Source organism: Schistosoma mansoni, chromosome 4 (assembly GCF_000237925.1).
Source record: "Schistosoma mansoni strain Puerto Rico chromosome 4, complete genome".
Lineage (NCBI taxonomy): Eukaryota > Metazoa > Platyhelminthes > Trematoda > Strigeidida > Schistosomatidae > Schistosoma > Schistosoma mansoni.
The window spans coordinates 17,025,810-17,097,898 of NC_031498.1; the positions used below are offsets into that span (position 1 = coordinate 17,025,810).

A 72,089-nucleotide genomic window follows, 5' to 3' on the forward strand; every position below is an offset into this window, starting at 1 on the left:
CTATAAACTAATTTCAGACATGCTCATACATGCATAAGAAAGATCTTAGGAGCAAATCAGATGGTCAACTCTTACTTTCTTCATATTACTTGTTCAGTTTGTAGACTCATTGGTTTCGTAATCAAACAAACACACACTGTAAATAATACAAAAAAACGCAATTCATTTACCTTCTCGATTATTCTAACACCGCCTGATTTACGCACAAAGTCTTCGGGTGAAGAAAATCGAACCTTGAAATTTGATGAAGGCCTATAATAGGAATGTGTTAGACCACAAAAATAATAAAGACAAATAGCTTTCATTGACTCATGAAACAGTTCTCAATAAATTCACAATGTATGCAATAATATATATTGAATTCAATGATAATTCTCATCACACTAAGCAATCAACCAAAAAATCACTTATAATAAGGCAACACAGGACAATTATTTCATCCTGATTTGAAACTTTACAACAATCAACACTTACAATAGTGCAGAAAATAAAAACCCAGAAAACTGAGGCCATTTGATGGAAACTAAAACATTTAGTCAATCATTCGGATTTCAATTGTACACATTTTTTTAGATTCAGTAATTTCAAAATCTAGTGCAGCTACCATTATATATCACCAGTAAGTATTCTTTTCCTTTCATAGATTACGATTACTCACTAAAGCTTCAAGAAATTCAACTAGGAGCTGTAAGTTTGAAAATGTGTATCATTAGATTTTCAATCAGTTGCTGAATGAAACAGAATATGAAGATTCAAAGTTTCATGCCGCGCAGGATTGTGAGTGTGAACTTTTACAACAGCTAAAACTACAGTGAACTATGTAAAACTACCTCATAATCGAAAATAAATATATCTAAATATAATTTAAGAACAAATCGACTAAAGTCTTTAATCTGTTGTTATAGATATCTTATAAATGAGTTGAAGCAAGTAAACATATATTCTTTAAGTTAGTAACAATCATAGGAAGAAGAAATAGAGAAGTTGTCAGTCAGTCAGTCACAACGTAGAACTTCATACGTACGTAAATCAGTTTGAGTTGCTATACCACATTAGCACAGATATGCAGTTGTCACTTCAAATCCCATAGTGATAGAAGTAGTAAAAGTATAAGCAGTAATCAGAAAGACTAGCGTTTGAAGATGTTATTCAAGGAGTATAATCCATGTTATTAATTTATAGATTCACTTTATCTGTCACATCTTGTTTATTAGTAGTAGATGGACCAAATACTCTTTATTTTCCCCGAAGCCAAAGTATACATGTATCAGCAAACTGGAAAAAAAACTTATTTCCAATAAATTAGTGAGTTATGAGCCAGAATAGTTATTCCTACGGTAGTTCATAGTCTACAACGTCAATAATCAAAATTGTTAATCAGCCTTGAAAATTTGGTGTCATCAGTCATTCATTATCAACATAAAACATATCACACGTATGCATCAATTCAAGGTGTTATATTTCATGTCATCATAGCGAAAAGAAATCAGGAAAGCGAAAGGAATGGTATAGAAAATAACATCAAAAGAAATCAAAATTCAAAGGTTAGAAATACAACTCAGAAGGACGAAATGCAGTTGAAGAATGGAAAATAAGTAATGATGATCAATAAAACATTTCGAGTAAGATAAAGAATACATGCAACTGAAACAATATGACTGAGTCTACACTACACGTCTTCAACTAAATTATTTGAATTCCACTATTGTTCTGAATGTAGTGACAAATAAATAATATTACACTTTTGCGCACTGTTATAAAATTGAACTGTTCTGAAATAAGAATACCTAATTAAATCCGAGATTAACCACAGTTACTCTGTAAAGATATTTGGCGAATATCAGTAAAGTATACCATATTCGTTACTCTAATAAGTATTATAAAGATGATCAGTTAGAATCATGTGTATTTTTTGCAAAGTTCCATTATGGTTTATAGATTGATGAGTTTCTGTAGTTCTTAGAACATATTTCAGTGACAAAAAGACCTTATCACCCAACAAACTTCTCTATAAAATATTCCACTTGATATGATATTTTTTGGTTCACAAAATTTAAAATTTATACGGTCATGGAAATGAATGTAAGGCACACACGTAACTATTTCAATTGTCAGAATAAGCTTACGCGAAAGTAGAAAAAATTATCTGCAAATAAATATACGTCAGTTAGGCAGAATCAGCTTACATCCTGACATAAATGTGTCTTGGCCAAAGTTATAAAACTACAATAACACTGAGATAAAATTAACAAAGGAATGAAATCGGAGTAACAGAAATAATGGTGAGGAATGCTGAACATTAGTGACAGATCTGAGCCAAAGCGTTGATTCCGAGTCATGTATTCTGACGTCTCCAACTATCAATCTTAATGGTAATCATGTGAGCTTCAATGAAGTGTTCTGAATACATCGACAGGGCTCAGTTGAATGGTGAATATCTTCATAGATTGATATTTAATACTCTGTGTCCAACCTGAAATATGTTAACTTCGTAATACCAGAAAATGCGAATAATGCTTTGAAGGCATTTATAATCAAACGGAAGTGACCTATATATGCCCTATATTTTGGAAGGTTATGTTTGACAGCCATAAATTGACAGATTGAACCGCTTTGCACTTCTTCAGCGCGCTCATTAACAGACAGATATCTCCCCAACGACACAAGCAATGCTAGTTAACAAACGACGGCCGAGGTTCATAAATTTGTATCGAGACTTAATCATCCACCAACTCATCAGAGCTGATAAGACTTTCAAGATAAGTTGAGTGGTCGACAAACTCAATAACTGAATTCATTACGATCGAAGTAGATGGTTACGCAAGCTGGTCCTGAAGCGACATCTTATGATTAGAGGGAAAGAAACGCTTCTCAAACAAGGTTGCATTGTTACTAAAGGCACTCGGAAGACTTGCGCTGTCAGCGTTTTCATCAAAAAGGAATATTTAATCTCAGTGCCACATGTAGATCAGTGAGAAGAGAATAATTCCTGGACAGTTATATAGATAAAGCATCGTTTCTAGGAGGATATCTACGACGAAATTCAATAGAAAAAGGGACATGGTCAAATCAACATAAACTGCGTGTAATCTTGATAGCGTTTTCAATTTAACATTGAACAAAAACTACTTTAACATTATCAAGGTTTTGATCAACGGAAATTCTTATCCAAAACTATCGTTTGGACAAGACACCATAAAAGTATCACTAGGCCTCGAATAAAAAGAGCGTTTAATGGAACAGTTATTCAACTACTAAGTTATAAATAAAAAACACGTTAATACTAATGAAGCCTCAACCTTAAATAAGAATTACTCCAGTGAAAAATATAAAAGTCACATATGTATAACACCCCTAAGAAAATTATTAAGATGTCACAGATTTAACTGAATATGAGAGAATAGGATATAGAAGGCTTATCAGTTAGCACGTAAAAGATAGTACTAAGCTGAATGGAAAAAAATAAGTTAAACGCCAAAATAAGCATTTTAGAAGGCAAGCTCTAGATAAAACTAACAGGACCAAAGCAATATTAAACTGTCATTCTAGACGAAGTGACAAACTGCACTGACAGTGTATAAAGTAGATAAACTGGTGATATACTACTGGAACACCAGTGGAACCTAGGAGATCCGAATTTTACAATCAGTAATGCTACTATCAGTTCTATTTTCTTTTTTCGTCCTATTATTCTTTTTCTGTACTGGTAATGTGTGGTAATTTCAACTAATGCGTTGATTAAGACTGGCCAATATAGTAAAATTAAATTTGAATTTTCTGTTTTAGATAGAAATTTTGGTTACAGAAGATAGCTTAATCTCCAAATGTCCGGACAGAATCAAGTATACACCTAAAATTATATAACGAGTCTGCGTGAAACACATAACCAATGACATTAGCTAAAGAATTAGTCTACTGAGTCCAGTAACCACAATAATAAAAATCATACAAAGCGTAATCAAATTAAATTCCAAGCATTTACTTGGCCAATGTATGCGAACTAAACTCTGAGTTGTCGTCCGAACGACCCAATTGCCAGTTAACATTGTGAACATCCTGTGTGACTGCCATGCCTCAAATTTCTAAAATGAAGAAATGTTTTTTAAACTCAGAATATGTACGTAAATTGATTTACTTTACGACATAACTTTATTACTTGAATAGTGTAAAAAAAAGCTGTACGGAGGAACAAACTTATGCTGTGTGCTTTTATTTACTAGAACCTAATAGAAATATAAGACAGTTCAGTATATCACACTTCTTTATATTGATAACAATGATCAAAATTATTGACCAAGAACAGTATATAGTTGTGAACGTAAAAGTGACTCAAATTACTCATTGATACATATATAGCAGTGCTCGTCTCTCAACCCAACAATAATGACTGAATTATACCGAAACCAACAGAATGCGCTTTTTATTTTTATTCAGGACTGGTAGTCCAGATGTTAATACTAAATAGTTAAAAAACATTTAATAGACTTAATAAGATACCATTTATTAACCGTTTGTGAGAGTAAAACGTCTTACAAGAAGGAATGTCGAAACAGTCGTCAGCCGAAGCCTTTAAAAACTAAGCATCAAAAGAAATAATAGATACAATGATTATTATAGACTAACTTATGAAGCCTATACAAGTGAACCAACTAGATCATCTTGGTTTGAAACTACCAAATCACGGAAAAACTAGTAGGTTAGTCAAAGAACTATAGAAGAATAACGCCAATGCAAAAATTATGAAATTCATGTCATCTGAAATGATTTACGGAGCAGATGCCAGAATACTTGTTGATGTACATTTTCAACGACCACGCAGTAATGCGAACTATGAGAAACGCATAATTTCCAATAATTTCTATAAGAAAACTAAATCAATCCCTTATCGCATGCTCTGCGAGATAATGTATCAAATGGATTAAAATAAAAAACTATTATGAGAACGAAAGAATTAAACTCTCAAGGTCAAGTAGTGTTCACATTTGTTTTCCTGCTTATTCACAACGCATGATCTTTAGAAAATTAAAACAGAAATATGAAGTCAGTTACTGGGACTTAACTTTTGGCCACTGCATTTACGTAAATGACCAGTAACTCGTAACGAGGGCAACTGATTTGGATTGTCAGAAAGAGCTCCGCTGAACTAGAATATACAGTATCTGCTTCACACCATTCCAACATCTGGAGATTAAAGACTGCTCTATCTCGACAGACTGTTCGAACAAAGCAGATGTGTAGATCGAAGACGGATAGAGTAACTTTATCACTCATCCTGTAGTGAACTCCTTAGCTATCACATTCCCATCTATGGGCCGATAGGGAAACCTGAAAGCTTCTAAGGCTTGTTCTTAATAAAAGATCATTATTTATTTTGCTGAGGAAGCCGAAGGTTCCAGAATATATTTAAAAATGGCATAACTAAATGCTTCACTACTTGAGAAAGAAGTTAGCATATGACAGCCGTACTTGCCCAAAACTATTGTTTTCGTGTATGTAACGAAGAATAGAAATGTGATAGGAACCCTCTATTGTTGTCGCACAATAATTCAAACATACTAGCTGAATTAGATCTGACCAAAGCTTGGACTTTATCAAACTATTTCAGAGAGGCCTACTCTACAAATATTGATAACGACACATCTCATAACTATACTAATGAGATTCCAGCTATAGGACCAGTACATATGATTGAGGAAGCTGTTCTTAAGTTTTTTCATTAACCACAGACGTTCCAAGTCATCGGGTCCTGACGAGTTGTATTTACGATTGTTGTCATCCCTTGTTGATACTATACCAGGACCACTCAAGATGACATCCGACATGTCCCCATCCAAAACGTTTGCACCAGATCCTCCATGTTCGTCAATAATGCTTCCCAGGTACTTGAATGATTCCACCTCTTCCAGAGTTCCACCATTAAGTGTGATAGGGTTGGAGTTCTCTGTGTTGCATTTGAGGATTTCTCATTTTCTTTTGTGTATGTTGAGACCTGTTGATGCAGAGGCTGCTGCTAGATTTGTTTTGTGTATTTGTTCGTGTGTATGAGATAGGAGGGCTAGGTCATCTACCAAGTCCAAATCGTCTAATTGATTCTTAGATGTCCATTGTATTCCGTGCTCCCCCTCAGATGTGAAGGTCTTCATAATCTATTCAATCATCAGAAGAAAGGTAAGGATGAGAGAGAGAGTAGATAGCCTTGACTGACTCCGTTACTTACTGGAAATGCATCTGTCATCTGGCCTCCATGCACGACTTTGCACTGTAGTCCGTCGTAATAATTATGGATATTGTTGACAATCTTCTCAAGAACTCCATAGTGTCGAAGAATTTTCCATAATATTCTCCTGTCCACACTGTCAAATGCCTTCTCATAGTCAAGAACGTTGGTGTATAGTGACGAGTTCCATTCAATTTACCATTCAACGATGATCCGTGATGTCACGATTTGGTCTGTGAACGACTAATTCTTACTGAATACAACCTGTTGATGTCGAAATTGAGCGTCTACTGAATGTTTTGTTCGGTTCAGCAACACTCTGTTGAAAACCTTTCCCGGTACTGACGGCAAACTGATGCCTCTGTGATTCCCACATTTGCTCAGATCTCCTTTCTCTGGTTTCTTGTTGGGATGTCCTTCTTTCCAGTCTGTCAGTGACGCTTGTTCTTCCTCAATATCTTCTTGAATATAACGTGAAGTAAACCTGCAGTTACTTCTATGTCTGACTTTAGTGCTTCATCTGGCATATTGTCAGGTCCTGCTGCTTTCTGTTGTTGATTTGTCTTACGACTATACTGATTTCTTCGACCGTTGGTGGAGTGACATTTGTAAGAAAGTCCGTGGGTGCAGCTTCGATATCCGATGGACTCAATGGAGCTGGTCTATTTAGCAGTTCCTCGAAGTATTCTGCCCATCTTTTCCTGTGTTCCCGAATCTCCATAATTGTCTTTCCTTCTTTCCCCTTGACTGGTCTCTGTGGTTTACTATATCTCCCTGCTAGTTTCTTCATCGTATCATATAGTTGCTTCATATTTTCTTCTCTTGCAGCTTTTTCCACCGTCGTTGCTAGTTCTCCCATGTATATCTGCTTGTCGGCTTTATTGCTTTTCTTCACTTCCTTGTTTGTTTCTGTGTACTCTGCTTGTGCCTTGACTTTCTCTGCTCGTGTTCGACTGTTGTTAGTGGCTGTCTTATTGTTCTTCCTTTCTCCAATCTTGTCTAGGGTTCTCCTTATGATGATACTTATTACGACCCAGTACCTCCTGACACGTTGAAGTTAATGCTTCTTTCGTCTCTTTCCAGTTTTCCTTCATAGTAGCTTCTTCTTCCAGTAGATCCTGTAATGCTTGTTTGTTAGTGTCTCTACAAAATGCTGTTTCTCCAGTTGTACAGTGTTTCTTTAGCTTTAGTCTCATCTTGGCCACAACCAGTTGGTGGTGATCTAAAGCTATGCCAGCTCCTCTCCTGGTTCTCACATCTTCCATTGTCCTTCGGAATTTTTGTTGATACAAATATGATCTATCTCATTCTTTGTGATGTGGTCCAGTGACATCCCTGTAGCTTTGTGTATGAGTTTGTGTGGAAATATTGTGTTACCTATAAGCGAGTCGTTGAATGCATGCAGATTTGAAAATAATAATAATAATTTATTCTCAAATAACAGTTTGTTACATGAGGCATGCCGGTTTACAGGCAAGATCACATTGTTACAGAAGTTACAATTTTCACCGTAGAAAATTAATCAGCTGGGTTGATATTTCATAAGATATGAATGTAAATGGATTTCGCAACAAACATGTCAATATCACACTTGGTGCACTTTATGAGAGTGGCGTTGCAACATAAAGCTGATGGTCGAGAATAGATACATGCGAAGTCGGGGGCTTTTAGAAACTTCGACCTTATATCCCTCCGGAATATCTGAGGCTTTAATAACAGTGTAGGACGAAGTCACCCGTGCCATATCTGTTTTCGATGGGGCATCTCCAGAGAGCTGAAAAAAGGTGTAAGAAAAAGGAAGGACGAAAAGGAGAGCACACAATATTCATGTAGGAATAGTTAAGGTATAGTCATTTGGTCTTTTTGTCTGTTACTGAAGTACTTATAAGGCAAGAGCATAGTAATATGTTAAGGAAAAATAAGTGAGAACACGGTATGAATGGATAAGGAATTGTATAAATGAGGGTAGTTCAGAAAGAAGTATGGAATTCTGTGTAATTATAAAATAAAGTGCTGAAAACAGAATTTCGATACAAATGGCTGTCTCCCTTTTCTTCGAAGCTATTTGAACTCTCTTTTTTGTTGTTAGATTTTATAGGGTATGAAGTGGGCTTCGTTTCTGGCCGATTGTCTAGCTTGCTACCCACTTTCGTTTCTCTCTCGCAGTTCATGTCGTCCAATTATATCCTCACATCCTGAGTTGTGCACCCCGATTTTGGCGTTTAGATCTCCCATTAGGATAGTCATATCCTTTTTTGGCACTTCGCCATGATTTATTGCAGCTTCTTATGGAACTGATCTTTTATGTCGTCACTGCAGTTATTGGTGGGTACATAACATTGGATAACATTCATTGTTATTCCCTCTGTGTTTCCCTTTGTTTTGAATTATGCTTTGATGATTCACGAGCCGTGAGATTCCCAGCCTACAAGTGCATTTTGTGCGTTTCTGGAAAGCATTAGAGCAACTTCCTGAGTGTGTGTAGTATTTTCCTCTTCGTGATCAGAGTGACGAATTGTCGACCCCGTGCTCAACACTCCTTTATCACCCGGGCTTGGGACAGGCAGTAACTCTAAAAGGACTACAGATGAAGATACTAATGCACGTGAGACAAGGGAATATTAAAGAGTATACTATGGAAATTACATGACTGATACGCGTGCAGAAACAAAGATACTGAAGGAACAATACGTAATGAATTGGAAGCATCACGACATTGCAAAGGTTTTCTAGTGCTATGGTCACCTCACCGAGCATTCAAATAGTTAGCTTGGGATATGGTTCGTGCTCATTACTTCACCTATGTGAGACCACATCTAGAGTATTACATTCAAACAGCTGAACCATGTCTTATTAAGGATGCTGACACACTCGAGTGCTGGGCGTTTATAGAAATAGTGATGAGTCTTACCTTATCCCTGAACGATCAGCCCTTAAGGCGCCTGAACCTTTCCTTCAAGATTAAGATTTAGGCGCCAACAAAATAAGTACTGACACCGATATACCAAGGTGTGCAGCTAATATTCAGGATATAGTGGATAGTTATCACTCCGATGGTAAAAAAGCCACTAAAAGAGAGGGGAAAATGAAAAAGAGTTCGGAAAACCTGCAGGTTTCGTTTGCTCAGAATCATACTGCGGATTGAAACTCTTCTTCTCTAAACAATCTATTAAAATACATATGTATCAGACTCATAAAAAGGACCAACATATTGTTTAAGAAATGACAATAAAAGATACGAACTTGGTCACATAACACTTCTCGATAGCAAACTTTGATTGCATAAAAACACTACGTCTTCCTACCTACGGAATCCAAAAGAGAGACACTCAAGACCGACGCGAATTAGGGATGACCAAGGGTCTTGAGAAGGAACCAGTTCCACCTACAAAATACCTTTACGGTCTCAGCACAACTTATATCATCCTGTCGATAGTTATGTCTCTATTCCGCTAGGCTACACTCTGAGGCATAGCTAAAATCCTTTTTAGGAGGTATCGTAAGTGATCCTCAAACTCCTAAGGAGAGGATAGCACCATCTATTACTACCACAGAGCTGTAGACAATTCAGCTTCCAAAATCAAATAAATCAGACAAAAACACATCACCGAACGTGTTAAAAAGTTCAGTGGGATACAACTGTATATGTGATGTTGAGGAGGCTTACCACAACCTAGTTTCCTCACCGTCAAAGGAAACAGGCAAATTCTCCTCCAGCTGTTTGAGCAGCCTAGATGAACTACCACCTGTTATATTCCAGCCATTAAGGAGAAAGTGCTCCACATACACAAAGAGTCGCATTGATACTGTCCATACAAGCACAAAATCCACTTATAGGATAGGAATCTCATGGACGAAGGATCATCAAAGCCTCCTTCAAAACAAAGAAAGAGGGCATTACAATGAACGTCATCCAATGCTATGCGCCTACCAACGACTACGATGAAGATGTTAGAGATCGATTCTACGACAGGCTGCAGTCGATCCTCGAGAAGTGCCCGGCAAAGGACCTGACCATTCCGATGGGAGATTTGAATGCTAGGGTTGGAATGGACAACACTGGATACGAAGACGTCATGGGACGATATGGACTGAGACAAAGGAACGAAAATGGTGAGAGATTTGCAAATCTATGTGCCTTCAATAAAGTGGTCATAGGTGACACAATTTCGCCAAGCAAAGGCATTCACAAAACCACATGGACTTCACCGGATCACACTACACAGAACCAAATCGACCATATCTGTATCAACAAAAAGTTCAGGAGGACGATGGAGGATGTGAGAACCAGGAGAGGAGCTGATATAGCGTCAGATCATCATTCGCTGGTCGCCAAGATGAAACTAAAACTCAAGAAGCACTGGACAACGGGGCAGACAACATCTACAAAGTTTATTACGGCCTTTCTTTGAGATGGTGACAAACTCAACAAATTCAACATAGCCCCCAGCAACAGGTTCCAGGCCTTTCACCATCTACTCAATGGATAGGGAGCTACTATGGAGGGCAACCGTGAAGGGATAAAAGAAGCAATCACTTTAACATGTCGGGAGGTTCTGGGTCACAAGAAGCACCATCACAAGGAATGGATCACTGTGGATACACTGGATCAGATTGAAGAAAGGAAGAACAAGAAGGAAGCAATCAATACCAGCCGAACAAGAGCAGAAAAAGCCAAGGCACAAGCCGGATACCCAGAAGTAAACAAGCAAGTGAAGAGGAGCACCAGTACCGACAAACGTAATTATATGGAACATTTAGCAATGACAGCGGAAAAGGCTGCTAGAGAAGGAAACATGAGACAAGTGCATAATACAACAAAGAAACTAGCTGGAAATCACCAACATTGAAGAACAACGGAACAGGTGGGTAGAACACTTCAAAAAACTCTTGAATCGACCAGCTCCACTGAACCCACCCAACATCAAAGCAGCACCCACGGACCTCCCAATCGATTTTAGCCCACCAACAATCGAAGAGATCAGCATGGTCGTCAGACAAATCAAGAGCGGCAAAGCAGCGGGACCAGACAACATCCCGGCAGCGGCACTGAAAGCAGACGTAGCAGCAACTGCGAAGATACTCCATATTCTCTTCAGTAAGATTCGGGATAAAGAACAAGTACCAATAGACTGGAAAAAGGACTTCTGATCAAGATACCAAAGAAAGGCGATCTCAGCAAATGTGAGAATTACAGAGAAATCACTCTTCTCTCAATACCAGGAAAAGTCTTCAACAGGGTATTGGTAAACAGAATGAGGGACTCTGTAGACACCCAACAGGCCGACTTCCGTAAGGATAGATCGTGTATATACCAAATCGCAACTCTACGGCTCATTGTTGAAAAATGAAAATTCCTCACTGTACATCAATTTCATTGACTACGAGAAATCATTTGATAGCATGGACAGGACAACACTATGGAGGCTTCTTCGACACTACGACGTGCCTGAGAAGATAGTCAATATCATACGGAACTCCTATGATGGACTAAACTGCCAAATCGTCCACGGAGGACAACTCACTGACTCATTCGAGGTAAAGACCGGTGTTAAGCAAGGTTGCTTACTCTCACCCTTTCTCTTTCTCCTGGTGATCGACTGGATCATGAAGACGTCAACATATGGAGGGAAGCACGGGATACAGTGGACAGGCAGGATGCAGCTGGACGATTCGGACTTTGCAGACGATCTGGCTCTTCTATCACAAACGCAACGACAAGTGCAGGAGAGGACGATCAGTGTAGCAGCAGCCGAAGCAGCGGTAGGTCCCAATACATACAAAATGAAAAGCAGGACTCTCCGATACAATACAGCATACACCAATCGAAATACACTTGATGGAGAAGCTTTGGAGGATGTGAAAACCTTTACATATCTGGGCGGCATCATCGATGAACACGGTGGATCTGTTGCAGATGTGAAGACACGGATCGGCAAAGCAAGAGCGACATATTTACAACTGAAAACATCTGGAACTCGAAACACTTGTCAACCAACATCAAGATCAGAATTTTCAATACAAATGTCAAGACAATTCTACTTTTGTGGCGGAAACCTGTAAAACTACGGAAGCCATCATCCAGAAGATACAAGCGTTTATTAACAGTTGTCTACTCAAGATAATTCGGATCCGTTGGCCAGACACTATCAGCAACAAGTTACTGTGGGAGAGAACAAGCCAGATTCCAGTGGAGGAAGAAATCAGGAAGAAGTGCTGGAAGTCGATAGGACACACATTGAGGAAAGCACTCAACTGTGTCACAACGCAAGCCCTCACATAGAATTCTGAAGGTCAAAGGAGAAGAGGAAAACCGAAGAACACATCACTTCGAGAAATGGAAACAGATATGAGAATTTTGAACGAAAATTGTTTAGAATTAGAAAGGAATGCTCAGGAAAGAGTGGATTGAAGAATGCTGTTCGGCTGTATATACTGCATTGGAAGTAACAGGCGTAAGGAAGGAAGGAAGTTCCCAGTTACGTGAATGGTTCCACATCTTCCAGGGTTTTTCCATACGGTAAGATTGGGCTGGTGTTCTCTGTGTTGTATTTGGAAATGTTGTTTGTCCCTTGTGTATGATGTGGCCTGTTGTTGTCGAGGCTGTCGCTATTACCATTTGAATAGTGGGTTAAATAGATATATGACAAATAGTATATTATGCTCTACGGTACATATTCAAATCTCCCTGACTTTGTGTACCGTTTCTGTCGTTTTTCTTGTTTTATGATATGAATGTTTTAATAAGCAGGATTCAAGTTGCAACACTCTATTCGCCTTACCACCCGATGATGTTCATACTCCAGTATGTCTCAGACTCAAATGTTTTTGTAAGCACAAGCTTAATTTCAACGTCATAGGTCTTCCAAGGCTGAATGAATTTTCGGAAGATTCCTAATATCAAGATATGGGATATTAATTTGTTTGTAAATCGTTAAGAGTCCTATATCTAAGCTGTCACTCGATGTTCCTCCAGTATTTATAGTGATTAGTATCGAATTCGGTCAATACAACCCCGCAGCACATGACAACAGTTGTTTTTTTAATTATATGCGAATAATCAATATGAAAGAAACAATACAGCGGGCATTAAATCAGTAACGGTTGAACGGATTCTCGCAATACAGTATCCAACCTACAAATCCAGAACATTATTACAAGTTATGCTCTACCTCAAACTTCCACCTTCTACAATAAATCCCATTACAGCATATATCGAGATACCATCAAGAAACAAACACCAAAATGTATACATAATTTCGTCTGTTTTACAAAGTGTATGTCTCATGCAGTATTGACAATCAAATGTTCAGCCTTTTAACGCAGCGTCCTTATGACGCATTACATTTTTCGCTGTTAAATCTAGAGGTAATTCAACGATCGACCATTTATGCACCAACATTCTGTGATTCTGCTTTAACAAGAAAACATTCATCATACTACGCCAATGCAAAGTGTTTTAGGAGTCAAGTGTATTAAATTACATAACATTTGAAACAACTTGATTCTGCATGTAAATTGATATTTCTCATTTGACCTATGTTTATTGGAAACGAATTATTATTAGTGTTAGCACGTCTTATCTTTTTGGTTCACCCAGAAAACGACCATGCGGTCACCCTATTCAAGCCTTTTGCCACTGTAGTTTATCAAGAAGATATGCTTGTTTATGTGCACACGTATGGTAGCATCGATATCAATCTTGACATAGCGGAGACAAAAAACCACAGATTAATGACGACTAAATATATCACCGTGAACGTCTCTGCTCACTGGAAATAAGAAAACCAACTGGTAAAATCTATAATCAATCAAAAGTGATGATTTTCTTGGGTCAATTACAGAACAGGAACGGATTGATGGGTTCTCAAGTCAGTTAGGGATAAGGGTGTGTCCCAAGCAATATGAAGAGACAACAACAAAGTAAAATCGGTAACTATTTGGTGTCCGAGTTAACATCAACTCTGAGATACAGATGCATCCAGCTGACGTGTCCCAGAGACGACGAAATTCACATTCTGGATTCCGGTGCTAGCCACCTTCCATCTCGGCCAAAAATCGAGAAAAGTGTTGTACATCAATGCTGTACTTCAAACCGATGAATCAAAAGACCTTAGAATGAGGAAAAGGTGATGCAAAAGGTGATGGTAAATCATTCATCGTGGTGGTGATAGGTGAATTAAAAGCACTTTAACCGTATGCGTAGATTAGAGCTAAGATGACAAATGCCTGCTGCTTCCGGGAAGAGTGTAAGTCTGCTGTTATTGTCTTTTTATCGCGAAGGAACAGTTATTAGGATTGATTGAACGGTCCGTAGAGAGAATTTGTTTTCCCATAGTGCCTCTAAGTAATTTAGGGCCACTCCTCCTCATATTCCCTGTTATGCATTCCGATATTATTTTGGTGGACATCCTGTCCGGTTTTCAAAGCACGTATTACTTTGTGTACTGGAAAGCAGGTGAATGTGTAACAGCTCAGGTTGGTTGGTTAAGAGTTGACCCCAAACAACCAGGCATATGCTAAAACAGTATTGTTCAAGTATTCATTCACTTCCTTACTTTTTGTAAGCGTTACATTCCCTATTATCTTGTATTGAATGTTGAGAGCCTTTGTTTGTCTGAACAGACAATCCCACGCTCCACTGTGACTGCGCGAAGATCGAAATAAAGACCTATTCACTACTTCTCTGGTTTCTTCCATCAATAGCACGAGGGTTACCTTAAGGCACGAAAATGGTGAACCCTTTTTGAACACAAATTTAACCTCATTTCTGTTATTAACTTTTTTTTTACTTAATCGTAAAAGTAGACCTGATTATCCGTAAACTAAGTTGAGTATATAACTGGTTTATTCCGTATTATCTTAAGTTATTCGTGTTATAGTAACCATTTTTCGTGCTAACTTTATTGCTATATTTGTCACATACCTCATGTTAGACTCAATAGAAACCCATAATCTGGAGGATTTGTCACCAGTGGAGATAGACACTGTTATGACTACGAAATCCCGACTTCCAGAATTTGATCGTAGTGATCCTGAGTTGTGGTTTGCTCAACTAGAGCACTATTTCACGAGACACAATATCAAATCTGAAGGGATTCGCTATAGAGACTTGTGTTCTATCCTTCCTCCTTCGGTCGCCAAAGAAGTCCGTGACTTGATTTTAGATCCACCATCACCACAACCATACACCATCTTAAGACGAGAGATAATAAACCGTTTATCATTATCAGATGGTCAAAGAATCCAAAGACTTTTTCAAGGTGAAACACTAGGTGATCGGTCGCCGTCACAGTTTTTGCGTCACCTCCAAGTGTTAATGGGTGATAACACAGTGGGTGAAGCAGTCCTAAAACAAGGATGGATACAAGCTCTCCCATGCTACGTCCAACACTGTTTGGATGCACAAGATCCTGAAACCTCATTATCTCATTTAGCGCGTATAGCCGATAGAATAATGGAGAGAGGTCCTCCAACTGGACCAGGCGCAATAAATCACACACAAAAAGTAGAATCAGCAAAAGACCCCGTCATAGAAGGACTCATTGCAAGTGTTAAGGGTCTCACTGAGGCTGTCACCAGAATGCAAATGGGTCATAGAAACAGGAGCAGGTCACCACAACGACCACGATCCAAGTCACAAAACAGGTCACAAATGTCCAGACAACCTGCGCAGTTTTGTTGGTACCACTGGAAGTTTGGTGTCAACTCAGCCAAGTGCATGCAACCATGCGCCTGGCCTAAGCATAATTCTAAAGATAGCGGGAAACGAGTAACCCCTCCCCAGGTCTCGACGACTGAGGAGGGGCGCCTAAACAGTCTCTTGTTTTATGTTAGAGACAGAAACTCTGGCTTGAATTTCTTGGTGGATACTGGCGCTGCTCTTAGCATCATCCCTCAAAATAAAACTGAGATTAGTCGAGAAACATCATCAATTACACTTCAAGCTGCAAATAAAACTAAAATTGCGACATTTGGACAGAAAAACTTAACCCTAGATTTGGGGTTCAGGAGGCAATTCCCTTGGGTTTTCACGGTAGCCGACTTAGATCTGGCAATACTGGGGATGGACTTTCTAGAGAGATGCGAATTTCTAGTTGACACCAAGAAACGGCGATTAACACTAAAAGAAACTTCGTATTACACAAAAGACAAACTAAAAGTAAGTCACACTATCAAAACCGAAGGTGCACCGGTTTTTGCAAAACCCAGGAGACTAGCACCAGATAAGCTCAAAATCGCTAGGGCCGGGTTTGATTATATGCTACAACTGTGTATTATCCGTCCCTCTAATAGTCAATGGGCATCTACTTTGCATATGGTCCCAAAGAAGAATGAAGGTGACTGGCGACCGTGCGGGAATTACAGAGCCCTCAACCGTCAAACCGTACCAGATAGGTACCCAATACCGCATATCCAAGATTTCACAAACGGTTTACAGGGTATGAACATATTCACTAAAATTGACTTAGTCAGGGCATATCACAATATCCCAGTGGCGGATGAAGATATCCCCAAGACAGCTATTACAACACCCTTTGGCTTATTCGAGTTTGTACGCATGCCATTCGGCCTGAGAAATGCGGCACAGACATTTCAAAGATTCATAGACAATCTACTTCGAGATATGCCATTTGCGCAGGGGTATATAGATGACTTGTCAATTGCCAGCCCCGATTTGCAATCACACGAACAGCATGTAAAAACAGTGTTAAAAAGACTGGATGAACATACAATAAACATACATCAAAGTAAGTGTGTTTTCGGTGTTCAAACTTTAGAATTTCTCGGTCACACAATAAGCCCAGAAGGGATTAAACCGATCAAAAAAGAAGTAGACACCATCAAACAATACCCCATACCTAGTTCTCTAACACAACTGAGAAGTTTTCTAGGTCTAATTAACTTTTATCGCAGATTCATACCAGGTTGTGCACAATTAATGCAACTTTTGACAGATTCACTAAAAGGAAAACCAAAAGAATTCAAACTGTCTTCTGACGCTGTCGAAGCTATTAAACAGCTTAAAGATAAATTAGCTCAAGCAACTACGTTGATGTATCCGAATTCTCTTTCCCCACTTGCTTTGATGGTGGATGCTTCAGATAAAGCAGTAGGCGGTACCCTTAACCAACTGGTTAAAAACGCCTGGAAACCAATTGCTTTCTTCTCAAAAAGACTCGCTCCAGCAGAGACAAGGTATTCTACCTTCGGGCGAGAACTTCTTGCAATCTACCTAACCATTAAACACTTCCGACACATGTTAGAAGGCAGGGAATTTATAGTCTTTACGGATCACAAACCACTAACGAATGCACTAATAGCGAGAGCTGATAAAAACTCACCTCGAGAAGTCCGACACCTTGACTATATATCACAGTTCACAAGCGATATCCGACATGTCAAAGGTCAGGACAATCAGGCGGCAGATGCTTTATCTAGGCTAGAAATAAACGTGCTACAGCAGTCTACAGTAAACTTCGAGACGTTGAGAAACGAACAAAAGCAGGATCTAGAATTACGAAACCTGCTTAAAACAAACAATTCAAGTCTTAATTTAAAACAGTTCTCATCACCTGTCGATGGTATTCTAATCTACTGTGACACGACCAAGGCAATGCCGCGACCTTTCGTTCCCAAAAGTATGCGAAAGTTGATATATAATAACTTTCATTCTTTGTCTCATCCTGGCTCAAAAGCTTCAACAAAACTAATCAATGCCAGATATATATGGCCGAATTTACAGAAGGATGTACACAAATGGGTTAGAGAGTGTTCAGCATGTCAACAATCAAAGATAAATCGTCACACAAATTCACCCATAGGTGTTTTCTCGCAACCAGATGCACGTTTTGCCCATGTGCATATCGACTTGGTAGGTCCTTTACCGCGTTCAAACGGTTCTAATTATCTTTTTACATGCATAGATCGATTTACCAGATTCCCTATAGCCATCCCGATAGCGGACATCACAGCGGAAACAGTAGCCAAAGTTTTCATGCAGAACTGGGTAACCATTTTTAGTACACCCATAACAATAACGACGGATAGAGGAGCGCAATTCGAATCCGAACTATTTAATAACTTGGCTAAACTTCTAGGCTCCAATAGGATACGCTGCACTGCATATCATCCTCAGGCTAATGGGATGGTAGAACGTTTTCACCGTCAGCTAAAAACCGCCCTTGTATCCCACTCAAACCCCAATCAGTGGACAGAATTCCTACCGTTAGTTATATTGGGAATACGAACATCTGTCAAAACTGACGCACAGTGTTCAGCTGCGGAACTGGTTTTCGGAACAACTCTGAGACTACCAGGTGAATTTATTAACCCTAATACTAACAGTCAAAAACTTAATTTAGAAAATTATGTAGATCAACTACGGGACCACATTTCTAAACTTAAGCCGATTAATACTCGTGAACAATCGCGCGCCGTATATATACCTAAAAACCTAAGCAATTGCACGCACGTCTGGATAAGATGTGACAAAATAAAAGCACCACTCAGTCCTCCATTTGAAGGTCCTTTCAAAGTCGTCTCAAGAAAATCTAAATATTTCGTGATAGAAAAACATGGAAACATCGACACAGTAAGTATTGATAGGCTAAAGCCGGCTTATCTAGATCATGAACCACCATACGTGTTGTTAGATCGTTTAACTGACAAATCCATTACGAAGTCGAAATGTAAAGATGATAAATCTTTACAAATGACTAAAACGGTTCGCTGGGCACATCCGATTAGTCAGTCAAGGATGTTGACAGTTTCGGCTGCAGGATAAATCTAACCACGTAGCTAATCAGACCCTGCATCTACTTAAAAATAATTTTTTTCCTCATTCCGCCTCACATACAACTCCCCAGACCTTTTACCTTTGATATATAAGTGTTATGTTAAATATTTTTTTAAATACTGGACACATAAGCTAGGTATTCCGAAACGATGGCTGAGGATTTTAATCAAACTCATACAACTAACACTGGCAAATACAACGAATTCAAAAAGCAACCCAGAATACCAATCCGTTCTGGAGGCCAAGCACTTACATGAACCGAACAATTATCAATTGCATTTATGTATTTCCATTTTGTATCTTATTATTTTATGCAGGCAGTGGAGCAGTTCTTCAGGTTTGCTTGATTTTCACCATTACCTTTGAAGTAGACTCTTCTTTACTTTTTACTTGAGGGCGACTCAAGAGGCAGGTGAGTAAACACCTGATAGCCGGTCTGAGCATGGAAAAATCGTACCTCACCAACATGGTGTTGGGTAGCCCGCTCGCGGCACTTCCTCAGACATTCTTATTCCACATTCTCACACTTTCTCTTGAAAGCACGCAGCAAACCGTCAGCGATAGTTGTAGAAAAGATCACATGCTACAAAATAAGATGACAAGCTAGTAAATGAAGAGACATCCATGGACTATCGTTGAAAACGTTAGTCGTAACTGATTGTAAGTCAAATAGTGAGCGAGTTGATAATTTCGCCTTGGGATGAGAAGTAGAACTAAGGTGTTTTCGATAGACAGGTTAATCGAACCGACGTTCCTACGGAAGTCGATTCTAGGGGGAAGCTAATGTAACAGCTCAGGTTGGTTGGTTAAGAGTTGACCCCAAACAACCAAGCATATGCTAAAACAGTATTGTTCAAGTATTCATTCACTTCCTTACTTTTTGTAAGCGTTACATTCCCTATTATCTTGTATTGAATGTTGAGAGCCTTTGTTTGTCTGAACAGATAATCCCACGCTCCACTGTGACTGCGCGAAGATCGAAATAAAGACCTATTCACTACTTCTCTGGTTTCTTCTATCAATAGCACGAGGGTTACATTAAGGCACGGAAAATGCACCTAAAAGTAAGTATATTTGGTCTATTTCGTAATTCTGATCAGGCTCTACGATTCACTGGGAAACTTCAGTGAAATGATGTCAGATTTCCTGTGCTCTAATACCAGGCCTGGTTGACAATGTCTTAAAAAGGCCTCATTCATGTGAGATTTGGTGAAAATGTTTCTCCACTCAATATTTCTTATGGTAAAGGGAACATGAGATCGACCTAACTTCGTTTCCAATGATCTTGAGGTCCGAGAAATTTATTCTGTTTTATGCCCAGTGCTTTGGTCCAACTTTTGCTTTATGTGGGCTCTATTAGATGGTCGAGATAACTTATTTGTATGGTCTCTGACATCACATAAGATCGAACAATGGACGGGGGTATGTAGGATAAGTCACGGTTTGTCATACTGCACATGGAAGATTTGATGTGCTTGTGCTAATAAACCATCACAAAATATTTGGTAAGTTAGCCCATAGAGAAATCTCGCTTGACGACAACACATCTCGTTAAATTAAAATTGTACATTTTCATGCATATCAACTGATATTCGCTTGGTCATTCCCTTGAGGATTAATTTCTATCTTTAGAAACCAATGTGCTATCCTTTATCCCTTCCATCAGGACATAAAAAACCATGTAACTCGCAAGTCAAATCATACAATCCAGAAAATATTAACTTCTTCCTTATGTAGTACAAATACTGGACGATGATTAAGGCATGTGGTTTCGTACTTTCAACCAATCAATGTCAAGACATAAGTTTGTATGGATATTCTACACAGCGAAATATCCGTTGAGAAATGAAATAATGGTGTCTCGAACTCTAATGGCGGTAAGGAAGACAGGCTGGATATCGCTATTGGAAACGGAAGTCATATTTGCTGATAATAAGAGATACGTTCTAGTTAGGAAAAAAAGACAATGTACTCGTCTGAAAAACTGCACGAAGTTACCCAGGACGGTTGTTCGATTTATTATGTCGGCAAAAACTTAAGGTTACTGACTCTGTACAAAAATATAAAAGTCACTGTAGAAGCGGTACTTTCCCTAAATCATGTGAGAAGACGTGGAGCGAAAGAATTGCACAATTATTAAACAGGAGACAACCACTTAATGAAGAGTATTTACACTTCAAGCAGAATCGGACAAACCCTCCTAGGCAGGATGGAAATAAACAAATGACAAAACACTATAAATTCGAAAGAGTAAACAGGATAAAGGTCTTTACATAAAACATTTGAACCAACGCTGGCAAAATTACTTATCTTTGCAGTCCTAGCCTGGGCTGTTTGCATAATAAGTTTGATAAGAATATAAACTATTTTACGACATAACTAACTGAACTTAGTAAATCAAAAGATAGCCCATTTTCAGATGTTTTAAAAACGGTGACCTAAATGAACTTGGATTTATCACACATGATCGTCCAAAATCATCAAACCATTCCCAAACACAAATAAACACCTTAGAAGAAGTCATTCTAGACTGCTACTTTACCAAAATAAGTTTAGAGTTCAGAATTTTGAGTCATTACAAGGTGTTTTCTAGCACCGAGATACATCAACGGAAATATATAGCTTCGTCCTACGCCCTAATTAATACCTTCAGTGTTTCATAAAGATTTACGGTTGCTTTCACTGTAAGCCCGTTAAATTTTTTATCTAAGGAATACTATCTGGAATACGACCAAGTAATTTGTAGACGTCTTGGTTTCCAACTGATCGATTATGCATACGCTTTGTCATTGCTTGTTATAAACATCTCTGGACTTTACTTGCATCATTTCCTGACCACAAGCTGTTTTCCTCAACGTAGCTCCCGTCAGTCATGTTATTGTTAACATTGCGAGTTCGGGGTTTACTAGTATGACTCATATTCTTATGTATGCAAATACATTCCCCTGTTTCTATGATCAGCGTATCAACCTGATTGATTTATTACAGTAAATCCCGAAGCATGCGTAACATTTTGATCTTGTCTGTAAACTAGCATGCATCAATGGACGTACTGTTATTTGGTAATAGACTATGATTTTTTATGACTCTTTTATTCTTTCCTGATAACTTTACCAACAGACAGTTCAAAAGTGAGTAATAGGTTTTCATAGGTTTTCAGAGAACGTGATCCTTTTGTCACTTCTAATGTTAAATGGCTAGTGTGCTTAATAACAAAAGATATCTGTGGGGGTCAAGGTTATTCGTCTTGAGACATACAAACACCCTTACCTTCTATACTGTCAATTCATGCAACCTGACGTTAAATTTACGGAAAAATAAGGGTAGAAAATAGTTAAGGAATCTTAGCAAGACTGCATTCACAACTACACAACGATAGCTCGACACATTTCTGCAGAATATTCGTTATATCATTGTCAAGTGAACGGTTGAATAATTTTCCTCCATTTTTCGTTTCCTTTTCTATTTTTAGATACTATATTTGACATGAGCCCACGAACAGCACATCTTCATCACCAAACACAAAACTTCATAGGCCAGCGCGTTTTAAACCTCTTACAGGACGCAGCGTACATAAATCATTGAAGTAAAGCATGGTATTTGTACGAATCAGCCCAAGTTGCTATGCGTGACCGGTATGATGAGATGAAAATTACAAAACTGATCTGAACATTTTAGTAGTATTTGAAAAAAAGACTGTCCTGGGAATATGATATAAAATATGGTCAAAAGGTGTGAAGGTGAGGAAATACTTAAGTTCGAGGTCGAGAGAAAGACACAGAGTGAACTAATCTAGACCATTGTGAGCGATTCTGAGTAGCGTCATCCAATGTCTCCAACCACTGAAGGTAGGCATTTTGCAGGCTTCAAACAGGTAGCCTCTATTTACCTACATGGAGCAGACTAATGATCATCAACTACGTGAACTAACACCATGTTATGACAACGAGTCTCAACACCAGTGAACACCTTTCATTGCGTTGTGTAATACCTAGGGACATGTAAAGTACGTTCTTGCCACTTCACCACATCACCATCAAGAACGGCTAACGAGCATCAGCCAATGGTGCACCATGGACTAGCACATATAACAGCGGCCGCACTCTTTTTCTCCGGTCTATTATAGCCAATGAGACTCATTCATAACATCATGTTTATTTTATGCAGTAAACAAAGTTGCCTAAGCTACAATGTAGAACAGAGGAAACTGCTGAATACACATCCTTCGCTCAGCAGCCAGACCAATCACCTTCGCTAGGGGTGATGCAAGCTAACAGATGTTGATGGTGCTTACTGAATCCGTACCAATATTTTGTTAAGCGCTTACACTCTGGAGCTGATAGGACTTCGGAGTCAGATCTCATGTTCAGCAGAATTTGATTTGATATCTTATAATAACTGGGGATTGAAAGAATAAAGTTCACCGTCGAGTGTTTATTTACAAATCCACAATACCTCTACAACCATCGAACAATATGTTATAAGTTCATCAGTTTTCTATCCCAACCGTCTGTAAATCCAGATTAACATTTAAATGTTGAGAGGAGTATATTGATGACTTTTGTTAGCTTGCAACAACTGAACATTATTCGACAGTGTCGAAGCTTTAGGAAACGATAAGAAGAAGGACCCAGAATTCCAATTAACAACTCTGATCTTAAAACAAAACGGCTACAATCACCCATTGAAGGTAGTTTGATATATTGTGACATTACCAAGGCGATACCCCGATCTTACGTCCTGAAGAATATGAGAAAATTAGTATTCAATAAATTTCCTACATTTTCTCACCAAACTTATTAATGCTAGATATATGTGGCCAAATTAACAAAGCTATGCTCACAAGTGGGTGGGAGTTTTCTGGATATTGTCAGTGAAAGTTTACCAGTCATATAGGTTCACCTTTTAGAGTTTTCTTAGAGCCAGATTCGTGTTTTGCCTGTGTCCTAATAGTTTTAATCGTTTATTTGTTAGGATTGACAGATTCACGAGGTTTACACGGCGGATTATCTCCAGGTTAATTGGATGGTAGAATGTTTTCATCGTCTGTTAAGAGCTAACCTAATATCACGCCTAAGCCTTACCCAGTGAATGGGATTCTCACTATTATTTATTTTGGGAATAAGAAAGCTGCCAAAAGTGATTTACGACTTTCAACAGCAGAACTAGTCTTCGGGACGACCCCAAGTCTGCGGGGCAAGTTAATAAATCTGTGCACTGAAAGTAAAGATTTTGACTTGAAAGATTACGTGGATCAACTACAGGACTAAATGTCCAGACCTGAACCGATTGATGCTCGTGAACAGTCGAAAGCTACATATGTACCTAAGGAACTAAGTACTTCAAATGGGACGTGACAAAATAAAAGCCCCGCTTAGCTCTCCATTCATATGCAAGTAAATTCTAGAGAGAAAGTAATGCAACAACCTAGGGTGAGTTGTTGGGAGTTTTCCGTAAACGTCATGGTAATGCCAAAACCCTATAGCTCAAGTACTCATTTACCTTCTTATTTTGAGTAGACATTATATCTACTTTTGTCCGACACATTGCTGACGATTGGAACATCGAGCTTCAACTGATTTATTCTTATTCCTGAATACAACCTACTAAACCATTAGCCTGCCAGATGCAGAAAAAGGGGTAACTATCTGGAATAAAAGCTTTTTTTACAAAAGCATCTGTGAGTGTCTGGTCGTCTTTCAATTGAGTCAATAAACAGTGCAAACACCTCTTTTTCAGGTAGGTTCCAAGAGTTGATGACTCCTTATGAAAACCTGTATGCCACAGGTATTTCGTTCGTTCTTGGCTTTTAGAATGGATATCTTGTTATTTCACGCAAAATTGTGACGACTCCGGTGTAAAATAGCATCGGAGACTAATTGACAGCAAATATATCTGAGGCCTGTTATCACGGCAGCTAACAAGTGAAAAAGAGAACTGCATGTGCAGCAATGTATTCATGGGCGGAAATCACTGTGCCTTGAGAGTAAGGAACAGAAAAGTTGCGAAAGATTGATGTCAAATTTAAACGACAGTTTTGCAGTCAATGACAGTAATTGTACAAGTTATATGGAAATGTGAAAAAATGCGAATCGTGAAAAAATTGGTAACGAAATATGTTCGAGTTAACTATGTTCATAGAACTCATAATGAAGACAGTCCTGAGGTAATCCGCCTTGGCTTTTGGCTTGTTCCGGTCTTTCTCTATCTTTTAGGACGTGTTCCTTTTTCTATTTAGGCCAGGAATCCATGGATACATTGGTGTCCTGCAAATGACGTATGGCGACAATTACTTCGGCTGTTTGACTACAGATTGCGACAACCAATCTCCATATTTCCTCTGAGTTGCCTGGATTATGTTTACACACTTACACCGGATCGAGTTTTTATGTAGCACCCTATTTGGTATGAGAAGGCTGATGAAAAAATTTCATTTCTTTTCTCTTGTCGTGGTAAATGTCGAATAGCGAGATTTTGTACAGGGATGGACGTGTATTTCTCCTCATGGACTGTCCAGGGTATAAATGGTTGAGTTACTTGATTATATAGCTTTCAGGAGTGACTTGATGCCGATTTTACTGATTCACCTTAGCCGATTCTCCATTTCCAAGTCAAGGCCGCAGAGTCTTCAGATGATATATAATGAATAGAAAGTGGATGGGAGATAAAACCATTTAACTCTTCCAGGTGCCGGATACATTCGAGGAGAGGTTCAGCTTTTAAGGCGTTAATAATTACGTGAAATAATAAAGATCATACGTTCATGTATCTTGCCAATTAAAATTTGTTTTTCAAGTCAATGAATGATGATACTGTATAACCTTGAGAGCGCAACTTCTAGTTGCAGTTTGTCTGTTGTCGCGTGGTTCAGTGTACGTATTTCTCTTTAATTCTCCAAGTCCTCGCTGTGCTTGCTCAACTGAAGCACCGTGTTTAGAGTTTCTTGAACTGTTTTTTTTGGATTATTGTGCATTAAGTTCCATGCTTATGTAATAACTTTTATGTTTGTGAATTACTCCGTAATGTCAAATTTGTCCGAGATCTAAAACAATCATAAAATGTGATATCATACTGCAGCCTCAAGATCAACGTAGTTTGAGGTGACTGGCACATCTATGTTCACGTCCTATTTTATTTTTCTGATCACCATTGATAATAAAACGGTAGGAGCGTGATCATTGGGTAAACCCTTCTTATGGAATATAAGACATAGGTTTAGTAATGTTACTTAAAATCCATTCATGTTGTCTTCTGTTACTCTGTGATTATAGCTCTTACAAATCTTTTTTCAAATTTCATCTGCGTGAATTGTTTTTTAAATATCAGACAAATATTAAAACACTCATAACAAAAACACCGAAGTAAAAGTGGTCTCAGTATTTGTTATCCAATGATGACTTAGATTTATAAAGTCTACTTACTTGGAGAAACACAGTATACAAAAAGCTAAGTTGTTTTCACAACGTCTTTGACCATCCGTTGTGTAAAGAAACGAGAACCATCAATAATCAAATACGTTACGACAAAGAGCTTTTATTTTCAGGAACACTGAAGCTAAATCTATCAAAACATAGTGTTGATTGACTTTCAACATAGGTATCGTTTTAAGCACAAATTTTACTGGAGTATATAAGTAAATCTGCATTGATTAGTAAATTTGCTGAGTCACAGTGACATGTTATGTCTTGGTTTTAGCTAAAACCTTCATTTTTCGCTCAAAGCAAAAACTACGACGTTTTCAAAAAGCTGTTATTTTGTTTGATTTTAATTGGTTAAATAAGCTTCTAATATACCTATAGTCTTCTTAAGACTTGTTCGTCATAATTAAATGGGACGTTGTATAGATTTTTGCATATTTACACACCTGACTTCAGATTTCAAGCTCCTCCTAGAATTTAAGTATTCGTAAAGTAAATTCAGCTCCTATTAACTCAATGGCTCTTTGAAACACACTGATTCGGTGAAAGCAGTAGCTATTATCTCTTGATGATGTTTCTGAAGACAAAAATTGCAACGAACCATCCAAATTTTTAGTCTTGTATTTATTCATTGTCGCTTTGAGTTTATGTGCTCTACATCGTCAAACAGAATGAGTAGATCAATATTTTGCTCTAACGGCATATCGGTCCCTAACTTGTCCACTAAGACGTCTTTGTTACCGAAAGAATAGGAAAGTCTTTAGAGGTTAATTTCTCTGTCTACCTTGGTGAGGTATTTGGGATATCGGTCATTGCAATCAACGATAGCAACTATCATAAATGTGTGCCCGGATTTCTTGAAATGTTAACTCGCAACGCAAAATGCAACCGAAGTCTTCCGGTTTGGCTAACTAAGCCATTAAAAATACTGATTAATTTAGCTTTTCCAAAGTGCCACCTATTTAATAAAGAAACGAATCAAATAGGTATTAAATGTAGCTTTGTAATTTGAGAGGTCACTTTCCGTGATCTTGGTACTTTTACACTGTTAAAGTATACGTGATCGTAAAAACCTACACAAATAAAATGTGGAGATTTAAGATTATTTAAAAAAAATGGAACATTGTAGTCAAGGTGGTTGTAATGTAACTATCGTACGTTAATCTGATCATTTTTAAGGATATTTTCTGAAGAGCGAAAAAGTCAACGTGATAAATATGGATTGGTAATCACACTTAGTTTTGCTTCAAAATTTTCTAACCTTAGAGTTGTTTGTGAAATGGTTGGGTCATACATATATTGTTTTTTTAAATTCTTACCGAATACATATTTTAAAGTGATAACTAACTCGATGTTTATTTTGTTAACCTTTAAGTATTTTTCTAGTGAACTGTAATACGAAATGTCACCAACTTTCCATTGGTCAGATTATTTGATTTTCGCTATTTCACTTATTTGTTACTCCCTGATTGGGATTTATCATCGATATCATAATGTAATTTTTGAGAAATTAACTAGTTGTTTTCCTGGTATCAACTTTAAACCAAAAGTGAGAAAGAAAATGAACGTAGAAGAATTATTCTTAGGTGATCGTAATTTAACTTTGTTACCTATTGTTGGAAGTGTAATGGCCAGTTTTTTATCAGCTGTCGCTATATTAGGCACTGCATCTGAAGCTTATCAATGTGGTATTCAATTCATATTATTGGTTGGGGGTTATTGTATTGCATTTCCATTAGCTGCATATGTTTACATGCCAGTATTTTATAAACTTAGATTGAACAGTGCTCATGAAGTTAGTTGATTAATTTTGATATGTATATACTTTTTGTTTTCTGTAGTGGTAACCGTATTACCATAAATATTAAACCAACTCTTAAACTTCTTTTGATGGCTGATTATTTCTAACATGAATTTACATAGATTGTGGGAGAAATACCAGTTATTTAATCTTACAGTCACATTTGTTGCAAACAAATGGAGGATTATATAAGTATATGTGATGGGAAAATTAACGTAATAATTTTGTGCAAACTATTTTTGTATGAAGATGAAGTGATATTAAACGATTGTCAAAATCGAAGTATTTGAGGCGGTGTAATTCAACTACTACAGTCACCGATCCACTCATAAAATACGAAGTCATCTGGCTACTGTTTAATTTACATACAACTCTGCAATTTGTCACGCACTTGCTGCAGTTGTAGATTACAGTCTAATATTTGGATACTTATATTACTAGTGAAGTGGACATACGTTTGATTTCCATGGTTCTATACATTTTATATTGCAAAGCGCTGTAGTAGTCGTTAAGCAGTTTGATAGATATTGTCATTGAATACTTGGGAATTTGAAAATCTGAACTCAGGAAGGTTACTTCCCCACTAAAATAGAATAGTAATAACTAGACTTACATATATCGCTAATTACTGTTCTGATGTAGAACTGATTTTTGTCATAAATGTTAAGTACTTACTTAGTTTCTAGTCTTACATTAAAAGTCTTCTAGTTTTAGCTCTTAGTACATACTATGCACAAAGGAATTCTCAAAAGTCGGACATGTAAGCATATTCACAAGTGCTTCAGTTCTTTTGTCAAAATCACAATAACACTCTTTTCATGCGTTACTATCCTTTAAAGTGTTTATGTTATTTAACAACCTTTTTTACAGAAAATTTATTGATGAATAATTTTCCTAAAATTCTTATATATTTATCTAAATCATTGTATTGTTGAGGTCATGAGCCGATTGAAGCTAGACCACCATGGAAAACCTGGAAGCACTGGACGGCCGTTTCGTCCTATTGTGGGACTCCTCAGTATTACGAGGCGGGATCGTGGAGGCGCACTGTTGGTCTAGCTTTAATTAACTCATGATCTGAACTATATAAAAAATTACTGAAAATCTCTATATAACCCCCCTTCTGATAATTTATATTGTGTTTGTATTTTGCTTGAATTTTATTGAACAGTATTTAGAAATGCGATTTGGAAAACTTGTTCGATGGACAACTTCACTTGTATTCTTATTACAAATGGTACGTTCATTTTTTTACACATATTATCACTTGAGTTTTATAGTTATCTAAACAATTACTTTGAAATACTATCATTTAAATAAGGACTGAAAAATCATCACTGGTATAATTATTTTAGGGGTTCTAGGTTAACATTTTCAGTCATTCTTTAATAAGTAGAAGACTGAAGTTTAAGTTGATTACTTTAGAAAAAAAATGTACAGTGAAGCGACATTTATCTTAGTAACTACCTATTATCCCTTGGTTTATAAACTCTGTTAAAATATGAGATATTTGAAAATTATTTAAATCGAAGGTAGATTTTATCATATACTGACTGTGTCGTAATAATTTAAGATTTCTCGGCAGTGTCCGCAGACAATCCTATATCTAATCGAATATAGGATTTTCAAATCTTTGTGCAATCACCCATTTCTGTTTATTTTTAGGTAGTAAGTGGCATCGTAAATATTTTGCTATTGGTTCATTTTTCATTTGTTTTGTTATTTGTACCATTAAGGCCCCCTAAATGTGCTGGTACGGCCGAGAGTAAGGAGAGCCCGTCCTCCTTCTGGAAATGCTCTCACATGGCCACTCGTATACAGCCTCTGACAGGGAAGTCCTGCTCACTGCATTCTCGTGGCGGGAGTGTTGTTTACGAAATTGAGAGGACGAAAAGCGAATGTTCGGTGTTTTAACCGGGTTGGTGGACATGGAAAGTCCATCTAGGAAAGTTGGAAAACCCTAATTCCAAACCAATGGTGTACATAGGCTCCAGCATCCTGAGGGAACAAATGGTGTATGAACCAGTCGTTGGTCACCGGATACTATGGGACTGCATCTCCTTACGATGCTTCACTGCTTTGTGGATCAGATCCTCAGGTTAAAGGCTCGGAGAGTGGTCCCCTAAGTAAACCACCTTCTTTGGTCTGGGCACCCGGGCAGCATCATAGCCCTCATACAATTCAAATGACATGACAATGTTTTGTGTGGCGCATATATATATCTGGTTCCTCCTCGTACCAATATTTGTGTGTTCAAATAAATAAATAAATTGTACCATTAAATTTAGAGATACTTTTCATGTGACCTTACTTTTCTAATCCGATCTGCCTTATGGGATGAAATTGTCTTTCATATAGAACTGATATAGTCAAACATTAGTTGCTCTTATAGTAGTAACCACTGTCAAATTATTTAACCCTTAGTACTTATCTATTGATTATGCCGCAATATTGCTATTATTCTGAATGACATTTTTTGATTCCATCAGTTAATATCTAACTTAAAATCCTGTTTCACTAATGATCAATTTCCATTATTCACCTTTTTTAAATTAATCCTTTGTCATCTAATCTGCATATTTACTTACTATGCTACTCATTTTTTTGTTTTGTTTTATAACCTCTTTCAAATTGATACTTAAAGATAGTTTACATTGCTCTTGCATTGTATGCGCCTGCTTTGGCATTCAGTCAAGGTGAGTAATTATTTTGTTAACTTGGAAAAAAATGATCTGAGAGATTGATTATTATTATTATTATTATTAGTAGTAGTGGTAGTAGTAGTATCATTTTTACTAATACACACATGCTTTGATTAGTTTCTACACCTTGGAACGGTGACCATTTCTTGTCAAATTAGTCTCTTTCTCTCTCTATATGCACATAGATATATTACAGAGTTACGTTTTTGCGTAGGTCACATGACATATAGATCATGTTTATATATTCATTGGAAAATGTTCAACTCATTTATTTAATAAATTCAATAATGAAAATAAAATGAATCTAATTCTATCTCTTTTCTATATATTGATCTATTTCTTTCATTATGTTTGTTTCTATGGATTTTTGAAGTTAGTGGTCTACCCATATGGATATCCATATTATCTACTGGTCTGGTGGCTACATTTTATACAGCTTTTGTAAGTTAGATTAATCATTTATATATGTAGACTTATCTAGTAAATATGTTAAATAATAAATTTTTTTTGTAAGTAAAGGAATACTTGATCAGTCAATGTGGAGCATCTATCTAGTGGCGACTAAGTGGTTAAAAGCATGATTTTTAACTAATGAATTACCTATTTGGGCTTTGCTTTATATGTTTCGATTTAAGTAACTGAGTAATGTGAACACCCATCATAAGCTAGCTGTACGATGACTGTAACCTGTGTTAAAAGAACTTAGGTGACTAACAATCGATAATTTGTTTCAAAGGTTCAGATGCAGCCGTTCTTCACCTTCCTTTAAATCTGAAGTTTAAATAACACCTTCTATGTTTTTTTTTATTCCGTGAATTCATTCTTCAATGATCTTGTCTATGCCTAATGTTTACCATGACTGCTGATACTGTTACTACTTCTACTCCTTTGACATTGATTTTAATGATATCATTTCACTGTGCTGATTTAATGTGGCAAATTGAACCGATGCACATATGTCCCAGGTTATATGTTGCTTATGACTAACTAACTAGTCATGACGCTTCAAGTGTGCCTCAAAGATAAGTATAGGAATATTTGCACTTGAAGGGTACGTTAACTTATTATCTCTATGGCGTGAACAGAAACATTCAATTATATTCACATCGTGTTACAGATCATAAGAAATTGAAACTTTTCGTCGTCTAGCTTGTTGATTTAAATTTATTTTAGTTGAAATAAGAAAAATATATAAAAGCAGGATCTGGAGTAGGGTCGAAAATGAAAATTGCTGTAAAGATTAAAAATTGATGAGAAATGCCTATCCAACATTACATGATTCATCTAAATACATTTGTTGATTGTTGAAAGAATTTTTAAGCTGACCTATTAGATTTGTTAAAGTTCATGAACATTAAAACAAACGTTTAGTATTGTTTGTTTGAATCTTCCTATCGATGTGTTAGGACTGCAACTGGTAGTCACTATCCATCCTTGCTTATAATGCTTGTGAATTAAGGCAATATCGAGGCAATACGCACAGTATGCACATATGCCAATTAGAGACTGACCAGTTTCAGTCCTAACACATTGATGGGAAGGTTCAAACAAACAATACTAAATGAATTTAAACTTCACCCCATCGCACAAGTAAGTGGCTATCAGGACTCAGTGGCCGAATGGATAACGCGATGGCGTTTGAAGCGAAAGGTATTGGGTTGGAGTCCCAGAGTGAGCATCAACTCTGAGATGCAGGTACATCCAGCTGATGAGTCCCAAATAGAACGAAACGCGCGTCAAACTAGATTCCACTACTAGTCACTATCCATTTTATTAAAACAAACAGTTTAATAGAAATTTGTGGTCAAGTTTATGAAAGATGTCAGTCGTAAAATTATATTTATAATTATCTAGCCGATTGATGTCCGAATTATTCCAAGACTACACTTATTCTCTAGATTTTAAAAACAATCACATGCTCATCCTATAGCAACTATCCTGCAGCCAATTTTGGTTAGGGCCTTTTATTAACTGACTTAACAGACAACATTATTTGAAAAGTAACAATTCGCACATCTCTTTGTAACGTTTTGTTCACGAGAGCACATGACAGACTCTAGCTAGAATGTTGATCGCTTAAATATCACTCGATGATTCATCCTCCTCCCCATGTATATATGTACTCAAATCCTGTTATTAGCTTTTTTTTGCCTTGCTCTACCGTCATGCGATCGGACTATAAATTTGCCTATGTAATTGCTCACATATACTTACTCATCCGCTTCAAATTCACTCGAGTACTCATAGCTTTGTAATCTGCGCTATCCCCTATTATAAACTGTAGTCACCGCTTCTCTTTGCCTTCTGATTTCAAACACTGTTGATATTTCTATTATAACTTATTGAGGTGATCGATTGACGAAGCGAAGCCACTACAGTTTGTACAGACACCTCCACACGGCTCACGCTGAACATATTACATAGTAAATAATCCACATTTTACTGTACACAAAATTGAAATCTCAACATTATTGGACAAGTGTTTTATGTAGAATTGTTTCTGACCATTATTATCTTTGGCTAATTCCCTGAATAAGCTTATATTACTGAGCGAAACATCGGAGCTACCTAAAGTCTTGATCCCTTCTTTAAATATCTGTTATAACTTGTACTGGTAATTGTTATATCTTGAACCCGCGTATTAGAGAGCGGAGATTTATTGATCGGACCATTAACACATGAAGCCCGCACGAGCAGTCTAGAGCATTTCTTGGTCCTGATTTCTGTCTAGCCCAGCCAGTTAAGTCCAGAACACCAATAACAGCCTCTCAAATATGAATCGTTATATTTCAAATAAACTGAGTTTATATACCAAACAAACTGACCACATCATACCATAAGATAGAAAATAATATTTGTACAAGATTTAGCTAAACGTGGCGGTGAATAGGGGAAAGAGTAATTAATAGACTGGGCACAACTCAGGAATGGCAAATCGTATAGTAATAGTCTGTGGGTCAAGATGAAGCTTACAATAAAAGAAACATGAATATGAATAGTTTAGTTACTTAACAATTATACAACAGGAAATATACATATCATATTGGTCTATAAATAGTTCTCAAAAGTTACCATTTATAATCCTTTTCAGAATATAACAATATCAAAATGTATATTCATTTGGTTGCTGATTTAGTTTTCCTTCAAAAAAGCTTTAGTTTCTTGTTTCTGGCCTATTTTATCGGATTAGAGATGACATGTTCTTTTGAATTCTGCTAAAAAACTACTACGAGATACCATGGTAACATGACAACTAGATATGTAGAGGATACTAAAGGATGTAGTGCCGTGCTTCGTCAATAATTCACTTAGATAACCGTTATTATACCAATCTTAACGGTGCATAATATCAGAAGGCAAAGGGAAGCGGCAACTACATTTTTATTGATGAATGGTGCAGACCAGAAGGTTATAAGCACATGAGCAAATGTTAGCGAGCAAAACATAAACGACATGCATTGGAGATGGCTGGTAAGCCAACTCATTTTAAGCAGGCGTTATCCAACATTTATAGTCAGACAAAAATGAATGACAGACATATGATGAATAAGATATGAAGTATGCATACACATACGCTCATATAAAAAAGTAGTCAAGGTTAATAAGCGAGTAATTAACGTGATCAAAAAGTGACTCAATGTATAGGTGAATTGGCTTGGCCAATAGCTAGAATAAAGTATATGGGCTTAACATATAAACTGATACTACAAGGACTAGTTTTTGTCGGTGTCGCCATTACATTACAATTAATGATATGAGTGAAATGCATGGATTCATAGTAATCTGTCAAATATTAATTAATCTAATCAGAAGATGACAGAAATCGGATTTTCTCTAAAATAATCCATTACAATCTTACGCTTATTATGGGTCTTCATCTCTCCGATCTGCTTCGTCGTTTGTTAATGAATATTCCCTGTTACACTGTTAACTGTATAAATTGTAGAAAAATTTAACAGCCATTTTTTCTGTGGTTTCTTTTGACCTTTTAAAATTTCTTTAGGGTGGTATTCGTGCAGTTGTATGGGTTGATCTTTTTCAACTGATTGTTCTCATCAGTGGATTATGTTTAATCACATTATTAATTACTTTAAAAGTCGGTGGATTCCAACGTCTATGGGGTATAGTAATAGACGGTCAGCGTGTTCAATCTTTCGAGTAAGAGCGTTATGTAATAAGTTTAAATGATTTTTTTAAATTTAGAGTTTCACATCACTGACTGACTTTCTTTAGACAGCTATCGAAAAACAGGAAGGCTGGATAGCTGTTTCTTCCTAATGTTCCTCCATGGATCGTTTATGCCCACTCCTAAGTACTTCTATACTAGGACGATCCAGCTGTTCACTGTCTCTTAGTTTTACAGTGTTGTCTAGGAAAAGTTGGTCCATGGTATGAGAATTAAAGTTTAACAATCGGTGCAACAGCTGATAATAACATTTCTATACATCTGGATTGTAACCGTTAAAGCATTACTTATGACTTATGATAATTTACTGTTTTTCCTGATCGCTTTTTTATATCGATTCGAAGAATTCCTTAACTTTCATTCGTCTAGTGTTGTCACTGTTTATAGAATAATCGATGTACTTATACGCAGGATAATCTAAGGAATTGACTCAGTTTTACTTCATTTCACAAGTCTTGTTCCCATTTAAAATGCCTCAAAACTCTCATTCTTTTTAGATGATTTTCCATAACATCTCGAATTTCTCTATGCAAACTCTTGACACTTTAAATCACAGCATCATTGTTAAAGGCTGTATTAAAACCTTAGGATTTTGTTCCTTTTCGGATTGTTGATAATTGAACTAAGCTCAGTTATTAGGGAGATAGTGTCCATTTATGTCGTGGGTGTTTCGTGTCATCGCATCTAGTTTCCAAGTCGTATCGCAAGAGCTCACACGTATCACGTTGAAAATTTGTAATTTGTGTAAGTTGTTTTACATGTAAATTTACCCAGTGGGTTTGAAACAAACCTGTAGATACTGATATTAGAATATAATCTTCATATATTTTTCAAAGTATGAAAGTCATTGTATCATTTCTCTCCAATCACGTTGATATATTAGTTTGAAGAAACAGTTGACCAATGATTTATACAGTCAATTTTCATCCATTCAATTACCAGTTTATTCTGTCTATATATAATACACTTTGTAACATTTAACAACCCTGCATAAACCATTATTTATTTATTTAAACATAAATATTGGTACAAAGGGGCACCAGATAAATATGCGCCTCACAAATCTCATTTGATTTGTGTGAGGACTGTGATACTGCCCGGGTGCCCAAACTGGAGCAGGTGGTTTTCTTAGAGGGCCACATTCGCAGCCTTTGACCTGAAGGTCTGATCCACAAGGCAGTGGAGCATCGTGAGGAGATGCAGTCCCATGGTAGCCGGTGACCAACGATTGATTCATACACCATTCGTTCCCTCAGGATGCTGGAGCCTATGTACACCATTGGTTTGGAATTAGGGTTTTCCAACTCTCCTGGGTGGACTATCCGTGTCCACCAACCCGGTTGAAGTGCCGGACATTCGCTTTTCGTCCTCTCAATTTCCTTAACAGCAGTAATGCCATGAGAAGCCGGTGTGTAGGACTTCCCTGTCAGAGGCTATATACGCGTGGCCATGTCATAGCATTTGGAGAGGGAGAGTGGACTCTCCCCATTCTCGGCCATACCAGGGCATCTGGGGGCTTGTACTTTATAATTGAGTTACTTTTTATCTTGACTTGATTGATATTGAACATAAAGTGAACTTAAATAAAACTTTCCGAGTTTCCCACCATATTTCCTTGAATATACCACACGGTTTACATATTTATCTTTTGAAACCTATATATCTTTCACCTGAAGTTTCTTCACACAATTGTCTTCATCTCTTAAATTTGTTTTTACTGATTAACAATGATATGAGTTAAAAATTCTGTTGACATTGTCGGTAACTTGTTCAAGATGGAGTGAGAACTACAAAGAAACTAATACTCGAGAGGATATTTACCATTTAAGTATGATTTTCAATGTTTAAATCAACGTAAACTGTATGGCAAGCAAAGATGGATAGTGTTTAGCACTGGAATCCAGGACGCGCGTTTCGTCCTATTTGGGACTCGTCAGCTGGATGTACCTACATGTCAGAGATGATGTTCACTCTGGGACTCAAACCCAGTATCTTTCGCTTCAAACGCCATCGCGTTATCCACTCGGCCAAATAGGACGAAACGCGCGTCCTTGATTTCACTGCTAGCCACTATCCATCTTTGCTTATAATGCTTAAGGCAATGCCGAGGCAATACGCACAGTATGCACATATGCCAATTAGAGACTGACCAGTTTCAGTCCTAACACATTGATGGGAAGATTCAAACAAACAATACTAAATGGATTTTAACGTAAACTGTATTTCGACTGATTATTTTTTTTTCAGGTTTCGCAATTGACTCTAATTACTTATTGCATTTAAAAACGAGATATTGTTTGAAATGGAGATCATTTTAATTGTTTTAAACTTGTTAGATTGAAAATGGATCTATTTTATATATTCCATGTTTTACTACTTCTAACGTTTAAGTATTTGTTGTTTGGCTTGCATTTTTTTAAGTAAATTTGTCTAACGGTTATCTTCGATAACTTCCTAGACAATAATTATGGATGATTCATTTTGGTGAAAAGGATAGTCTGTTCATTGACTACAATAGAATTTTGAAGGAGTCAGGTTACTTGATATTATATCGATATCCTCAAACCTTGTCATACATACTCTTAAGAGTATTTGACTTGATTTGATTATTCAGTACCTTTTTTCAGCTAATCTGCAATGGATGTTAAGTGGATTCATATCAAAATTATTTTATGATTTACTAACACGCATCTATAAAGAGTCCCAGTCTTTAGGATTTCCTTCCTAAGTGCTCAATTATTCATATATTTTTCTAGTTTCAGTACTGATCCTTTTAAACGACATACATTATGGACTTTAATTATTGGTGGGACCGGATTGGTTCTAAGCATATTCGGTGCTAATCAAACACAAATTCAACGTTATTTGGCATGTCGAGATTTAAAAACTGCTCGAAGGTACGTTATTTTCTTGGTTGTGCTCAATTTCGTAGTGTCCATCAATATTCCTTATTGTTTATGGTGTTTGGGACTGTTTTGAAATACTTGACTGATTAGTGAACTGACGAAAATAGTTCACTATACACATGATGGAGAATTATGAGTACTTTTTTCGTCGATTTCAAGCAATATACAGATAGGAGTTTATTATTTGGTGTCGTGTAACACGGAATAATATTTAGATGAATAATCAAGTAATTTGAAAATGAATATAATCGGCTTGCATCGGGATACCTTTATCACTACAGATTTCTTGAGGATCTTATCGATAAAGAGTATATTGTATCGTTTTGTTCGAAAACTAACTGTAACAAAAAGCGGAAGGGTAAAGATATGGTTGGTATCGACTGTGGCGCATATATATAAAAAACTGAACATGATCTGAGGCATCTGATTTTAGACTCACACTGGACAGATGAGTCGTTTGACAGTGTGTATGGGAGAACATTATGGGACCTTATTCGACATTATGGTGTACCTGAGAAAATCGTCAACATCATCCGCAATTCATACGACGGACTACATGGCAAAGTAGTGCATGGAGGACAGCTGACAGACTCATTCGACGTGATGACCGAAGTCAGACATGACTGCCTACTCTCTCTCATATCCTTATCTTTCTTCTGCTGGTTGGCTGGATTACGTAGACCACAACATCTGATGGGAAGCACGGAATATAATGGTTAACTCACGTGGAACTAAACTATCTGGACTTAGTAGATGACCTAGCTCTTCTATATAGCTTCAAATTCGGCGAAAGACAACTAATGTAACAACATCCTCTGCATCAGTAGGCTTCAGCATGCACAGGAGTAAAAAAACATCCTCTAGTACACTACGGAGAACACCGACCCATTTACACTCTATGGAAAGGCCCTGGATGATGTGGAATCTTTCACGTACTTGGGAAGTATCTTTGATGAACGACGAGGGTCTGACGCAAACGTAAAGGCGTGGATTGGCAAAACAAGGGTTGTATTCTTGCAGTTGAAGAAGATATGGAACTCAGAACCACTGCCATCCAACTTCAAAGCCACCATCTTTAATACGAACGTCAAGACAGTTCTACTGTACGGAGCTGAAACTTGAAGAACTGCTACAACCATCATCAAAAAGGTACAAGTATTTATCAACACTTTTCTACGTAAGATGCTGAATGTCCATTGATCACGTACCATCGGCAATAGCCCACTGTTGGGGAGGACAAACTATCTTCCAGCTGAGGAGTAAATAGGGAAAAGACATAAGAAGTGGATAGGATATACATTGAGGAAATCACAAACTGTATCACGCAACAAGCGCTAACTTGGAATCCTGAAGGCAAACGAGAGTGTGGAAGGCCAAAGAACATATTGAGTCGGGAATCGGAAGTAGACATGAAAAGGAAGTGTTCAATCATGATTTTTGTTTGTTTTTACGGATCAAAAAATATGAGGAATAATAACTATGATTAAAGTGATTGAGCTGGACAGAATGGAGCAGAACAAACATAGAACCAAGAACCAAATCAAAAGGGAGATACGCTCGAAATAAAGAAGTAGACAGCGACAGGTTAAAGATCAATAATAATCAATCAAGATCGAGGCCTACAGGACAAGCTTTGTATCATATGTGGAGAAATTCAAATACTTCACTTCTATCTGAAGTTTGTGGTGATGTTGTTTAGAAGAAATAATGAAACCTCCACTACCAAACCATCCAACTGAGAGAACAAAACTCCAATTAAATCATCCACCTGAGCCACAAATCTTCTCCAATTTGTATGTTAACAAATATAAGAGAATTTCCACTTATATTCTAATATTTAGAGCTATAGGTACTCAATGTGAACATGAAGACTAGGATTTCGGTAGATTTAATTGATAAGTACCGAAAACCATGAGACAACAGTTCTTAATTTCACTAATTGGCACAATACATATATAGGAAAACGTGTAACAAAATGATTTTACTGAAGCATCGACAAAGGATGTGCACAAAAAACACTGAAAAAACTTTTCTCCTGGATATAAAACATGTGATAATATAAACCTTCACAGATATTATCTCATTACATAATAGTACGCGAATGGTATAACTGATATGAAGATTTTGTTTGTTTAATTAATGATCGATAAATGATATAATTTGACCGAATGATGGCTGGTAATGATAACAAATTACTCATGAATTATTCAAAACCAGAACCAAGATCATTAACCAAGTGAATAGGTTGTGAATGTCATGCCCACAAATGCCCTGGTACGGCCGAGAGTGGGGAGAGTCCGCTCTCCCTCTCGAAATTCTCTCACATGGCCACGCGAATATATAGCCTCTACCAGGAAAGTCCTACTCACTGCATTCTCGTGGCGGGGGTGTTGTTTACGAAATTGAGAGGACGAAAAGCCAATGTCCGGCGATTTAACCGGGTTGGTGGACATGGAAATTTCACCTAGGGGAATTGGAAAACCCTGATTCCAAACCTATGGTGCACATGGGCTGGCTCCAGTATCGTGAGGGAACAAATGGCGTATGAATCAATCGTTGGTCACCGGCTACCATGGAACTGCATCTCCTCACGATGCTTCACTGCCTTGTGGATCCGATCTATAGGTCGAAGGTTCCGGGTGTGGTCCCTTAAGAAAACGCCTTCAGTTTGGGCACCTGGACAGTATCACAGCTCTCACACAAATCAAATGAGATTTGTGAGGCGCATATTTATCTGGTGCCCCTTTGTACCAATAATTATGTGTTTAAATAAATAAATAAATAAGAATGTCATAGAGTGACATAGTTATATTTAAAATTCTAACACAGAATAAACATCGTAAAATGCCTTAGGCTTTTAGAGGAAATTGATTTATAGGTCACTCATTGTACAATCAATTTAAATGTGATTATTAGACCTCATTCTTAGGTATTGTATTACATCTCCATGAAACAAGTTAAGATCATTCTGTGGCAAAATCGGTAACAACAATGTGCTTTCGTCCTATTTCGTATATTCTCCAGGTTTCATAAAAATAATGTTTTTATCCAGTCTATTTTCATCTCCTTTTCTCTTTAAACTCCTCACTTGTCACACGCTTTGAGTCATAACAACGAGAGTACGTGAAGTGCTTTTCTGATGTAACAGATGATGTCACTGGTTCTTGTGACATTTTTGATGAGTAGCTTCTGTGGGTTGATCTAGAGCCTGTGTTATAGAGTCGGCCAAATATTGTGAAGCTACAGTTGAAGATATCAAACTTAAAATCAAAGAACATTCATGGAAGTGTGAATGAATATGATGTGGCAATAACTCCAAGACTGTCAACTGACATTGTTATATAATTGCAAATCATCCTTCGATTAATATCTTTTCTCTCATTTGAAAAATGAAAAAATTCGTCTATCAAACTAATCAAGGTTTCCATAGCAATAAAAAAATCAATACGGTGAAACATGTTCCAATTCAGTAAACTAACATCATGCAGAATGAATGGATATAAATAGCAATGGATTGAAAGTCAATGAAGAGAGTTCATTTTAAATTATTGTATGAATTTGAACGTTGGTTCCTTCCTAAGTATTATATTTGACAGTTCGGCTTCCTGAAAAATGATTGAATTATTTATCAATGGTCAAAGTGAAAACACAGTATAGACAGACATGTTCATTGTAGAACATTTAGTTGAGACAGTCCATATGGATGATGTCAAACCAGTCTTTGCAGTTTTGCATAAGTATTCAAGGTCGTTTATAAAGGTTTATTGAAGCACTGACCGTGCAAAAATTCAAGTCCTTTAAGTGTTCGAAAACAGTTTGTTTTCACCATAGTTTTAGGGATTCATTATTCAGAATAGCGTTTTTCTTATTGCTTACCTTACTACATTTGTCTAATTGTGGATGCGCACTGCTAAGGAGTCCCACACTAGGATGAAACGACCGTCCAGTGCTTTCAGGTTTTCTATGATGGTCTAGCCTCAATAAAACCATGATTTCAACTATATAATTACTAAAATCTCTACAAAACCCCCATCGTCTAATTTGTTTAATTGACCTTTAGTTTTCCATGTATAAATATCTTAAGAAGTCTCTTTATGTGAACAAAATTATTTGAAATGTATCACATAGTTTTTATAATCTAATCTTTCTCATTGTATTATTCAAATTTATAAGGAGGCTTGTTATTTCAACTGTTACATAATGAAGGGGTTGTTTTTGGAGATTTTTAGTAATTTTTTATATATCGTTGAAATCATGAGTCAATTGAAGCTAGACCATCATAGAAAACCTGAAAGCACTGGACGGTCGTTTCATCCTATTGTGGGACTCTTCAGCAGTGCGCATCCACGATCCCGCCTCTCAGGTTTTCCATGGTGGTCTAGCTTCAATTGACTCATGAATTCAACTATATATAAAAAATGTTACATAATTAAGTAATTTATCAAATGTCACAAACACAATGGAGGATCTTTCACTGTTGCTGATTGTAACAACTTATCTATGTATTATCTGACAGATCAACATTGTATCAATAATACATCATTACTTTGAATTGATTTTATTCATCTGTCAAAGAAAAAACTGTGAATCATCTTCTCATTTGATACGTCCCCCTATCTATTTTTCGCTTCACAGAGCTATATTACTAAATATTCCATTGACAAGTGGATTTTTAGCAGTACAATTATTTACTGGTTTAGCTATATATGCTTATTTTGCTGGTTGTGATCCAGTATTAAATGGTTCTATTAAACGTTATGATCAAATATTACCTTATATAGTCATGATATTATTCGATGGTGTAGTACTTGTTCGTGGAATATTTCTATCCGTAATATTTGCAGCTGCTTTAAGGTAAGTAAATGACAACGATGATAGAAATATTAAATTATTTCACTTTTAAGCAGAGATGGATAGTGGCTAGCAGTGGAATCCAGTTTGACGCGCGTTTCGTCCTATTTGGGACTAGTCAGCTGGATGTACCTGCATCTCAGAGTTGATGTTCACTCTGGCTATATCGAGGCAATACGCACAGTATGCGCATATGCCAATTAGAGACTGACCAGTTTCAGTCCTAACATATCGTTGGAAAGATTCAAACAAACATTACTAAATGAATTTATTTCATTTTTGTTATTTATATATTGATGATCAGAATTAAAAATGAACTCAATCCTTAAGATTTAAACAATTTTTAATGTTATTGCTTCATTGAAACAGTTCATTGGGACGTTTAGGACTGCAATTGATCAGTCTCTTATTGACTATATGTGCATATTGTGCGTATTGCCTCGATATAGCCTTAATTTACAAGTATTATAAGCAAAGATGGATAGTGACTAGTAGTGGAATCCAGGACGCCGTCAACTGGATGCTTTCCTCAATGTGTTTTCTATCCACTTCCAGCGCTTCTTCATGATTTCTTTCTCCACTGGATGGAATCTGGTTTGTTGTCTCCCACAGTAGGTTGTTGCTGATGGTGTCTGGCCAACAAATCCGAAGTGTCTTGCGTAGATAACTGTTAATAAACACCTGTAACTTCTGAATATTGGTTTTCGTAGTTCTCCAGGTTTCCGCACTATATAATAAAACTATCTTGACATTTGTATTGAAAACTCTGATCTTGGTGTTGATTGACAATTGTTTTGAGTTCCAGATGTTCTTCAGTTGTAAATATGATGTCCTTGCTTTGCCGATCCGTGTCTTTACATCTGCATCAGATCTTTTAGTAGCCCCTCCGGGGGCTACTGTTGGTCCCAAGCCCGGATAAAGGGGGGGTTGGACATGGGGTTAGCGACCCCATCCCGTAGAAAACTAACTCGCTAAAAGGCGAATTTACAAAAATATTACCTTTAGGCTCATATTTTTAACCTGACTGGTCGTAAATTTAATTGATTTTTTGTTATTACATTAAATTCACGTAACAGCAACCTTTTACGTGATTTATGCGTTGATGCTATTATTATTACTATTATTAATAGTGTCTTTATTCAATATTTTAACGATGTTTAACCATGAACGATGCGATAGTATGACAGCCCATTATACATTGATTACATCTATCATGAATGTGTTGATCAATCATTGAAGCCTATAGATTTGAACTGACTAGTAAAATTATTAGAAACTATTTCATTTTTGACTGATAAGCATATATATGTATATAACACTAAATAGTAACCACTTTCATGTTTGTCTGGTCATCAGTACTGATAGACATCTGTCTATTGAGTCCCATTTTGACAACTAGCGTAAGTGACTCCACATGGGATACACTATGTTGTGATGTAGGATGGTTGTAAGAAGGCAGAAGTTGTATTGGGCAAAGCACTTGGACCTTTATAGCCTATCATTCCAGAGAAGTAGGCTGAAGAGTGGATGAACGAAATGCAACGAAATCATATTGCATATTTTATTAAATTGTGATGGCAATATGTTGTTCTCCTTACAACCAGCATCTCCATCAATGGTTGATTCACGAAACTAAAAGAAACAGTTAAGAATAATAAATTTCAAAATTATCACATCTCATTTTGCTCCAAGGACAGCCGTTTCTGGTGGTGATGCCTTAATATTGTAGACTTACCTTGTTTAATATGGAATCATGGTTTTAGAGGAACATTATGAATTATATACTTTGATTTGTACTGACTTCATTAGAACATTAAACCTATAACAAATGTACTTTGTGACTTGATATTGTCATCTATTCATTGGAGTTTCTTCATCAATCTCTTCTGTTAATCAACTGACAACCTTAATTCAATTGTTATTAACGTAATACATTAAGTTTCTGGGATTTGGTTTATATTTATTTAGAAAAAAGTAAGTTGTTAGAGATGTTACTTTTCGTTTAAATAATGATTCAATTGTAAAACTCTTAAATGTTAGAAAAATATTCAAGTACAATTTCTCTACAGGTTATCAACAACTTCTTTTATCAATATGTACCTTGATTGGTTCTTATTCATAACTGTGCCCCCAAATGCCCTGGTACGGCTGAGAGTGGAGAGGGCCCACCCTCTCTCTCTCTCTCTCGAAATGCCCTCGCATGGTCCTATTCACTACCTTCTCATGGCATTACTGTTGTTTACGAAATTGAGAGGACGAAAAGGGACTGTCAGGCGATTTAACCGGGTTGGTGGACACGGCGAGTCCACCTAGAGGAGTTGGAAAACCCTGATTCCAAACCTATGGTGCACATGGGCTGGCTCCAGTATCGTGAGGGAACAAATGGCGTATGAACCAACTGTTGGTCACCGGCTACCATGGGACTACATCTACTTACGATGTTTCACTGCCTTGTGGATCAGATCTTTAGGTCAAAAGCTCTGGGTGTGGCCCCCTAAGAAAATCACTTGTTTCGGTTTGGGCACCTAGGCAATCTTGAAATCCTTCACTTAAATTATCTAATTCAAATAGATTAGACATTCATAATACTACTCAAATGAATATGAAGATTCTTTCTTTTTTGTTTTACTTTTTATACATTCATATCATAGTACTGTATCATCAGGTATAAATAGTTTGGCTAATGTTTGCTTAGAAGATTTAATTCGACCATTATATATTCATTGGAAACATATGGATATATCAGAAAGAGTGAAATATCGATTAGCCTTATTTTTAGGTATGTTTTATATTTTAAGAGAAACTTTTGTTGTTGTTGTTAGATTTTCATTTCTTTAATCTAGTTAGTTACAAAGAAATTCTTTTAGTCACTATGACGTTATATTTGAATGGTATACCAAAATAGGATCATTTTTCTGTTTATATTTTGATCGATCAGTTATAACTTTTGTTCACATTGTATTCAGTTATTCAAGTAATACTTTTATGTGATGTGATGTTGTTGTGAAATTCAACTATGTTATACTGTCAATAAAAGTGGTAATTCATGATGACAGAAACTCCATAGAATATCATGTTTTCTTCGACGTCTTTGCAGCCCCTAAATGCCCTGGTACGGCCGAGAGTGGGGTGAGCCCGCCCTCTCTCTCCAAATGCTCTCACACGGTCACGCGTATACAGTCTCTGCCAGGGAAGTCCTACTCACTGCCTTCTCCAGGTAGGGGTGTTGTTTATGAAAGTGAGAGGACGAAAAGCTAATGTCTGGTGGTTTAACCGGGTTAGTGGACACGGCGCGTCCACCTATAGAAGTGTTGGGAAACCCTGATTCCAAACCAATGGTTCACATGGGCTCCAGTATCCTGAAGGAACAAATGGCGTACGAATCAATCGTTGATCACCGGCTACCATGGGACTGCATCTCTTCACGATGCTCCACCGCCTTGTGGATCAGACCTTTAGGCCGAAGGCTACGAGTGTGGTCCCCTAAGAAAACCACCTACTTCGGTCTGGGCACCCGGGTAGTATCCAGGCCCTCACACAAATCTAATGAGATTTGTGTGGCGCATATGCATCTGTAGCTTCCTTGTACCAATATTTATGTGTTCAAATAATAATAATAATAATCTACGTCTTTGTCGTATGTCATTGTCTCAGTAAACAACCCTAATATAAATAAGTACTTTCGTCTAAATTAAAGCGACTAGTTTCACAGTATTTGGGCTCCAAGGTAATGTAAGATATTAAATAAGAATGATATATTTGTAAAATCTCAGCGAATGAATTTGAAGTAAATCCAACGTTTCGCCTGGCAATCTGATCCAAGCTTTGATTATATTTTGTTCATATTTCATTTCACTTGAATGTATAGCTTGATGTTGATTTTTAAACCCTTGTTAGTTATCGTTATGACTTGTGACCAAGTAGATGCCCAGTTAGTGTATGACGTGATGAGACCGCCAATCAGAGAGCAGCAAATTATCGATTGGAACAGTGACATATGAAACCGTACGAGCAGTCTAGAGTGCCCCCAAATGCCCTGGTACGGCCGAGAATGGGGAGAGTCCACTCTCCCTCTCAAAATGCTCTCATATGGCCAGCGAATATATAGCCTCTACCAGGGAAGTCCTACTCACTGCCTTCTCATGGCATTACTGTTGTTTACGAAATTGAGAGGACGAAAAGCCAATGTCCAGCGATTTAACCGGGTTGGTGGACACGGCAAATCCACCTAGGGGAGTTGGAAAACCCTGATTCCAAACCTATGGTGCACATGGGCTGGCTCCAGTATCGTGAGGGAACAAATGGTGTATGAATCAATCGTTGGTCACCGGCTACCATGGAACTGCATCTCCTCACGATGCTTCACTGCCTTGTGGATCAGATCTTTCGGTCAAAGGCTCCGGGTGTGGGCCTCTAAGAAAACCACCTGCTTCAGTTCGGGCACCTGGACAGTATCACAGCCCTCAAGCAAATCAAATGAGATTTGTATGGCGCATATTTATCTGGTGCTTCCTTGTACCAATATTTATGTGTTTAAATAAATAAATAAATAAACTATCGGTTAGTTTTGTGAACACTAATTTCGATGGCTTCAACAATATGTAAAAGAAGAACTCGTAAATCATGAGGCAAATTTGACGGAATATGGTGGATAACCTTAAAAACTTTGTTCAGTTTAGAGTGATGACCTGTGTCCACCAAGTTAGCGAGAATAGAACTCTTAATTACTCTTACCTGTCCTTTGCTAAACCAAGACGGATGGTGGCCTGCTATGGGATGAAGGACTCCCCTAATTGTACGCCCTATATAACTGACTCCACAGGAGCAGTTGAATTGGTAAATACATACGGATGTGGAGAATTCAGGCAGTCTGTCTTTATTAACCGTTTTTATTGTGGGGCGGTTGTAAAAGATAGCACTCAGCCTGGCTGCATTTAATGTTTTCTGTACTTCCTTCCTTAACCTTTGAGTCACAATTTCTTTGGTAGAATCATTTAGGAATTATAATTTTTAAAAACAATACTTTCTTCGGAACGGTAAATACATTTGGTCGTCTTTTAATTTCATTCGTGTGTCTATTGATGTATTTTGTTAGGTATTCATTCCTACTAAGCAGGTTACGTATAATAGTCAATTTATCTACAATGATGTCATCCAAGCAAATTATTCTGACACGATGAGTCGGAATCTTTACTAAGTTTCTTTTGCATCTAATTGGTACAGCACCATAAAAATGAGTATATTGTCCAACTGTAGACTTTCTACCTATCTCTCTTTTAAATGTTAGTTGGACATCTAGAAACGATATGCTATTACTCTGTTCTTCCTCAAGTGCCAGAGTAATAGATAAATGAGTGTTATTAAATGTATTAATTAAATTACCCTTTTTATGTCATTTTTCTAATACTATGAAAGTATCATCTATATAGAGACAACAAGATGTTAGATGGCTAGTTGTGTCTTTACTTGGTCCATTTTCTACTTTTGCAAGAAAAAATGTCTGCCAGTAGAGTGCCCAATAGTGATCCAATGGCTAACCCATCCAATTTTTTTACTAATCATTGTCGAATCGGGTGTCAAAACTCATTATGCATTTAAGAATCAACTGTTTTATTGTGGATACAGGAATTAAAGTTTGTAGCGAACTAATAGAGAGGCGTTTAGAAACCTTACTTCTCGTATCTGCAATAGAGCAGTTGATATTTAGATGCACGACGAATTCTCACTTCCGGTTCGACAATGATTCGAACCAAGAACCTTAGATTTCGCATGAGAACGCTTGACCTCTAGATCACTGAGCCGGTATTTAACGGTTTTAATGTCTAACTTCAACCAATCCACGATATTGCGTGACCGTCTTCCATTGTATCCTGTGGGTAACTATATCACACCGGACGCGGTCAAACTACACTGGTCACAGCTTCTCACTCGAACTCCGAAAATTGTTTCTCAAAACTAGTCACTAGTGAGCACATGATAAGTATCAGTATACAGTTGTGGATATATTTGGGTTTTGATTGTGATCATGAGCTGATCAATATAAGACTGCCATTGAAAATCTGGAAGCTCTGAACGACCACCTCATCCTAGTATGGGACTCCTCAGCACCGCTCATCTACGATCCTGCACTCGGGATTCAACCCAGGACCTTAAGTCTCAGTCTCGAACGCTTAACATCTAGACTACTGAGCTCGATTCGTTCATTTTACTCAATGTCAAAATGTGAATTTCTACTATAACAAAAATTATTAGATTAGATGTAAACGAAAGAAAATTGTTCCATCTCTAGCAGTTATGTCATTTAATTTCCTTCCTTTGCTTCAAATGTATTTTAACAACTTTTGAAGTTTGTCAATCACTTTGAATTTAGGAATGTGCAAAATAAATTATCTTTGATATGTTCTTATTAAAGTATACTGATAATCTTATGCAATGATACTACTATCATAGGAATTTAATACTTTTGGCAATGTTGTGGTTTATGAACTATAGTGATTGAATTACAAGTCTTTTTTTAATAGATAGCACTGCTGAGGAGTCTCACAATAAGACGAAACGTCCGTCCAGTGTTTTCAGGTTTTCCATAGTGGTCTAGCTTCAATTGACTGATGATCTCAACTATATAAGATAATATAAGTGTTTGGTTGAATTAATAGTAACCTTTTTTTTAGAAAAATTATGACATAATCATCCATAACTCTAGTTTATTTTGATGGCTGTGTTTATCATAGGTCATTGTCACATGTCATTTATATGTTTTGTTTTGCTTTTGAATTCTTGTTCATTGTATCAATCAGTTGTTTAACCTTTTGAACTTTTCCGTATGAATAAGTAAACTGAATTGATTTCATTGTGATCATCTAATTACAGAATAGTTGAAATGTCATGTTTCTAGTGATTCTTTACTAATTTGAAAAGTTTTGATAAATTAGAGAAAATCATGAATAAATGCCATTTACTTGAATGATCTATTTAATAATTGACTCATGATCACAACTATTAAAATTTACTATAATATACACAAAACCCTTTCTGGTATTATTCAATATGTGCTCAATAATGACTGGCTTCAAGAGGTATTTCCTAGAGTTCTAGTGAGAAGTAGTGACCAGTGAGGTTGAACCAGGTCTGAAGACAATGGTGGATGTGTCGCTCAATTCCATGGATTAGCTGAATTTAGATATTAATATCGTTGGATGCTGGCCAGCTCAGTGGTTCAGAGGTTAAGCGTTCACACGTAGGTTCGAATTTAGTAAGGTGGAACCATGGATGAGCACTGTTGAAAAGTCCCATAATAGGACGAAACGGCCGTAAAGCAGTGCTTCCAGATTTGCCATAGTGGTCTAGCTTCAATTGATTCCTGATCTCTACTATTGAAAAATTACTATAATGTCCACAAAACCCTTTCTCATATTTAACAATCGTTAAGATATTTAGAAATGGAATGAATTTATTCAACTATATATATATATATATATATATATATATATATATAATAATTAGATTTTTTAAATTCATTTAGTATTGTTTGTTTGGATCTTCCCATCGATGTGTTAGGACTGCAACTGATCAGTCTCTAATTGGCATATGTGCATACTGTGCGTATTGCCTCTATATAGCCTTAATTCACAAGCATGGTAAGCAGAGATGGATAGTGGTTAGCAGTGAAATCAAGGAACGCGCGTTTCGTCCTATTTGGGACTCGTCATCTGGATATACCTGCATCTCAGAGTTGATGTTCACTCTGGGACTCGAACACATCGATGGGAAGATTCAAACAAACAATATTAAATGAATTTAAACTTCACCCCATCGCACAAGGAAGTGGCTATCAGGACTCAGCAGCTGAGTGGATAATGCGATGTCGTTTGAAGCGAAAGGTACTGGATTCGAGTCCCAGAGTGAACATCAACTCTGAGATGCAGGTACATCCAGCTGACGAGTACCAAATAGGACGAAACGCGTCCTGGATTCCACTGTTAGCCACTATCCATCTCTGCTTACAATTAGATTCTTTTTTAATGCAATGGATAATCCGATGAGAAGGTGAAGATGATCAACTATACACAAGATAATGAACTACTTTATCTCAATACTACGAGACAAATGCCTTAACTGAATTATGGTCTCCACTAAATAACCGTCGCAAGTTCATAAAAATTGGTTACAATTAATAACAAATCATCATTATCATTTCTATTTATTATTCTGTATGCTTGTCAACCACATTCTCTTTCTCACATCCCCTCTCTCTCTCTCCTTTTCTCTCTCTGTCTGTGTATTTTTGATGTGCAGGTATTTTATTTGGTACTTTGACTGTTTCATTGGCATTCATTTTCACATTATCCAGTTCACATATATTACAAATATCATTTTCATTATTTGGTGCAATTGGTGGTCCAATTTTAACTGTATTTACTGTTGGAATATTTTTTCCTTGTATTAATGCTGAAGTAAGTAAGTAAGTAGATCCAATAATATGAATGAAATTTTTTTTATTTTTCATCATATTTATAGTTGGATAGTCATAAAGAAATGAGAAATGGGGACATATCAGCACAGATCCTAGTTGCCATTACTTATTTACTTACTCCTGTTACTCCCAATGGAACATAGGCCGCCGAGCAACATTCTCCAACTCACTCTGTCCTGGGCCTTCTTTTCTACTTCTATCCAGTTTTTGTTCATTCTTATGTCTGTCCCTATTTCTCGGTGTAGTGTGTTTTTTGGTCTTCCTCTTCTCATTTGGCCTTCAGGATTCCATATGAGGGCTTGTCTTGTGACGCAATCGGGTGATTTCCTCAATGTGTCATGAAATTATTGAAATAAAAGTTACAGTGGTAGAAGTTGTGCAGCAGCATCATTTTCCATTGGAAAAAATAAGATATAAATGACAGCTAGTATTGAAGTAAGTTAAGAGGAAGCTAGGGGCAGTTAAACCAAAACATTATATCAGCTCATCAAGTTACTAAGTGTTGAATTGAGTCATTTGGTTAGATGTACATTACTTGGTTGGTGTAACTAATGTCCAGAGGCTTTGAATGACATGGTTGAAAATCGTTTACGATGATTCAAATGCATTCACTCTTTGTCTTCCCCTTAGACCCTGGTCATTATCTCTAATCCCTTACCAGTTCTTGTAGATATTCTGATTCAATTCCATGGGATAGTGAACATCTAAGGTTGATGACGTTAAGTCACATGGTCTGAAATCAGTTGTAATAGAGCTGCAACATTCATTCATTCTCTTCTGCTAAATCTTGATTTCATTGTCATGCATAAATTTTTCCATTCCTAAACAGTACTTTATACGCGTATTTCAATGAGTGAAAAAAACTTAGAATGGTTTTATTCGATAAATGAGCATTCATCGGAAATACATTATAAATTCACTTGATATTGCTTGGTTAAATCTTCCCATTGATGTTTAGGACTGAAAATGGTCAAATTCTAATTGGCATATGTGCATACTGTGCGTATTGCCTCGATATTGCCTTAATTCACAAGCATTATAAGCAAAGATGGATAGTGGCTAGCAGTGGAATCCAGGACAAATGCGTTTCGTCCTATTTGGGACTCGTCAGCTAGATGTACCTGCATTTCAGAGTTGATGTTCACTCTGAGACTCGAACCCAGTACCGTTCGCTTCAAACGCCATCATGTTATACACTTAGCTACTGAGTCCAGATAGCCACTTGCTTGTGCAATGGGATGAATAACGCAATGGCGTTTGAAGTGAACGGTACTAAGTTCGAGTCCCAAATTGGATGACACTCGCGCCCTCGATTCCACTGATAGCCAATATCCATCTTTGAAAATACATGATATTTAGTTTTAGTCTCATCGTTACAACATTTATAGTAGTATTGTTTATACTTAAAGGAAATTAATAAAAACAAGTCGCTTTGGCTAATTTTGTTAATGTTCAACATTGAACACAGATGCCTTAGAAATATTGCTCGCACCTGCTGGGATCACTGGGAAAGTAATAGTGAGGTTAGACACAGGGTATTAGGGAATGATGGTAAACCATTTGATGAGGTCATGAATCTTCATCGACTGAGATGGTTAGGCCACGTGTTACGTATGCCTAAACACCGATTACCCTGACGCGCTATGCGGACTTGTGTAGGGGATGGTTGGAAGAGAGTTAGGGGCGGCCAAACCAAAACATGGCATCAGAGCTTGAAGTCACCAACTTCTAGTTTGAGCCATGTTGGTAGATGCAGACTACCTGGTTGGGGTCCGCGTAACTATCGTAACCAATGGTTTGAGACTCTGGGTGATATGGCTCAGAATCGATCGCAATGGTGTAGGTGTATACACAGTCTTTATCTTCCCTTAAACCTTGAGATTAAAATTGCTTCATATCTGTCTTTCTTAATGTATTATATCCTTATATACAATCTTTCTTTTATACATTACCACCACAAAATAACAACTTTCATGAATCCGGTGTGTCGTCTTGTTGTGCTAACGAGGTATGGCAACTTAGACCGATGCATAAATGTGCCTGGTCCTACGTTGTAGCTGACTGACTGACTGAAATGAATCATATTTGTACACTATTGTTTACTTATTTTTTTCCATGTTCATTTATGTATTCAGGGTGGATTATGTACATTAATTAGTGGTGTTATTTGTGGTTTATGGATTTGTATTGGTAATACATTTATCACTTCAAGAAGGGATAATAGTCGTTTACCTTTAACAATTAAAAACTGTACCTCTACAATTCTTAAGAATATGTCATCATCATCATCATCATCTATTATAACTACTACAACTAGTCCATCAACAACAACAACTACAACTGTTAATATTTTAAAGACAACAACATGGTCATTTTATTCACTATCATATCTATATTATGCAGCAGCTTGTATCGTTGTTGGAATTCCTATAGGATTTATAATTAGCGCAATTACAGGTAAGATTTAATATGAGCGAAATAGTTTTATTAAGAAATATATTAATACAATTCAAAATAGTTTGATCTATGATCGGGATCATATTGTAGTAGAACCTTTTTTTCTTTTTCTGAAATTGTTATACTGGTTGAATATGTTAGTGATTTCTGCCTGTTTCGTGGGTACACCTAGTTCGGTTGGAATATATGTTTCTGTTATATCCCAAAGTGAATTATGAATCGTAACTTATGAGAACTATTTATGGACCAACACGATATTGGGATAAGATGGTGGTTTGAGGTGATCAACAAGAAACTCTGGACCCGAGTTTCGTGCTACTTGGCACTCGTCAGCAAGATGTACCTGTATCCCAATATATATAGTGCACGCAGTGTCGAGCCACCTAGACTGGTGGCCACATTGCAACTTGATCGATAGCATTCGATCAGCATTAAGAAGGACTTGACACACATGACATTGATCACCACCCAGTGATCAATCGATTGTGACCAACACGATATGTATATTTCCTATTGTATAATTTTTAAGTAACTTAACTATCCATATTCATGTTCCCCTTATTATAAGCTTTATTTTGATCCATAGATTATTACTGTACGATTTACCATTCCTGAGTTATACCCAGGCCTATTAATTACTGTTCCCTCTATTCACAGCCGCGTTTAGCTAAATCTTGTACAAATGTTATTTTCTATCTTATGGTATGATGTGGTCAGTTTGATTGGTATACAAACCCAAAATGTTTGAGAATAATGATTCATATTGTAGAGGCTGTTATTGTTGTTCTGGACTTAACTGACTGGGCTAGGCAGAAGCAGGACCGACTAGTGCTCTAGACTGCTCGCACGAGTTTGTGTCATTAGTCCGATCGATAAAATCACTGCTCTCTAATTAGTGGGCCACTCGATGTAACAGTTTCCATAAACTTCTTTGCTTGACTCTTGAGTTTACTTTAACTAGACCAAGATGATCTGTTTATACAATTGCATGGGCATCTTTTTCAATTATTTTATCAAAATATTGTAATGTAGTTAACAGTTTGTTAGGGTGATCCAGAAAGCATTATGTTTTTCATTGTAAGTGGTTGGCAATCAATAGGAACCGATCACTAAAAAAATTTGGAATTAGTTACTACTTAGTGATCTATCATTGTATATATCTTGATCATATGTGAAGTCAGTCACTGTCCGAAGAACTCGCTGGTAATAATTCAGACTGTGACACCGGTTTAAACTCTACAGAAAGCAACATTCTCTTCAAAACTGCGGATACGCCTTGCCAACGAACGATAGCTAGAATGAAACCTAGATTTAGGTTTGTATCCCAAGTATTTCTGACCACTTGGCATCGGAAACATGCTTGAAATGTACTACACAAATACCATCACATATTTTTTCGGGATATCTTCATTCTCTCACTACAATGTTGAAATTTAAACAACTGACTAATTATATTAAATTTTGTTTTATACAAGCATATTTTTCTATTTATCATACTAGGATTTAATAGTCGATCAAAGGTTAATCCACGTTTATTGGCTTGGCAGGCACGTTCATTCTACAGACATTTTCCAAATTGGCTTCCTTCACAAACAGCAAATGATCAGGTAACTTTTAATTTCACATTACTGATACACTTGATTAGTAATACAATAACTTTATAATCTATACAAAGCCTCATTCAATGTACAGATTCAAATTACTGACAAATTTTATATATAATGATTGTGTATTTATTTATTTTATTTATTTAAACACATAAATATTGGTACGACGGAGCACCAGATATATATGCACCACACAGACCTCTTTTGATTTGTGTGAAGGTTGTGATACTGCCCCCAGGTTTTCTTAGGGGGCTACACCCGGAGCTTTTGACCTAAAGATCTAATTCACAAGGCAATGGAGCATCGTAAGGAGATGCAATCCCATGGTAGCCGGTTATCAACGATTGATTCATACGCCATTTGTCCCCTCAGGATACTGGAGCCCATGTGAACCATTGGTTTGGAATCAGGGTTTCCCAACACTTCTATAGGTGGACGCGCCGTGTCCACTAACCCGGTTAAACCACCAGACATTAGCTTTTCGTCCTCTCACTTTCATAAACAACACCCCTACCTGGAGAAGGCAGTGAGTAGGACTTCCCTGTCAGAGGCTATATAAGCGTGGCCAAATGAAAGCATTTAGAGAGGGAGAGCGGACTCTCCCCACTCACGGCCGTGCCAGGGCATTTGGGGGCAACTTTGTTATCATTATTGTCATTCTATATTCCAAATATATCTTATCAAATTCTATACCACAATACAAATGTTCCAGATAAGTATTTCTACTCGTAATTGTAAAACCTGATGAGACTTATGGAACATATTTCTTTCTAATCAGAAGGGATTTCGTGGAGATTTCAGTATTTTCATAGTTGAAAGCATGAGTCAATTGAAACTAGACCTTCAAATCTCGCGAGGCGAGATCGTGGATTTGCACTGCTGAGGAGTCCCATAATAGGACGAAACAGCCGTCCAGTGCTTCCAGATTTTCCTTGATGGTCTAGCTTCAATGGATTCATGCTTTCAACTATGAAAATATTTCTTTCTATTTAAATTACAATTTCTGTTATTAAATCTATCTGTTATATTTATGTGTTGTTACTTTTCAGGAACTTGATCAAGTTTCCTCCACATACATTCAAGAAACAGAAATTTCAGATATGAAATTACCTCGTATACAAGCAGTAATCAACAGAAAATTGATCCCATCAGTAGAAAATGATGAATCAAAAGATTCTACTATCTATCAAAAGAATGAATTGATGTAACATTACAGAGAGTTATAATATCAACAATGTGTGTGTGTGTATTTTTCTGATTCTTATTATCCTTTATAAGTACTTCTTTAATCTTTATATTGTGTATTATTATGATTAAAGATGAGTAAAGAGTGAACTACTTAAGATCTTATTTATATTTATAGGATGTTTCATAAGGCAGGTTTACTCAATCTTGGTTTTGCTTTACACTACTGAGGGAAATAAAATCAATATCAGGGTGTTCATTTGAGAAAAGCGCCGGACATTCGCTTTTCGTCCTCTCAATTTCGTAAACAACACCCCCACCACGAGTAGGCAGTGAGTAGGACTTCTCTGGGAGAAACTATATACGCGTGGTCATGTGAGAGCATTTTGAGAGGGAGAGCGGACTCTTCCCACTCTCGGTCATACCAGGGCATTTGGGGGCATGGAATGTCGCTGCCATGATTGGTGGACACGGAAAGTCCATCTAGGAGAGTTGGAAAACCCTGATTCCAAACCAATGGTTCACATGGGCTCTAATATCCTGAGGGAACAAATGGCATATGAATCAATCGTTGATCACCGGCTAACATGGGACTGCATCTCCTTAAGATGCTCCACTGCCTTGTGGACTAGACCTTTAGGTGAAAGGCTCCTGGTGTGGCCCCCTAAGAAAACCACCTACTTCAGTTTGGGCACCTGGGCAGTATCACAGCCCTCACACAAATCAAATGAGATTTGTGTGGCGCATATGTATCTGGTGCCCCCTCTTGTCCCAATATTTATGTGCTTAAATAAATTATAAATAATTCATTTGCGAAACGTTTTGCTTACTTACTAATAGATGGATGATTATAGTAATTATATAGAAAGAAATTAGTGAAATTTAATTTATCAATCATGAAATTGCTTTGTTAAATAAATATCATCCTTTATGAAAACTAACCTAATGGGTTAAGTTGGAGAAAGTATAAACTCTGACTATCCATCTTTGCTTAAACTTCAACAGTTTTCGGTTATTACTTTGTTATTGTGACTGAATAAATCTAGAACGGATGAACGGTATAAATTTTACTGTGTTAAAAGTTAACGAGGATAATACAAAACAGGTAGGGTCAACCTCAATCTTACATAGTATGAGCGAGTTCATTAACGTTATTTCACTTACCTGAGAAATACATCATACAAGTAATGTGTCCATTACAAATACATGATGAAGTACCTTCAATCTATGCACTATATCAGTCTTTAACAATTTGTTTTGTAGGTTAAGACTACAACAGTAAACTATCGCATAATATAATAAACGATTAATGGACGGTAAACAATTGGGATAGCTGTTTAAGAATTCTGTAATTAGATTCCCGAAAGTTTTCCAGGTGATATCAAAAAACGATCAAAGACATGTTCAAAATGACGGTTGAACTTCCTTAGACTTCTTGAAGACAGACTAGTTTAAATCATACATAATGATTTCAGGAAACTGGTAGTAGATAATTCCACGAACTGTGTTTATCAGCAGTAGATTGAGTTACATAAATGGTACCCATAATGTATATGCTACTCAAATCGTTCGAGTTGCTCCATAATGACTAAAGTAAAAAGAGTTCATAACTCCGACGTAATGTTTAGATAATTTTACAAACCTTCTCTGATACATAACTAATTAATTTTTAAGTAACGTTTTAATCATGGACGCAAATTATTAGTTGAAATCAGGCGAATTTGACTTTATATTATTATCTCTTTAATGGACAACTGTCCTCATAATTGAGGTATGTTAGTCGCGTCTTCATGTGAATAACTAATCGATTTAAGTAGCATTGTTTAGAATGTCACAATTGCAGAGATACTTACATTCATCATCGTTCAATAAGTTGTGATTTCTAACAGTATTTAACACTTTTCTTTCTTTAGATAATTAAAATAACTCATAATGTCATTGAATAAGAAAAAGAAAAATTTTCTTTTCGACAAAATCATTTATTTAATCTATATATTCGTATATATTGTTATATGGAAAATACAACTCACACTTTCAACTATGAAAATACTAAATCTCCACAAAACCCATTCTGATAATAATAATAATATGCTCACTAGTGAATGACTTCGAGAGGTAAATCCAGGAGTTCTAGTGAGAAGTAGTGACCAGTGGAGTTCATACTATGCTTGTTGTGACATAGTAACTCACTGAAGACAATTGGTGAACGGTTGCTCAACTTCGTGGATTGGTCGGAGTTAGACATAAACACCATCGGATGCCGGATCAGTGGTCTATCGATTAAGTGCTCTGGCACGAGACTGGTAGGTCATGGGTTCGAATCTCGTGAGGTGAGGTCGTGGATGCGCACTGCTGAGGAGTCCCATAACAGGACGAAACGGCCGTCCAGTGCTTCCAGGTTTCCTTCAATCGACTCTGCTTTCAACCATAAAAATATATGTCTCTACAGGGGACTATGAAAGATTGTATTATAAATTGATTCGACAATAAATAACAAATGAGGTTACGTACTAATCAAGGCGTAAGGAAGAAAATAATTTATGGGTCAGATAGTCCAATTGACAAATATGAAGAAAAGCGACAAACACAAAGGTCATAATAATAATCAAGAGAACTTGTATAGGATAATAATAATAACTGATTAGAGTTTAAATTGTAAAACAGTAATTTTAAAAAAACAAAAAACTGATAATCAAATATAAGTGCAGAAAAGAAAAAAAACGACAACCAGAAACATACTCATTGAGTGAATTGAGCTAAGGAAGGGTGAAAGGTTGGACAAATCGTTTCTGCATGCAAAGTTCAGACTTGAGTTTGTGGATTACCGATGCCTCAGCAGTGCATAAAATATTGATTCGAACCCCCTTCGATCCGGTTACTTTGACTCCATAGATTACTTTAAAAGAGGAGTCTTTTGGAGCGATATGTCCACAGTTAATTAAATGCTCTTGTATTTAACTAGTTATCTTTTTACATTCTCGTTTTAACAACCAAGCCGAATAGTGTTCCAAGATGCGTTTGGAAAGTGATCGCTTTGTGCGGCCTATGTAACGTGCCCCACATGAGCAAGTAAATTTATAGATACACATTGATGTGGCCCAAAGCGAAAGTTTATCCTTAACACACCCCGAATGGTAGGCCAGCTAAAGAAAACAATTCGAAGCTTAGCTGCGTAGGAAGTTTTATTCAACGATTTTGGAATCCGTTTATTCAGGATTTCAGCAGCCGTGTTTCCTTTAAATTCCATATTCATAAACAAAGTTTACTTCTGCACTGTCAAAGCTTATTCCTGATGAAGTCTAGGTGTTAAGTTGCTATCGACGAACCTAGGTGGATAACCATTTTTGATGAGGGCCTATCGAAGATGAATAGTTCTTCATCTATTTTGTTATTGGACAGATTCGCTTGATCCTAGACGATAACCATATCCCTATGTGTTTAGTGCTTTCATTTATTAAGGAATCTGTTAAATTTTCCTTATTGTGTTGTGACAATTTCGACTGATGCAACTTATCCTAGTCAGTCAGTCACAACGTAGAACTTCGTACGTACGTACATCAGTTCGGGTCGCTATACCGCATTAACACACAGATGCAGTTGTCGATTCAAATCCCATAGTGGTAGAAGTAGTAAGAGTATAAACAGTAATCCGAAAGATTAGGGTTTGAAAATTTTATTCAAAGAGTATAATCCAGAGAAATTAGTCCGGAAAGAGAAAAAAGAAATGGACATGAAGAATTCAGAAGATTAGAATTTAGCAGAACACAAAGAGTGGATGCACCTTCGCCATTGCAAACGATTTTGAGCCATGTCATTCAAGGTCTCTAACCATCGGTTGTTATCATCTCGCGAATCCCAACCAGGTAGTCTACACCTACCAACATGGCTCAGTCCACTTGTCAGCGACTTCATGGATTTATGCCACGTTTTGGTCTGGCCGCCCCTAGCTTTCTTCCAACCTACTCCTACACCATAAGGCATTGCACGTCGGGGCAGTCGGTGGTTGGGTATATGTAACACGTGTCCCATCTATCTCAACTGATGAAGTTTTACTACTTCATCAATTGATTTGCCATCCTTACCTAGTACCCGTTTCCTTACAACTGCATTACTTACTCAATGATCCCAAGATATACGAACCAACTTATCCTAAATCTTATATTGTCTAAATAGATGACTACATTCTAAGCTTGTTTAAACATTCAAATTTACAATGCATACTTTGTACCAATTATAATTTATATCTGAGATACTTTTTTTGTTGTTGCCATCCTGATGATTAAAAACTAATAAGAGAGGGAAAAAGAAAATTTTTTGTTGTTGTTGTTGTTGAGTAGACTAACAAATATCAAATTACAGAAGAAAAAAACAAGAGAACAAAATGCACTCATCATAGAGTTATCATCATCATCATTACAATTCAGCATCACAAATTATTCACACTATAATTTTTAATGAGACTAGAAAAATACAAATCTTAGGGGGACTGAAATAAACTCTGCATAGGTTGTTGGTGTTGTTGTTGTTATTGTTATGGGTAGTTATCACAATATTCTACTGCTTCTGCAGACTAACTGGAATCAATTTTTTGTAAAAAAAAAATGCAATATACACAAAATTACATAATGGACCCTTTTATTCTGATTAAAATATACGATCATTAATATTAGATGAATCTTGATCTGGTGGAAGACCACGATAACGTTGATATGATTGATTAATAATTGGTTGATTTGGCACTGGTCCTGGAACCATAACATTTAGACCTCGCCTAGTTGGGAAATTAGCATTAGCAATATGACGATAATTATTTGCTAATCCACGTCTAGCTCTATTAGCTTGTCCTAAATATTCTAAAAATGAAGCACCATTCTTTGAAAGGCAACTTAAATCACCAGGAGGTGGATCTTCATGAAAAAAATCATGTGATAAAGCTTGATCAGCATTAAGACGTTTATTTGGATCTAATACTAATAATTTATCAATTAAATCAACAGCTGATGGACATGAAATTTGTGGTGTTAATTTTTCTTTAACATGACGTTTAACATCTTTAGGTAATTTTATTTTTTGATAAGTTTCTAAATTTTGAACAGTTGGCCAAACCTCCGGTGTAATAGAACCACATAGTTGAATAATTAAATTAAGTTGAAGAAGTTCATTTTCACCCTTTAAGATATAAAAAAAAGAAGAGGGAATTCAAAATAAACCAAGTTATCTTGAAACAAAATCTTATGAATTTTGTTAGAGGTCATATAAGGTAAATACGTTCAGAAATAAGTGTTCGAATAATCAAATAATTTATGAATCAGCAGGTCTAGGCTTCCCTCACCACAACTTCATCTGTTCTCGTTTAGATAGCCATATATTATCATTAGTCATTATTAGTTTTCGATCGTGATCTAACTTAGATCGGTTTATGAGTTCAATGAGACTATCATTCGTTTTCACACCAAAACCATGTGGCTCAATGTCGTGTACATATACCTCGACTGAAGTCAACAACCAAATGATCACCATGAGTAGTTAATAATGACAGTTCAACACATAAATCATACAGGATAAATAGTTGGATTCACCAATATGAAGTAAATCCCATGTTATATAATTATTTCATTTCTTTTAAATCAAATTAGATCTTTGTGTTACAGATGTTACGGTTTACAGTAAGCCAATTAACACGTCTCAACCACCTCAGTCGACCAAGATTTACAACCTCATTAACATATTTGCTAGCTATGGGTAGTACTCAACTTTCCTAAAATGCACCAACGATATATATGATCAAATAATAGCAGCCTGTGAGTATTCGTTTTAACAGACAGTATTTCACAGTCGCGGTGTGAAAAAGAGAGGACTACTGTGCAGGATTTCGTTGGGAAACAGACATATTGTCTACGCTACAAGGATGCAAGTTGACAGAAACAAACTGAGCGTTTCGAATCTGTGTCAAGATTTAGTCAAACATAAACCAATCAGAGCTGATGAAACTTCCAAGTACAGTAGTCGATGAACTCGACTCCTTACCACTAGTTTATGCGTTGACGGATACTAGTTTTCAAGCAACATTTTGCATTTAAAGGGAGAAAATCGCGTCCCAAACATTCTTGCATTGTTAATTATTGTGTTTAGAAGACTACATTTTGTTAGCATCCTCACTAAGAATAGATCGTCTACGTATTCTTAGTCAATTTGTGGTTCTCTTGGTAAGAAATTAATCTACGAATGGTCAGAGAAATAAAACGTTATCTCTTAAAGAATGTCTATTATTAAGCTAAACACAAACTAAGATAGTATGCAACCCTAAAGAACACTGAGTTGTCGGCTTCTTGTAAGCATCCAATAATATTGCCAGCCTATCAGTTAGTGACTGAATCAGTGACTAGACAATATGACCATGATGAAGGATATAGCGGTTCGTCTCAAATTCTAGCTGCAATTCACGAGAAAAATGAAATTGTAAGAAAATTTAAGCACCGTAAGACGATAGATAAGAAAATGTGTGATACGCTGGCAACTGAACATGAGGTTAGTTCAACAAATGATGACCTCTCCTTACTTATGTACAGCTGACGAGACTGATGCGAATTTCCTCCTGTTGAAGTTAACTACTTCGGATCTCATTCTGTTTGGTGACGGAGGTTAGTGGAAAGGAGATATGGGTGCGTACTCATGTGTCCATATTGTTACGTCTGGCCGATTGTGAACGCTATATTCGCTTCCCTAAGCTAGTTCCGTACCCCTGAGCTAGAACTATACACCGAGTTGAAGACCAGAGAAAAGGCACAAAGTGTGAGGGAAGCACTTTACTACAGGGTTCATTTATGTACAGAAAATATGGGGATTTTATAGTAATTTAAGAGTCCTTGAGTTTTACTGAAAGGTCTAGAACACTGCTAAACATAGTAGCAGTGTATAAATCAGCCAATCAGGATCTCCACATGTGACTTTTCCATTTTCGTTATTTTAGTAACATAACTTCACATAACTTCTAATTAATCGCTGATTGGTTGAAATGCTCCTTGATGACCCCTGAGCTTGTTATGTCACTTGCGAGAAAGTTGCAGGATCATCCCAACACATATACCCCGACTTATTTTTTTATTTGAACACATAAATATTGGTACAAAAGAGCACCAGATATATATGCGCCAAACAAATCTTATTTGATTTGTGTGAGGTCTGTGATACTGCCCTGGTGTTCAAACCGAGGCAGATGGTTTGCTTAGGGGGCCACAACCGGAGCCTTTGACCTACAGGTCTGATCCACAAGGTAGTGGAGCATCGTAAAGATATGCAGTCCCATGGTAGCCGGTGACCAATAATTGATTAATACGCCATTTGTTCCTTCAGGATACTGGAGCCCATGTGCACCATTGGTTTGGAATCAGGGTTTTCCAACTCTCCTAGGTGGACTCGCCGTGTCCACCAACCCGGTTAAAGGGCCGGACATTAGCTTTTCGTCCTCTGAATTTCGTAAACAACACCCTCGCCAGCAAAAGGCAGTGAGTAGGACTTCTCTGGCAGAAGCTATATACGCGTGGCCATGTGAGAGCATTTCGAGAGAGAGGGCGGGCCCTCTCTACTCTCGGCTGTACCAGGGCATTTGGGGGTCATGATTGATTGTAAGAAAGTGACAATTCAGAACACTTACTATTAAGAGGAATATGTCAGTCTTACCTATGTTGTAAAATCAATGTCTATTCTGACGCAGAATGATTCAACAAAAACATCCCCTAACATATCCGAATGAAAATTATCTAGCTCATTCGTCAAAGTAGATTATCCGACTGGTCTTTTTTATTGCCACTATTTCAGTAAGATTTTTTCACGTCTACATACAATAACAACTAAATATGAAGTATGATTTTGTTAAGGTGGATATGTGTCACCAACAAACCAAAATGAAGCTTGTCGTTTTGAATAACCTTAAGTACATGAAAAGTTTATTCACCAATTACTTACTTGCATAATTGGGTAGTTTGTCCAAAGCTCAGCCATAATGCATCCAGCACCCCATATATCTACCGGTCTTCCATAATAACGATCATTGAGCAAGATTTCTGGAGGTCGATACCATAAAGTTACTACGCGACCAGTATAACGAGAAGCACGGTCAGGTCGAATAGAACTGACAGTAAGCCTTGCCAAACCAAAATCTGCTATTTTTAAAACACCTTCACGATCAATTAGTATGTTAGATGTTTTTAAGTCACGATGAAGAACATTATTTCTACAAGATGTTAGAAAATAATAAAAAATGAATAGTATTTAAAATAATGAAGTGAATCTAAACGCTAGTTGGGATTAGACTTCTTGGGTTAAAATTAGGGATACTCTATAAATCAAAATGGTTGGATTATGGGTCGTACTATCGGGTTTGTATGTGAAAGTTGAGTAATTTAACTCCTATACTTGAGATTGATATGCAAATCATAGGTGGCAAAAATTTTTTATAGATATGCTAGTGGATGAACTTAGCAACCTAGAACTTACATTTGGAAAAGGTTTCAGGAGAACTCAAAGGATGTATCCGAATGCTCTTACTACTAAACTATTCTTTACTTGTTAAGTATCATTAAAAATTAAGTTCTAGCTAAAAGAAGTTGTTCATCAGTTAATAAGATCAAGGAACTTTATCGTTGGAGGTTGTTTCCATAATATACACGAGTATGCATTTGTAAACCGTAAAAATTTAGTATGTACTATTTACATGAAAATATTCTTTTATTCCTTTAAGTGCATACGGATAATACAAAAACTAGTAAACAATTTATAATGATACTGTGCTCTTACCATTTTGCTAAAAAAACCGCCCACGAAATACCAAAATACCAGAAGTTCATTGCTTATCGTCAGGCTATTTTTTACTAGAAATGGAACTATACCAATCAGTCAGTCAGTCACAACGTAAAACTTCGTACGTACGTAAATCGGTTCGAGTTGCCATACCCCATTAGCACAAAGATCCAGTTATCGATTTAAATCCTATAGTGGTAGAAGTAGTAAGAGTATGAGCAGTGATCGAAAAGACTAGGGTTTGAAGATGTTATAAAAGGAACTATATATTTACACACAATGATGACCATTCGTAATATCCGGTTGCTTGAAATAATATAGGTGAGGTTAGGATCGAATGGGTGACTTGATGTTTGAAAGTGGGGTTTTTAATAATTAATCAGTAATCCTATTATAACAAACAGTTTATTTTAAAATGAAAAAGTTAAAAACACTTAGCCATTTGAAGATGATATTTACTTGTGTAAAAAGTAAAGACCCGTAAGCAACTGTTGCATTATGCTTTTCTTCACCGGGAGACTGAACTCAACTTTTTGAGCTAATAGACCTGCTAGATCATGCTCACAAATGTCGAACAGAAGATAGAACTCGTATCGGTAGTTGCTAGAAGGGGCAGCTGTAGATTAAAATCAATATTGGATGAACAGTATACCTTTTTTATGACAAACGCCTCGCAAACGCACAACATTTTCATGGGAAAGCGAGCTAAGAATTCTAATTTCACGCAGAGCAGTAACTGGAAACTATACACATTAGAGAAATAATGGTAAAAGTTTACTTACACCTTCTGTTTCTTGTTCAGTTTTAAGTCGTTTCAAAGCATAATGTTGTTTAGTAACTCTGTGGCGAACTTTGAACACTTCACCAAATGTTCCTTGGCCGATTTTCTGAAGTCGCTCATAATCATCAACCACCAAGGTGGTGGTTTTTTTCTCCAATTCACGATCAACATATTTAAGGGCATCCGTATAATCAGCCTCCAACTCTTTTAATAACAAATCTAATTCACAGTCATCCATAGAGACTTCAGCCGCATCTTATTCTGTTTGATATTTGCCAAGCCTCTGTTATGAGTTGATGAAATGATTGAGCTGAAATTAGTAGTCAGACAACATGAGATTATTACCATGTATCTACAAGAATTAATCTAACCAAAAAAAACGTGACATTTTTGGGATGAATATCAGTAATAAAAAAATCAGAACTAAAATTGACGTTTTGAGTGGAATACTTCCTTATTTAAAAAAGTCGTTCGCGTATTGTGACAAGCAATGAACAAGAAACTATGGGACAAAGGCATAAGTACTATGACAGTGAAAAAGTAAATTCTGCCCCCAAATGTCCTGGTACGGTCGAAAGTGGGGAGAGTCCGCTTTCCCTCTCCAAGTGCTCTCACATGGCCACACGAATATATAGCCTCTGCCAGAGAAGTTCTACTCACTGCCTTTTCAAGGCGGGGGTGTTGTTTACGAAATTCAGAGGACGAAAAGCCAATGTCCGGCGCTTTGACCGAGTTGGTGGACACGGAAAGTTCATCTAGGGGAGTTGGAAAACCCTGATTCCAAACCAATGGTTCACATGGGCTCCAGTATCCTGAAGGAACAAATGGCGTATGAACCAACTGTTGGTCACCGGCTACCATGGGACTGCATCTCCTCACGATGCTCCACTGCCTTGTGGACTAGACCTTTAGGTCAAAGGCTCCGGTTGTGGCCCCCTAAGCAAACCATCTGCCTCGGTTTGAACACCAGGGCAGTATCACAGCCCTCACACAAATCGAATGAGATTTGTGAGGCGCATATATATCTGGTGCTCTTTTGTACCAATATTTATGTGTTTAAATAAATAAATAATCCAGAAGAGAAATGAAATTTCAAGAGTAATATGTATCAAATACATTAGAAGTCTATATACACAACTTCAATCGTATAATATAAAAACAGAGAATGAAAATACGAAGATGACAATTAAGCTGCCAGAACGGGTTTCGTATCTTCTATGTCTAAACTTTTTCACTGTCACTGATAATGATCCTACTTATACTATTCTGCCACCTCGCTGTGTTGAAATGATTTTGCAACCTGAACCAATTCATGTATATGCCATGTCCTACACTGCCCTTAACTCAGTGACTGACCAGTTGTGTATGGTTGACTTTGAGTCACACTCTTTACGCAGAGGTGAACAATAATATTTGTTTACTCATACCAAAGTAAATGAAGTTGGTTACAGTCAGTGACTCATTAGTTGAAAAGAAAAAAAACAAATTACTAGGGTAAAAGATTGTCTGCATAGAAATCAGCTAGAGTTCATACTATAAGTAAGGTTATCTTGAAATTTTATTAGTCTTAAAACCTGACCGTAGTTTCTACACTAGTGTTGTGGTTAGGATTCAGGTATTTCAAACTTGGACTCAGATTAGTCGCATTGTAATCAACTACTGCTGGCGTGCTCTTTTTGGAATACTTATCTAGACTATGATCACGCCTTTGTTTTTTCCAATCTTATGTTTCAATAACTAACAAATTCATAATCGTAAACAGATAGGTGCAACCAAATGTCAAACGGAACTAGGTTAAGGTTAATCACCAACCCACTGAAAAGTAGAGATGAGCAATGGGTTTATTTGCGTAACTTTATAGAAATGGCGAGCAAAGTTGTTTGCGGCTTCGCGAAACATCCCGCTTATAGGCACTGGGTTTCTAAAGGTTTTTCACAACTCGTTGAGGCACATCGGTCTACTCCAACTAACCACGAGTTGGAGGTAAGCGTACATTTTTAAATCCTCATATGTCCTAGTACGGCCAAGGGTGTGGAGAGTCCACTTTCCCACTCGAAATGCTCTCATATGGCCACGCGCATATAGTCATTGTCAGTAAAGTACTACTCACTGCCTTCTCGAGGCACGGGTGTTGTCTACGAAATTAAGAGGACGAAAAGCGAATGTCCGGCGCTTTAACCGGGTTGGTGGATACGGCGAAACCATCTAGGAGAGTTGGAAAATCCTGATTCCAAACCAATAGTGCACATGGGCTACAGGATCCTGAGGGAAAGAATGGCGTATAGACCTGTTGTTGGTGACCAGCTACCATTGGGCTGCATCTCCTAACGTTGCTCCACTGAATTACGGATTAGACCTTCAGGTCAGAGGCTCGGGGAAAGGAACCACCTGCTTCGTTTTGGGCAACCGGAAAGTATCCCAGCCCTCACACAAATCGAATGATTTGTGTGGCGCATGACTGTTTGGTGCCATATTGTACCAATGTTTATGTGTTTAAATGAATAATAGGGATATAATCGTGCTGTATCATACCGCTTGTAAACCTCTCCATCCCAACAGACAAACACGTTTTGATAATGAAACATCTAAAAGGGTAACCTGCTATGGTATACCACGAAAAAAAACATCTAGAAATATGTAGTAACGTTCTCGTGAGGAATCTGTTGACTAGACATATCAATGAAGGCAGCAACAGTAAGGAAACCTCCAGTTGATTCTTTCGGAGACCCAAAGGTTGTTACACTTTTAAGGTCTAGCTGCTCGATCACGCCTTCTATTATTAACTAGATTTTCAATACTTCACATTCCTAACGGGCTTAGAGAAGAATCACACTACATAAACCAAGACTCGAATTAACTGGAGAGTACAGGTAGACCCCGTGGCCAAGTGTACTATTGGTTTGACTTATAATGATGTGTCGGAAACTAATCTCTTTTACACAATACTAAACAGGTGAGGAAGAAACTTTACCGTGATATTATTGACTTGCAACCAGATATACTATCATGAGAATTAGCAATGGAGTCTACAAGTCAAGTGAATCGATTACTAATGGAGCACGAATATTGCAATTAGCCACTGCTTCGGTTTGGGCACCCGGGCAGTATCACAGCCCTCTCGCAAATAAACGAAATGGAACATTCAAATGAAACTTGATCTTAAGAATAGTAACGTATGTCCACGTATAATTCATTAGTCAATAAAGTGGGTAGGAACTGACACGGAACCTTGACCCTATATCCTTACATGAAAGACCTCAACATTTCCAATATCTTTCGAGCCTGATAGCATGAACTAATTCAGTTTTCTGAATCTTAATAGCTGGGAGGAGTTAAGATGTATTGTATTAATTTGACTCTATTATTTAGACATGAAATCACTACATGAAAAGGTTTATCATCCCGACATATGACCCTAATGCTTCTAAATTAACGGTACTTATCATAAGGATTACATGTAGTACCAACAAGACATGTCACCTTGATTTCAAATTCTCCAAGGACGCCGCGAATCCTTTCAAAAAATTTAATATGAAAATAATTCAAACCTCAAACTCTGTTCAAGAGGTTGTAGGGACATTCGGCTACTCTGTATCTGTGCATTGGTTTTACGAGACAGTTCTTAGAATTTCACAATGTTCTAGGTGCTTGAAAGGCTTTTGTTTAGTGAGTTTCTGAGTTTAAAAGCAAACACTTAAGATGCTTCCATAATCAGAAAAATTGGTAGTTGTAAAGCTAATCGGTTCACTGAAGAAAGTGAGTAAAAATGTATTCATAATTCTATATGCTTGTGCTTAGCATGCCGAAAAACTGTTATACTTCATAAATTTGTTCTAGACAAACAGAGGACTGATTTTTCTCCCGGCTGAGTTTGAAATAACATCTTATTGATGCTTTTGGTTGATATTATCATTCAGATGTAACATTATGGTTCGTTAAGGTCTTACATGAACTACCGTTCGAATTGACCAATAACGATAAGTGTTAGAGATAACCAGGAATAATTTGAACTGTCTAACAGATTTAGGCTAAAATCAAAGAACCTACGTAACCAACAGAATTTCAATGTGTTGTTCGCAGTGTTAAGTCAGTCAGCAGCTATAATAATATCAGTTTGACGAGAAAACATTCATGACGGAGTTTCCTTTATATCGTCTCGCTAATTTGTAGTCGTAGAAATATTTGATTCAGAAGTTCATGATGTATCATGAACAACAACCAAATGGCAACAGAATCAAACAATAATGAAAAGCATCTGAAAAAATATGGTCAGCACTATAAGATGCAGATTAGAAGGACATTTCGCTGCACCTTCGTGCCATCTGTGGCTTCGACATTTATTGTGGACATGTGACTACTGCAACTTGATGATTTACACAGGCAAATATGAGTCAATTGATTGCAAATTAAGCTATTTTTCAGAGTGCACTTTAGTTTGAATATAATTTATAGTTAGGAAGAATCAGGAGTACTGTAGATTCAGTTTTTCAACTAGTTAGACAAATATTTAGATATGATCAGCAAGTTTATTCAGAAATGATAAAAATTACATTTTTAACTGCAAAACAACAAAGGTGACGCATGTATGACTAATGCTACTATCAATGGAGTCAGCGAGGTAATAATTTTGATCCTCATTCAGCTCTTTTAAATTCCACTGTAAAAGTGTAGTATATGAACTAATCAATCATAATCAAGAAGACGGCTTTCAGGTTTTCAGACAAGTTCGAAATTAAGTGAACTTTATCTCACATTACCTTAAAAGGGAAGTATGATAACATTTATGTAATGTTCATAATGTTTAAATGACAGCCAAAAGTTAATTTTCGTCACCGTAGAGTAAAGACAACAGTATTAAACATATTAAGTTGTCATTTCTTATCACCATCTGTATATAATATTAGAACAGCCCGTACCTCGTAATCCTAGCCCCTAAACCCTTAAGTCTGACCCGTACAATAAATCTAAGAGTTTGACCTAAACCCTGAACGCCTTATCTCGAATCTATAACACTTAATCCATGATCTTTACCAAAAAGACCCAACTTTAACCGAGAAGAATTTAGAAGCTATTGGAAACAATCTGCTAAAATCCGTTGTGGCTGTTACGTTTGTTCTTGTACTCTTACCAAATCACAGTTTTCAACTTTAATGACTTTAACGTGTCTTAGGCAGGTTGGTGTCAAGACCTGACGAATGTGAGTCAAAATCACATTGTAACAGCTTTAGCGAAGAGGCTCCCCCTGTGTTGAAACTGAACAATACTTTCTACGAGATATCTGCCTCTTGATATTGAGATAACGAAGTATTGTATCCAATTTCGTCGTTTATTTCGTCCTAACGGCCAAGCTTGGGTCATAATTAGTATTCACGGTTCCGAGAATCTGCTCAACTGCACCAGTCGGCTAACCTTAGCCAGTACTAGTAAGTTTTTAAGTTGTCTAAGATTCAAAGTTGGATGTTAGACTGTCCGTGAAGAAGGGTCTGAGAAAGATCTAATGGGACCCCTGGGGACAGACGGTAAAGCCAATTAAAATCTAGAAACAGGGTTTTTATCCATTTGAGTTTAATAATAGTATCACTACTACGGACTGGACATATAAAACCGTTTCAAGGTAAGCCATACTGCACCGTAAAAAAGCTTGTAACTCGGTTTCTTTCGATAATTTTGAATAGTAGCGTAAAAGTTATTCTTGAGTCCATATGAATGTCGGTGGCTTCAAAGGGGGTACAAAGTTGAGATTGGAAGACCAGGCCGTTTTATTGAACAATAGCTATCTGTTTACTAGACGATGACGCTGTATTTAAAGCACCCCATGTTGACGAGGATGAAGGACCTTTATTCTAGGGTTGTTACCGCATATATCTTAAAAATTTTAGGCCGGGTCTTAGTGGAAATATTTTTTAA

The 72,089-nt window shown here is 37.0% G+C and overlaps 3 protein-coding genes and 1 non-coding gene across 4 annotated transcripts in view; 1 reads left to right on the top strand and 3 right to left on the bottom strand.

Moving 5' to 3' along the window:
- Smp_123710 (acetyl-CoA carboxylase) overlaps positions 1–4,071 on the bottom strand; it is a gene marked incomplete at its 5' end in the record, with an annotated part of 90,303 nt that extends 86,232 nt beyond the window's left edge. Inside the window, 2 exons of the mRNA XM_018797004.1 lie at positions 171–252; positions 3,983–4,071. Coding sequence (XP_018652089.1) covers positions 171–252; positions 3,983–4,071 — 171 coding nt within the window. The remainder of the gene's footprint in view (positions 1–170; positions 253–3,982) is intronic.
- Positions 4,072–15,146: 11,075 nt separating this feature from the next.
- Smp_123720 (putative sodium/solute symporter) lies at positions 15,147–56,625 on the top strand (the record flags this gene model as incomplete). The annotated part of the gene is made up of 12 exons (XM_018797005.1): positions 15,147–15,989; positions 27,942–28,229; positions 29,407–29,476; positions 30,884–30,931; positions 31,311–31,378; positions 34,941–35,095; positions 37,880–38,020; positions 42,665–42,883; positions 45,532–45,659; positions 51,176–51,337; positions 55,311–55,417; positions 56,467–56,625. 12 exons carry the CDS (start codon positions 15,147–15,149, stop codon positions 56,623–56,625), a joined length of 2,388 nt encoding a protein of 795 aa, XP_018652090.1.
- Smp_tRNA_00029_Pseudo_TTG.1.1 lies at positions 36,956–37,028 on the bottom strand. The gene has a single exon. It is a non-coding gene (tRNA).
- Positions 56,626–61,033: 4,408 nt separating the features above from the next.
- Positions 61,034–66,420, bottom strand: Smp_003000 (putative cell division protein kinase 9-B (EC 2.7.11.22) (EC 2.7.11.23) (Cyclin-dependent kinase 9-B); the record flags this gene model as incomplete). The annotated part of the gene is made up of 5 exons (XM_018797006.1): positions 61,034–61,771; positions 64,568–64,835; positions 65,861–66,017; positions 66,054–66,144; positions 66,184–66,420. 5 exons carry the CDS (start codon positions 66,418–66,420, stop codon positions 61,247–61,249), a joined length of 1,278 nt encoding a protein of 425 aa, XP_018652091.1. The 3' UTR covers positions 61,034–61,246.
- Positions 66,421–72,089: the final 5,669 nt, after the last annotated feature.